Below are 50,629 nucleotides of genomic sequence, written 5' to 3' on the forward strand. Positions count from 1 at the left end.
CCAGACAGCTGCAGTTCCTCAGAAGTCTACCCCCAATGTTGTCTGGTCTGAACAGTTTAAAAACAGTCACACTTGATAGTGAGCCTAACTGGGTGGTGGGAGCATTCCTATATACAGACTATTGATCACTAAAACTATTTTTTTTTCTCTAAAGTCTAGTTTCTATTTTTATTTCAGCACACTACAATGTTTTCTCACACGCAGTTTTAGTTTGTAGTTTAGTTTTAGTTAACTATAATAACCTTGCTGTGGAATGGTTTCACTGGTTTGCGAGCCGCTGGTGAACCCACGGCAGGAGAAGAAACTGTGTCGCTGTCGGCTCCATGTTGAGCCGCGCCCACTCCAGCCTGCTGGCCCGACGTCAGCGTGCAGGATAAACACAACCCCCTCCTCTCTCCTCCCAAGAAATACTACTTCGCTCTCAGCTTTTCTACAGACAAGGAGACGGCTGTTGCTTAAAAAAGCTAATTTAAATCACAGAAGATGGATTCAGACAGGGAAACTGTTGCAATGGAGTCCAAAAGGCGGGAGCGTCAAACGGGTAACTAACATTTAGCTCCATTAAGTTACTGCCATCATAACTAGCTCGACTATGCAAGGCAAGCTAATGTTGATTAACGTTAGCAAAGGACTCGCTTTTATCCTGGCGTTGTGCCCTAACGCGTCGTCGGCATGAAACACTTCAGAAATTGTCAGCCGTTGCACATAAGCTAGCTAATGTGATGTATTTTGAACGGTTTTAACCGCTAACGTTAGCTGACTAAACGTTGACGTTGTGTAAACCATCGTTGACTACCATTACTTTAACGGAGCCTTTACTTAACTTCTTCGAAATAACGACGCATGCTTTCTTTCCTTTGCAAACCTGGATTTAATTAACCTGTATTGGCAACGCTTTGGCCGTGTTTCCATGGGCGCAATACTATCCAGCAACATGTTGGCTTTGACCCCGACTAACAGAAATTCTTGCTTTGCACATAGCAGCGATAAATGGTTGACCCCAAACCACCCCAGCTTTCTTTAGACCCGTTTTAGGAAGGGCAGGAGGTTTCAGGAGCAGATAAAAGATCAATATCATAGGCAAAACAGAAGTGGTCTATATCATCTGAAAGCTGATAGTTCTGAGATGAAGCTCAGCACTGTGTGTCAAGTAGTGCTGCAGGATATGGACACAATTTCTTATCTCAGATATCATGATTATAATAAGATACCACTGTGGGTTCACACTTGTTTGAGGTGTGGCAACTGCAAATGAAGCATTTATCCAAACACAGCATTGTAATAGTACATGCATGCAGAAAATGCAGTGACTTCACAAAGTATTTAATTGAGCAGACCAATCACTGTCTGGGGGTGTATTGAAATGAATTAAAGAAAATTAAAATAATTTTGTTGCAACCTCTGCACAATGCGTCAGTAGTATTTTAATTGTAACAACAGTGAAAATTGAGCATTCTTCAAAAAACAACACAGTAATACCAACTGGATGTTGAAAATACAATTACTAAACAAAATATTTTTTTGATCAGAACACACCGATCAGTGTCTTAGGCTAACCCCAACCCTAAATTTTATATCGTCCATATAGTTGCCTTCTGAGATATTAGTATCACACATTTTCATACCAAGATGACAATATGATAACACATTTACCCTAGTGTCAAGTTACTGTAGTAATAAATCTGTAATAAACATTGCGTTTTGGTAGGGGACCTATTCATTTAAGAGTGTGCCAGTGTTACAACATTATGATAGGAGTACACGACAGCCATTGCCTTGCTCAGTTATATGGCATAAGTTGTTGCAGCAATTTTTGGGTTGATACCATTTGTTACACAGGTTTGGTGATTTAAACTGTTTGATTGTAACTGTAATTGATCCTTGCAATCCTGCCAGAATACCACATGGAGACACCAAAACCTTGAGGAACACCATAGAAAGAATTCATGCATTGATTTGGTGTCAAAACTTAACATTCGGAAATTTCTTTAAGAATTGCATTTTTCGGCAATGGGATGGCAAGCACCTTTGTTCTGGAAATTGCTCAGAAATTTCCCCTTATTGACAATATACCTAGGAAAGCCATACATCCTCTTAATGTCCTCCGTCTCTAATTATTGGTTGTAAAGATTCATGAGGCTGTGATTATCCTAGAGGTCACGATAGGTCATTTTAAACAATGATGTCAAGTTTAAAATAAATAAATAAATAAAAAAGGTCTCACTACAATGAAATGGCTACTATGGGAACATTGTCACAAATTAATAAAATTGGGCTCACTGAATCCACAAGAGCCAGGCCTGCTGATGGGCCGGTAGAACTGGAAAGGAGTTAAAAAGGATAAAATCCACTAACTCACTTAACATTGTGTGTGGAAAACATAAGTATTCCTGAAGTGTGTAGAGTGACCATGCAACAGTCAACAATGTAACATGCAGTATATTGTAAACATGTGGCACACTAACATGTACACACTCGTTCAGTAGGTATTTGACTTTGTTGAACTTTCTCTGTAGGTTCAACCAAGTATACTTGTCATGATGTTGAAGGTATGAGTCTCGAAAGGTGTACTAGCATGTCAATAATTGACCTTTAGCTGCTGACTAGATGATGATTTTTTTTAAGCCTAACAAATGCCTAACACCTTGAGAATAGACTAGATTTCAGGTAGTGAGTTTGCATGTGTGTGAATTCCAGCTTACTGACATTAAATACTCATGATTTCAAAAACAGACAAAAAGCTTCTGAAATGGGCAAATCTTTGAATGACCTGGTGTGAAAGTGGTAAATGAATATATTTCTGCTTGTGATCTGAATCAGTTTAATGTTTCTGTGAACAAATTGTTTTGTTTTTCCATTTTCAGCTATGCAGGAATCAGACGATGGCATTGGCTTGTGTGGCTGGTTGTTGGTTGGATGCTCCCTTCTGCTGATGTTGGCTACTCTGCCAGTCTCCATATGGATGTGCATTAAGGTCAGGGCAGGAAACAAGCATTTTTTTTGCCCTCTAGCAACAGTTGCGGGTCTGTTCTAAAGTTTACCAGCCATATTCCCTGCTCTCTGCCAAGTTTATATATAATAGAACAAAACTCAAAATAATTGTTGCAAGCCCAGTAGTTAGTTTAGTAATCTACCACGGTTGCCCTATGCTGTCTGTTCCTTGTTTTGGGAAATGGTGGACTTAACGCTGCAAACTCACACCCTGTGATGTGAGTATTTATTTAGTGAATCCATAGAAACCACCTGTCTTTTATTGCCATGGCACAAATGCTGCCAGTAGGCCATTCTTTTTTGTTTGCTTTGTTAATATGGAGCTGTCATGGGTAGGCTAAATGCTCAATGCTAATATTGACCAGCGTCCGTGGCAATGTTCCACTGCTCAGTTACAGGTAATCTGCAGAACACCAATGAAAAGAAAGAAAAGAAAAGGAGAAAGGAGCAAAAAAAAAAAAAATCATTAAAATTATTAATGTGCTTTTTTTTCCATGAACAGATTGTGAAGGAGTATGAACGGGCCATAATCTTTCGTTTGGGGCGCATTCTGCGAGGAGGAGCCAAAGGGCCAGGTCAGAGACCATGTGCACTTTTCATACACAAGTGTATTTATCAACTCCACTCGTGTCCACAGTTCATTCAATGAAAGTAGAATAGAAATGTACAGTAGAGATTTATTTTCCAAAGGTGTCTTCACTGCGTCCATAGTGTGCTGTTGAGTTTTAAAGAGTTTACTAGAGGTTATACCAGCTTGACCTAGTACCTCTTACATCTTTGTATCATAATCACTTTAATAGCCAGCCTAGATCTGGTGATATCTGGTGATAAGCCTGTTGTTGTCCTGTTGTGGCGCTGGCTCATTGTCACCCTTTAGTAGTTTTTTTCTGGCTATTCATGATGCCTATGATGTTGCAAAAAGGAAAGGGTTGTTTCTTTTGACATGGAAGCAACAGTTTCCGTTGGTAAAAAATCAGGATAAACGCTTTATTGTGTGTCAGTGGTTTGTGTGTTCGATGGATCAGGCTTTTCTTCTTCTACAGTATGTTTCAGACATACCTTTCATATACACTATATAAATTAGCAATTAGGACTGCAGTAACACGTTGACATCATCGATTATGTTTGAGTTTGTAAATACACCAGTTAGCTTATAGTGTGTTACGTTTTTAGATATGTGCACGCATTACTTTTTTGTTAATGCCAAATAACGATTTGTGTGAGAAAATCCATGCATTTTTGACTTCAGTGTAAGGGCTACTGTTTTGTTAGTTAACAAGCTGATCAGATCCTTTCAAAATAGAGTGAGGCAACATTTGGGTGTCATTTAGTAATTAGAGTTTGGCCTTGTCACCACTGGCCAGGCTTTAGCCGTACCAGGGCTGATCTGGCTCAGCGCCTTGTCTGCCCTGTCAAAACAGACTGGTATCACTTCACAATAACCATCATTATCAAATGGTAAATTGATAGTTATTAAGCTTTTATTAATAATTATTTCACAGTTAAACACTGAAATGATAATAATGTTTACGTAATACACAGTAAACTATTTATTAACAGTTTATTTTGCACACATTATAACATTTTATATAGTATATTAAGTGTTTGTTAATGTTTGATTACTATCCGGATCTACAAACATTACATAGATAGATGGACCAGGTATTTGTAACACTTTAATGGTTAATAATTGGTTTGTAAACTATCTATAAACATTATTTTTACAACTATTATAATGTTGCAACTGATGAATATAATACCTTATGTAATACATAATAGATATAAGCTGCAGTCCCACCAAAACCTTGTATCTCCATGTAAATACTGAAATTACATTAAAACATAAAAATGTTTATGGATGGTTTACAAAAAACCCCAAACCAAACCAAACCAAACCAAACAAACAAACAAAAAAACAAGTAATTTCTAGCACTTGTCAGTTCATGCCTGGAATTACCCTAACCGGACAAGTAAACCGGCTGGATGACTTACGTACTGAGATAAAATATTTCTACCCAAACGTATTTCCTAGTGTGCCTGTTAAAGGATTAATGTGCTTAAGGAAGACTGCAAATACATATTCTTACTCACTGTTTGACAAATTATTGGCTATTGTGTTTTATAGTAAAGTCAACATCATGTAAAGGGCAGTGATAAGACCACATGGCCAAAATTGATAAGATCATGGCTTTCCAACAACAAAAACACTAACTCTTGTACCATGTAATAATACAGGGGAATATTGTATAATAGAACACGTACAAAATAAAACGGCAGTGCTCACAGCAGTTTTATATAAAAGCACTGGTTGTTTCAAAATGTTTCAGTCATGGGTTTTTTTGTCTGGTGCAGCTGCACTTTAAATGCTGGCCAAAGCTTATCGCATGCCGTTACAGGATTAATGGTAATCAGAGTAAAATGTTTTCTGTAAACTGAGTAGAGGAACTGCACTGCAGTTAGTTTAGATAGTTATAAGCACTGAAATGACATCCTTTGTACAAATCAATTTAGTGGAAATAAAGTGGTTTTTCACCGTTCACAAATCTTACATTTTCAAACATACCCTGTTGCAGAGTCACAATTTGTACACTTGATACAACTACAGGGAGGCAGAGAAACAGCAAGCATGCGCTGGTTTCATTTTCTGAGAACAATGTTGGCTACTGTCACATAAACTCCTCATGACTATTCAAGTGAGGAACAGGAAATGCCTTTTTTCCCCCCTAAATAAATATTGTTTATACATAACAATAAAGAATATGATAAATGTTAAAGTCCTAAAATTCTGTCCAGATCATAGTGGAAATAGCCTACTCCGTGAAGGAAGCCCATTATAGTGTTCACAAACTACTGAGCTGCTCTAAATCACTTAACCCAGCATTTCAAAGAACAAGGTTGCAAGCATATTTTTTTATTGTGTTCACCAAAACATTGCTGTGCCCACCAGTGATTTAAAAAACAAACAAACATTTTTTTGTCAAATAGGGTGGTCTGATTGTCTGCACTTTACATCCTGACTTAAAGATCCACTATATAATAATAATATAACATAGCACCCCTTGCAGGTGCAAAGACAAATGACTAAATCAAAACAATCTGCCTCCACCCCTCAGCCCCAGAGCTTAATCCCCCATCCCAGAACACTGCTGCATATGCACAAAACAGATGCAGGAAATTCTCATTTCAGCACTGATTGTTATAACCTCTAACAACATAAATCACTAGGGTATATTCATGACGGGAACTGCAGAAATTGCTAAGGCAAATTGTGTGGCATAGCTTCATAACGTTACTGGCAACATGGAGCAAAGAGCATGTTGTAAATCCTACCAGGACATAGAACGATTATTTGTGGTGTTTTCCATATATTAGTAATTTTTCCAATTTCTCCCATTCTCATTCCCATATATGTAAAGGCCAAACACGTTTGTGAGCAACATGCCAGACTCTCTTGTTTAATTGCTGATTGATCGCATAGAAAAGCAAACCAATCAGTCAGCTGGGAAGGATCTGGCACATTGTACCGGTCTGGCACATTGTACCAGACCGCATCCCATTGTGTAATCACCTGAAATGAACAGAATCAGAAATGAGAATCAGAAATACTTTATTGATCCCCAAGGGGAAGTTCCTTTCACCATCCAGTCCAGAGTGAATCAGAATTTTTAATATGCGGCTATAGTTACCACTGTAATTGCAATCATAAGTTTGATTTAGTAGAATTGCATTTTACTGCCCATTTGTTTATGTTTGTATTGGATGTGGACTGGTATGTGATTAGTATGACATACTTACTAGTAATTACTAGTATCATCACTCTAGCTTTAAAAATGAGCCCACTACAGCCTCTGAGAAACAGTATGATGGGTGAGGTTGCCGGCTACAGAATTGGGAGTTTTATTTTAAAGTTTAGAGTTTAGAGGTTAATTAAAATTCAAAATATAACCAAAATTGTCAATTAATATAGTTAATTAACCATTAGTCGTGGGGATTTCTCCTAAGTTTGGGTTTGGGTTTGGGTTAAGTTTGTTATAAACACACTAAGGCTCACATTTACACATGTAAGGGTGGTTACGGATCTCCAGTCCACTTCTTGCATTTCTTTGTGTTTGTATTTATTTATTTATTTGTTGAGGTGTGGGAGAAACCAGAGCACCTGGAGGAAACTCGCATGAACACTGGGAGAACATGTAAACTTTACACAGGAAAAAAACAGGGCCAAAACTGCTGCCCCATAGCAGATAAATATTTATATGAATAAGCATGTAACTTGTGATATGCTGTGACAAGCTTGGTGCTTTGAGAAGGACCAGGCCAGTCGGGACATTTGGAGGAGAAATCCTGAACAGGTGGGGCACTGGGGGCTTTTATTCAACTCTTATTCAGTTATAGCCACTAACTTGCCAGTAGAAACATCTCTCTCTCTCTCTCTCCCTCTCTCTCTCTCTCTCGCTCTCTCTCTCTCCCTCCCACCTTCTGCGTCATGCCTTTCCTGTATAGTCCCACCACAGGCATACATATTTGAGAATTAGGCTTCAACTGTTATAATAGAGAAGGCCTACATGTTCTGACTCAGTAAATGACGCAAAATGACTCACTCAGGATTAGAACCCAGGATCACCATTGTGGAAACCTGTGTTTTTTATTGGAGACAGCTGTCCGCAAAACCTAAACAAAAGCTCACAAAATATTGATGTGTTTTTCCTCATTTTCTCTAACCTCTTGTTGAAATCCACATTGAGCACATTTACATGTACACCATATTCCTGTATTATTCGGAATATCCTCATTATTCAGGTTGCGCACGAGTCATGTAAACACGTACCGAACCTGATTAAGGTCATATTCCGGTTGGAGAATATTCCGAATAATACCCCTGCCATATGCCTTTTCTAACCAGAATATTGTGCCATGTAAACACCTTAATCGGAAAATGCCCCGTACCGGAATATTCAGTTACGCCTGCGCATGCTAGATTCACAATGAATCCTGGGGCGTCTTTGTTGTTATGGTTACTGCAAGCGGGAAGAACAGCATGGCGAAAAGCAGCAAGAGCCAGGAGACTGCAGTCTGCCTTCAGCTAATGAAAGACTTAAATATCATTGAATATAACGATGGGAGAAAACACAGAAATAGGCTGTGTCCGAAATCACTCCCTAATCACTATATAGGGCACTATATAGTGATTACGCCATTTTGTAGGGGTGTCCGAATGTTTAGTGATTATTAATGTTCACTATATAGTCCACTGGATGTATCCCACAATCCATCGCAAAATGTAGTGGACATCCGATGGTCACTAACCAGGCAATATATCCCGTCATGCATTGCGGAACGGCGCCGAACAACGGGCGAAGTAGTGTCCGAAACGGTCCGCTATTGAGTTCACTATGTAGTCCACTACATTGAATTCCCTATGTAGTGAGTAGGGAGTAGTGAGTGAGTGAGTGATTTCGGACACAGCCACAGCGACTTCTTCTTCTTTTTTATTTCCGGCAGACCAGACGCCTATAGGCGTATTGCTGCCCCCCGCAGGTTGAGTGTTGCATTAAATAAGAGCGTGGAGTACGCCGAAGCATGGGAATATGCCAAGTAACATGTAAACGGAATATTCCAGTTGCCGCAGCGCATATAAATTATTCGCTTATTTGGAATATTACCTTAACCAGAATATTGACCTGAATCGGAATATGGTGTGCATGTAAACCTAGTCACTGACTCCTGTGTTTGTTCATGAATGTCCTTATGTTTCCATATGTCAGTTGGGTTTTTGATGGTGCTGTAAGAGAAGTGAATTTATGGGGCCCTGTCTTAGACCCGGTGGAAAGCGGTGCTCAGTGCGACGCAAATGTCTTTGCTAGTTTCCAACCGGTGCAGTTGTCATTTTCCCACCCAGCTCACCTGTTGTGTAAATAGCAAATGGTCCATGTTGGTCTTAAAATGAGGTGTGGTCAGGGACATTGTTGATGCATTGCTTGCTTGACACAGTTGATGCGACCATGTGATTAACCAGCAGAAGTAGGTCCCATTGTTCACACTTCACTGTTATTTTAAGGGTGCATTATCATGATAGTAATGTGCAGCTGCATAAGCGGGTGACAGTGTGCGTATACTCTGCTTGTTGCGCACACAGAGATTTCTTCTTCACTTCAGGGAGCTTTGGTGGAATCCTGCTGTTGCCGTAGATGATCTGCTTGTGCGCATTCACTTTGTGCACGAGCAGATCCATTTCCTCTGCAGAGAAGCGTTCCTTCAGACTTGGCAAATGCGGCAGTATAATAACAATCCGCCAAGGTGCAAGTGCGTCTAGCTTTTAAAGGGAATGGGAGATGGCATGTTATCGCATGTTATGCCCTAAATACACACATCATTAATTAAAGAGACTAAGCACAAACCTTTTGAACCATGTGCCTTGCGCGACAACCCTTTTTAAAATAGAGCGTTAAAATATAAAATTTTGGATTCAGTTCAGGATGTGGTGGACTTTTTGATGGTGTAAGCATGGTTTCAGCTGTTTGACATCTGCAGTCCACTGTCAAGAGCCAGGGTGCAGCATCCTCAGTGTTACCTGGATGTGATATGAATCCACATGAAGGCAAAATATCCTCATTTGTTGCTCCCTAAGATCACTAATCAAGAATATTGCATTTCTATCTCTCATTCACTCACATAGCGTGGCAGAACTGTGAAAATCACACGTTTAGAACATAAATGAATACCAGCAAAGTGGATACAAAACAAAAAATATGAAGTCGGTGGTACCCTTTTTTGTGCGATTATATTTATTTGTGAAAGTACTATCAGGTTGTTGCAGAAGTTTCCTGCAGGCTACCTGCTGGATCTATTTTCCAGTTCAAACAGGAAAATAACAAGAACTGTTTCATTTCCTAGAAAAATTGCTACTGGGACTTATATATATCTTGCGTTTATGGGCTAAAAGTGGTATTTTGGCCGGGGGTTTGTCATCGAAGTGAATGTTGTGTGCTTGCTGCAACATAAATGTGAAAAAGGTGCAGCTGTGTCAAAAGCATGTCCTCTGCAATCATAGCCTAAGGAAAGCATTTTTCTTTCAGTTGCAGGCCATGTTGGTATTATTAGGAACTATTAGTGACTGTAGGTTGTGCACTGACATGTATTGTTGCAGATCTAGAAAATATCACACACTGTTATTGTTGGTATGTGTTGTTATGGTATGTTATATTTCTGAAACGAAATATTGATTAAATTGAAAATGTGATTTTTGCTGAGGTCTGGCTCTGTACTCACTGTACCAAACAAACATGTTTTCTTGCATCTTGAAAATAAACTGAACTGTGTCACACCACACTGGTGGCCTTCTCAGCTAGTAGAGATGAGGCAGCAGACTTTCCTCTGTCCAGGCTGAAATCAGATTGTAATTTCCAGCATCAGCAGAGGGTGTGGCCTTGGTGTTTCCGCTGCAGAATACAGCAAAAGGCCACATGATCGACCACTTCCCGTCATCCCCCTGGTCCTTCATCTCTAATGCACTCAATTCACTTAAACCCCTGATTGATCTTCTCCCCTCTCCTGCAACCTTGGTGATGTAGGTTGCTATGACAATTCAGCGGCTATTTGAGAATAGGCTCTTCTTTTCTCTCTTTTTTTTGGGGTCCTTTGTAAAGTGCCGAGCGGGATATACTTGTGTGCCTGCCTGAGGGCTGACTGCCTTGTAAACATCCTATTGACCTTTCACTTTGAATCCATTTTAGGACTCCATTTATTTATTAAGTTGAAAGATAAGATAAAACAAAAAGCAGATTAAGAATAATCCTTGTTTGGATCTGAGTCTTGCTTTGCTGGGTCTTGCTGGGAGTGGCTCCTCAAAAGCCTGAAATGTGACACTTCAGAGTTCCAGAGAATCCTATTCATGATAGCCTGTAGTAATAATAGCTCTTTCCTGCTGGAGTCAGTGACCCCTAGAGTCCTGAGGGACTCTGAGAGAACCTGCCCCATGTTAAGTGCAACCTTCAGTTTCTCTAAATGACCCGCAGCCTCATCCCATACCCTGTAAAAGGCTAATTTATCAGTGGGATTTTTCCATAGCATCTCGTGATGCTTTGTGGAAGTGAAGAGAAGGCTTTTCATGGGAAAAACTGAGGCTTTCTGACTTGTGTGACAGGAACATTAGTTTTTGAGACAATCAGAAATGTAGTGATGGAAAGTGCACGAGGAAATTGCCTTTGTTTTCTTTCCCCCCCTGAACAGATGGTTGTGGTCTTGTGATCTAACTCTGCACCATATCCTGTGAGAAAATGGAGCCCACCAGTTTCTGACTGGTGTGGCATTTTTAATGTCTCTTAAACGTTTGCACACTTAGAGCGTGTCTATTTTGCTCGTAGGCACATGCCTGGTATTGTTTTACAGTGCTAATTCAGTCATTGTGAGAGAGGCTTATGAAAGCAGCAAATATTCTCAGCCTTGCCTTGCTGTCACCACAGCTGCAGTCTTAGAAGAGATAGTATGAATTGGTCCCCTGCCACAATTGCATTCATCCTTGTGTTTTCAAACATTTGTGGAGGTGTTGACATTTCCTCACTATTTGTATTTATAGTGGCTTTAGTTTTTGTTAAAACTGTGTTTGCATGCATTTGATTCCACAGGGTTGTTCTTCATCTTGCCCTGCACTGACAGCTTTATTAATGTGGACATGCGCACTATCAGCTTCGACATCCCCCCACAAGAGGTGAGCCATGCACACATACAAATATGTAAATGTCCACATGCATTCCTGGTAGTGCTGCAGATTATACCTGTGTCTATTATCGATTACTGTGTGATTTTTTTTTTTCTTTCTTTTTTTTTTATTAATTGACAAACGGACAGGAACAAAAAATAATTTAAAATGAAATGGAGTGCTTTATTTTCAAAAAGACCTACACCAGTGCGCACACCACATACACACTTTTATGCACTATGCCTTGCACAAGGAGGCCTTTATTGAACTCATACAGCAGTACAAGATTTATAGCATATGTATCGTTAACTAAATGTCTAATTCCAAACAACTGATAAGAGTGTTCAGTGCCAACAAATTTTATTTATCAATTTGTATAGAATTTATACAGAATTGTAGAATTTTATAGAAATTGCTTATGTAACCCACCTGTGATACATTCTTTTGCGAAGCAGCACAACACTTTTCACCCTTACCAAAATATCTTGCTCTTCATTTTTACTTTACTACCCTACAATCACCACCTTTGTTTTTGGTTTACACCCTTTGGATAAAAAAACTATTCACCCTTTGGATAAAAAAAAAAAAAAAAAAAAAAAAAAAAAAAAAAAAAAAAAAAAACTGTTCCAATGCCTCCTCTGCCCTCAGGTGTTGACAAAGGACTCTGTGACTGTGAGTGTCGACGGTGTGGTGTACTACCGTGTCCAGAATGCCACCCTGGCTGTGGCCAACATCACTAATGCAGATGCTGCCACCCGCCTGTTGGCCCAGACAACCCTGAGAAACGTTCTCGGGACCAAGAACCTGGCTGAGATCCTGTCTGACCGCGAAGAGATTGCACACAGTATGCAGGTAGAGTACATTAGCTATTACAGGGTTTATGCTGGCTCAAAAAGAGGCTTAGCTGGTGCCTCAGTGCAGCTGGCCTAGCTTTATCATCACAGGCAATTTAACGTACAAACCCCCTCTATTCTGAATTTATGCTTTTGTTGAACAGATTTTGGCACAGACTACAATAATACTGCACTACCTGTAAAAAATAAATAAAATAAAATAAAATATATATTTTAAAAATCTATCTATCTCTATATATAGATATAGATATATATAGATATACAATTTCATGCTTTTTATAGACACCTGTTTTTGGCACAGACCAGCTTAGTACATTATTAAGATGTTCTTTAGGTTTTAAAATCTTGTGTTATTTATATTCTCATAGCTAAGCACACAGTAATGGGCACATGGGCCACATGTTTAACAGTATGAACTCACTTTCTTCCCAAGAGAGACTGGCTACATGGCTAGAATATCTTACTGTGATTCCATGAAAGAGGATTGCTATTGCCTTCACAATTTCACTTATCCCTTGTATCAGGGTTAGCATAATTTGGTATTGTTGTGATTAATACATGTTTTGGTTTCTTCAGATGTCATTATGGCATGTTGAATCAAGCATATACGGAATCTTTGTTTTTGTCCCCCTTTTTTTAGGAAAACAATGAAGGCATAACACAGTTATTCAGATGTCTAATTAGAACATACAATAAATGAAAAAAAGCCAGCTGTGTATTTTTTTACCTGTGGTTCTTACAGTCCTGCTGAAATTTGCTTTAGCAGCAGGTGTACCGTGGCCTTTACAAACACCTGCGAAGTGTACAGCAGAGAGCATAGATTCATACGTTTTACTTTTGTTTTCACAGTAGGAGGTTCTGTCAGATTGGATGAAATACAACAGGGACAAAGCTGCTTTCTCCTGCTCTGGCACAGCATTAAAATGAAGTATGAAGAAAAGTCTGTCTGATGTGTGACGGCAAGGTTCAAAATATCAACATAGTGATCGGATTCCAAAGAATATCCTGCATAAAAAACTTAACTTACAAAACTGTCTGCAGAGGAGCCAGTAATACCTCATATTGTATTTGTAGACTTGAATTGCAGCACCCGTTGCAGTTTGACGCATTTATAAGGACAATACTCCGGTTTCTGTGAATAATGAGGTTAAGCTGATTAAAACAATAACTTTGTTTTCCGTCCGTCCAGTATAGTTTCAGAGACTTGTAGATCTATGCCAAGACGTATTGACACTGTTCTGGCAGCTTGTGGTGGTCCAACACCTTACTGACGCAGTTCATGTTGTTTTTTTTGTTTTACCGTGTGTTTAGTTCGTTTCAGCTCCAACTTAATCTGTGTGTTGCCTGGGTATGGAAATAAATGTACTCCTATGACCCTTTCAGTCTACACTGGACGATGCTACCGATGACTGGGGGATCAAGGTCGAACGTGTGGAGATCAAGGACGTCAAGCTGCCCCTTCAGCTCCAGAGAGCCATGGCAGCGGAGGCAGAGGCGAGCCGTGAGGCCAGAGCTAAGGTACGGTGTCTGTCCGAGTCTCACTCTGCAACACACTTTACCACATCAAACCAGTGGTCGGCCAATTTGGGTTTTTCAATGGCCAATGCTGATGCCAGTGCTTGGAGAGCAGGGTGGCAGATGGCAGATATATAATGCTATAATCAGGCCGCTGTTAATAATTAATAATAACAGATGAGACACAATTACTGAACTTAAATAGAAATTCATTTAACACTAAAGTTAATGCACTTAATTTAAATTAACCGGTAATCGAAAAACTAATTTTGGTTAGTCTTTTACTAGACCAACATGGCGGCAACTGTTGCTTGTGTTTACTTGACCCCTATTATATAATACTTCCATGTTTGACACCAGTAACACCTGTAATAAAAAGTGTAAATTTAGCTGTAAGATCTTAACAAACAACACAATCAAATGGACATGGTATTATGTGAATCCATTCATAAGTGCTGCCTTTTTATAAAATGTGACCCCCGGGGCCCTTACCCTGTTTCATTCGTTCACCTCTGTCATGTCTCCCTCTTTCTGAAGGTGATTGCTGCAGAGGGAGAGATGAACGCATCGCGAGCGTTGAAGGAGGCCTCGCTGGTGATTGCGGAGTCTCCATCGGCCCTGCAGCTGCGCTACCTGCAGACCCTGAACACCATCGCTGCAGAGAAAAACTCCACCATCATTTTCCCACTGCCACTGGAAATGATGAATAGCTTCATCAAACACTGAGGAGGATGCTGAAAACACATCAGGCGCATATACGCACCTCACAGCACACATACAAATACTCACACACATACACATGCGCACAAACTAACTCGTTTAGACCCTGTGACCACTACATGTCTTTTTAGCAGCGCTTGGTGTCTTGCTTTTCAGACCTTTTGGATTTTCAAGCCATGACTACTTATTTTGCTCAAGACAGCAAGATAGCAAGGAAGGCTACTTCAAGTTAGGCCTAGATCAGAGTTCAGGAGTTTTAAATCCCTAACCGATTTTTTAAAATCGGTTTCAAAGTGACACAATTATCCAGATTTTAAGTCCTAAATATCAAAAATGTTTGAAAATTATTGGGGCGGCCCCAATGAGTCTCTGAGCTGTCGGGAGGTGTAAGATTGGATGTATAAAACTCTCACATTACCACAAATCCTGAACATCAGTACTGATTTTCAGCCCCAGGTGACTTGGGGTTAAGACAGCCCAAAACTCCTGTAGGCTGAGACAGGCCATAGCTGCATATTTACAGAGCTGTACAGCTAACTTACTGTAGCCAGTAATTAGCCAAAGTAGGTTCTTGCTGAAGCATTATTTTTGGCATTAAACATGAATTAGCTCAAATAATCCCATCAGTTGTTTTTAGCTTTTATCCTGTAATTTTTCCAAATTATGTGCCAAAATGAACATTTCACCGTTTGCAACAGATTCAGTAATTGGGGGCATCTTTCTTTCACAACTGTAAAAGTAGAAGCAAGGAAACCCAAGAAGTCCAACACCACATTTTCCCACAGGGCAAGAGTCTCACTTTGCAGTTGCTAAGTTTCATAGTAAAACTCAACAACAGTCCATATATTCTCAGTTTATTGCACTTGGTGTCCAACTGGAAGAGCTATTGAGAACACAAACTAGTACATCCTTTCCATTTGGAAAAAAAAAATGTAGCAAGCACTGTAAAGAGAGGTTCCTGCTGTGCATGTGGGCTAAGGGTTAATTTATAGTTCTGTGCTGAAGTGTCACTGTAGCTTCGCCGTAGTGTCCTGTGTCGGTGTGAACAGCTCTGATTTGAAGAGTCTGTCTATCAGTGGTGGAAAGAGTACTACAAATTACTCCTCCAGTATAAGTACTGTTATTTTGCTAAAATTTTACTTTAGCATAGGTGGAAGTATTACTGAAAAAATGGACTGAAGTAAAAGTAAAAAGTAGCTCATTTACAATGTACTCAGTAAAAATTACTGAGTTACTGTTTCAGAGCAGTAACTGTTAGGAGTGATCTTTTCTATACATAGGCCTGTCACGATAACAAATTTTGATGTTCGATTAATTGCGTCAGAAATTATTGCGATAAGCTATAATATTGCATAATGTTGTGTGTTTAAGACTATTTTTATTATTGTTGTAATTTTGACATTTTCAGACCATTCTTTAAACTTATATTATGATAATAAAGGCGTAGTGATGCATAAAACAAGAAAATTTAAATATCCAAAATAAATAACACGTAAAAATACCAATAAATAAATACAGACCTTATGAATACAAAAAAATTGACAAAAATGTGATAATTTGTTCTCTGTAATGGATATGCTTTAATATATAGGGAGGTTCAATACTCAAGCAAAGATTTACTGAATTAAAAGTACTAAAATACTCAAAAGTACACCTACACAAAAAGCTGCTTAATTACAGTAACATGAATAAATCTGATTAGTTACTTCTGTGTCTGCTGTTCACACTCTGAGCCAATCTCTGACACACTGACAACAGTGTGGATTTTATGAATACATCACTACTGGGGACGCCCAGGTAGCTCACCTGGTGGAGCACATGCACCATGTCCCATCCCTCTGCCCTGCCGCCCTGACTCTCTCTCGACTATAGCTAATAATCATGTAATAAAGCAAAATTGGCACACACACATACAAAAAAAAAAAAAAAAAAAGCAACGGCAGCATTCTCTGTGGGCTATGCAGGAGCCACAGAAACCTACAGTGGCATTTTGATACAGAACTATATATTGACCTTCACACCTCACTTATATGCATGCATGAACACTCACACACACACATGCACACTTTCTCTCCCGTTGCTAATGATATTCTCTTAGATTAGTGCAAGCTGGAACACTGCTGATGTGACAGTACCAGGTTAAGTGATACTGCCCTAGCTGGATGTTACTTGTGTGTTTCAAGTATGTAGTTTATGTAGATGCCGTATATATATCTGTAGTTCCCCATTACATTTAAATGTGAAACCTGCACTGCTTAGGAGAAGAGTGCAGGAACTGGGGACTGTCTGGTCTGTCTGTGTGAAAGTAAAATCCTGTTTATCGCAATTCTGTCAACCAGAGGCCTTAAGCTGCTCCTATCGATGCATTTTTACAATCTCATATTACCTTTGTATTGCATTTCTGCGCATAACCGAATGGGACCCCAAAACCCCCAAAGATTTTTTTATTTTTTAAAACAGGTTTTTAAGCAACAGTTTTATCCAGTTTTATCACATCCAATTTTAGAGGTGTAAAAACAAGCTTAATGTTTCTATGTACCTTAAAATTTCATATTGATATTTCATATTTGCTCATCTTCGTATGCATTTTTTGTCTCCTTGGGATGCAAAAATGAGTATTGTGAGGGAACATAATGTGATCAGTCTCTGCTAAAGAATAAATATAAATATAAATATATCTAAAATATATGTACAAACATATATGTATACAATTATGTTGGAGCTAGCCATTGTTACTATATAAAAAAGCAGTTCTGAAATATTTTTTTTTACTTTTTTGTTAGCTGGAGAGATCATTTAGGATTGTTCAGGCTGCTTTAATTGTTTTTTTTTGTAGCTGAAATAGGTCACTTGGCATGTGGGCGGGGTGGGTAGCATTCAGATGTTATTACATAAATTGCTGTGTATTCAAATTACTTACTGTTACTACACCGCATTGTTATTGCTGTTTCACTGCAACTATGCAGCAGAGAATGTTTTTCAGTTTGGGATCCACACTGAGTAAATTTAGACTGCCACTACATCTTATTTTTAACCAGGCATGTTGACTTAGAACTGCTTTATAGAAAAAGCTGGGTGGTGTGGGCTAGTGGAGAGAAGATTACATACCGACATACACACAAACATCTGAGAGCTGCGTGGTACCACCACATAAATCTGTTTGTCACTGAGCAGCTACACTGGAGGATTGTGACAGGTTTTAACGCCTTGTCCGAAATCAAGCCAGTAGTAGTAACTGTGTGTTCACTTCCTCCACTTACACTCCCTCAGGCTGCCTAGGGATAAGTGAGCTTCTTGACACCAGCTCACTTAATAATTACAAAGTTTTTACCACCAATTGATCAGTTTGTTACATTTTGATGTTTATTTTTACATATTTATCTGTTAATGATTGCATGGCAGAATTGATGTTCTTTTCCTACAGTTTGCTAACGTTTGATATTGTTTTTATTATATCTTGACATATTTTGAGACAAATTAAAGACATTAACGGCAATTGTAACATTTCTTTCTGTGATTGGTGTTATTTGCAAGCAGAAGGTTGTTTTAAAGTGAAGGTCGAAATAAAGACACCACTCATACTAAACATATGTTTTCCATTAGGTTTTATTGAAACAGCAGCAAGGCTTGGGAAACCACAGAAAATAAAACAAGGGATGTGATTGGCTTGGAAAGCAGCAAAGCTTTGATTTCCCATGAAAGTAGGCCACTGCAGCATTGCACAAGCTTCCTGGGTAGGCACTCTGGCACAGGCCACAGCCAAATGGGAAGCTGTGGCATTTTTGCAAATAAATACCTAAGTAACGCCCCTCGTGAAGAGGTATCTACTAAACTCCTGAAAGTACAAATAACAAATCCATCAAATAACACGGTATAGTACCTTTTAAAACAACTAAAAAACTGAAGGAAAGAAAATTAAGGCATTTGTTGTATTGCTTTTTAAAGGTGACATATTCTTGGCAGTGAATTTTCCAACGCTACAACACACTCAAGGCTTTTTATGTCTTACTGTATATTTTGCTCTAATTACAGTGCAGTAGTGAGCAGGTTTTACTGTCAAAAACTATATAAAAAAACATAATAGATACATTAAAATATATTTAATTAAAAGTCATTGTGACAGATTGTGTTAAGTGCAAAACCCTAAAGGAAGCCTGGGCATCCATTTAAGCTGTATTTCAATTGGTTACTTACTTACTCACTTCATAGTAGATATAAAAGCCTTACTTTTGCATGCAGGACAAAGTGAATTAACATAGTGCACCTTCTATCTGGATCCCTCGCACAGGACTTCTGTGTGCTAATCAGCCTTTACAAACACAACAATTATTCAAAGTAAAAAAACAAAAACAAAAACAAAACAAAAAAAACAAGAAAAATCCATCTCCTCTCATTGTGAGGGCAGGAAGTTTGGCAGATTACTGGTGACTGTCTCTTGAAAGTCTTAGGACTGCAGCTCAGTGCTTGCGGTGGGACAGCAGGGTCAAGAGTCGTGGGGGAGGGTGGTGGTGGTGGTGGTGGTGGTAGTGGGCGGGGTCCTGGTGTGGCCTTACAGCGCCAGTTCAGCCATGGCCCGCTCCAGGGGGTCGCTGGTCCAGTAGTCGTGGTCCCAACCCAGGAACCAGCCGGTGAAGGTGGGTGGCTCGAAGCCTTGCTTGATCTTCACTATGGGTGTCCTGCGGTCTCGGTTGGCGGGGTCTGTCTCAATGTACCGCACCGCTGGGGAGGACAGGTTTGTTAAAAATCCTAAACGTTCACATACGACACTGTTCACAGGCATTTCTTGCAGGTGTAAACTTTGTCACCATTGCAGAGTAGGATAAGCTATATTTGCTCTATTTAAAGCAATAAAGGAAATTTCCACAAAATAAACATTCTAGCAATAGCAGTTTAAGTCTTGGTAGACCCATCAATTACACAAATAAATGGCTTTAATGAGCAAAATATCTGGTGATAAAGTGCAGTCAAACTGCAATTATTTTCATCATGTATGCACTTATACAGTTTGCCCAAGGCATTTTCTAAATACAAAATTAAAGTTTCATATTTTGAATAAGCAGAATTTTGAAGTTTGACGTAGGTAAGGAAAAATAGCTGATGACTATTCTAACAACTGCCTTAGGCACTGCAGTTCATGATGCCTTTCTTTGATATTGTTTTCTTTGATCTTGAGATCGGAAAACTTAGAAGACACTGAAAAATAATCCTAGCAGTTAAAAACATTACCACGGCTGTAGAGCAGCATTAACGCTGGGTTTGGCAGAATGCCTTTTCAAGTACTGGTATGACGGAAATCCACTACAAAGCTGGGATCAGTGGTTTCTTTTTTATACCCTTTAATAATACAAATTACTTTTATACTGAGAAGTTTATATTACTGTATTTAAGTAGTGCACTACACATCATACTCATCTTCCCACGGGAAAATGAGCATGATGTGTAGTATTTTTTTTTTTATTCATTTGTTCATTCATTCACTTGTATTTATTTGTTTGTTTGTCCCACATATTTCCTTACCTGAGGCCATTGCTTCAGTCTTCTCTTCCTCCTGGGCCTCATTGCCAATCCAGACAAACACCTGAAGATGGGATTCAAGAGTGAAAGTTAGTTTGTGCGTATTTCTCCATATATTGCAATGACTCTCCTCTGAGTCCGTGTCACAAGGCAAGTGTCTCTTGGCTCCAGTTCCTTTACCTGCTCCCAGGTGTCGAGGATCATGACATCATCAGTGGCAAGGTCATCTTGGGTCATCTCCCCAGGTACCTCTTCAATCTGGGTGAAGAAATAGGATTAGTCACTTTTACTCCAAATGACCTTAAATGAGTTTAATAACAGAAGAGGCTCCAGTTCTTGGGTTGCCTACACTATAAGGTGCAAGTGTCCCCTGACGTCTAAGCACTTACAATGAAGTTTCCAGTTTTGTTGGAGCAGGCGAAGAGCCTGGGTGGATGGGCGTCCATCTTGTCCTTGAGCCTGGTTGAGGTGCGGTACTCAGCCTTTCCTCCCAGGGCTTCCCAGAAGTCATCTGCAAACACAGCAGATCCACACATTCAGGCCGGGCCAGGTGAAGTAATAATTACTACCACTGCTGCTTGTAATTATTAACCTTAATGAGCTCGCCTGTACTAACTGAATTGTGTTTGAATAAATAAATTTACTTAACTACACATTTCACTTTATTTCACTATACCTAAAATTAATTTCATTTCAATAACAATAAAACAAAGCAGCATCAGTGGTCACAACTGTAACTGCTGAGATGCTGGAGAGGAGGCAAATAGCGCCCCCTCTGGTTGCACGAATGGCTGAGAAATCCCCTATTCACATTGCCATTGACCTGTCCAAGGTGCCTTCTTGCCTTCTGCCCAATGCATGCTGGGAAAAGTTTCCAGCCCCATGCAACCCTAATTTAGAATAAGTCAGTCTAGACAATGGATAGATAGATATTTCCTTAGACAAGTCTAAAATCAATTCTTGCTTATAATTACATTTAAAAAAAAAAATGAATGGAGCTCACAAATTATATCCTGCCAGTTCATTTTAATAAAACGTCCAAAATTAACTTTATTTGCAGTAGCAACAAATACCAGCTTGTAAAGGAATGACGTTTTTTATGTGAAATGGAATCTCGTGTTTTGTTTTGAGGTTTTATGTGACACTCACACTGTGCTTTGAAATCATCCAAAACTGACTCACATGATGACTCTCTGCTCCCACAGCTACAGGGCTAATGATCTTTAAAGGATGATTAAATGGAGTTGTCTTTTGCTTTGATGTAAATAATTTTAGTATCTCTGGTGAATATAAAATGCGGGACTTAACGTTTTTTGCTATGGTTCATCAACTGGTTTTGGTATCACTTCTACTCAAAAGACGAGACAATAACAAAACTTCAGCTCAGGCTGTGAGTTCTCACCGCTCTCTCCTCCCTCAGGCAGCTCGGAGGCAGACACTCCCAGGATGCCACACAGCTGCTGGGCTCCCTGTTTCTCCGTGTCACTGGCACCCTGTCCGGCCCACATGAAGGAGCCTCCGGGAGTCACCAGAATAAAAGCGTCATTGGAATTCAGGTTGGATGCCACGGCGTCAAGCTGGATGTGTTTAGACAGAGAGAGGGATTGCAGATTACCACTGTGTTTCATAAAGTCTTGTGTTAATACAAAGCTGCCATCATAGCTCTGCTCCAGTGCCACCAGGCAGACTGCGACAAGTTGGACTGTGCTTGAAAAGTAAAAGTGTAGCTTACTCTGAAAAGATAGGAAAATGTTTTATGAGTAAAATAACGGGAAGTTCATTTTTTAAAAAAAAAAGGTACTGGCAAGTGTTCACTTACCTCCACAGCTCGCGTGTGTCCTGCTGAGTTGGAGCGCACCTGGAAGAGGCGCGTTTCGGCAGGGGCGGTCTGGCCTCCCTCTCGGGACGTACCTCCCTTGTACACCACCATGGGCTGCCCTCCAAACAGGCTCATCAGATGGGCCGGCTCCTTACCCTGGACCACCCTTACCTGGCACACACACACACACACACAAATGTAAAAAGACCAGTTGTGGCTGTGAGTTTTTTACGGTGATTCCCATAATCTCGCTTGCCCGGTCCTTTCTTCACAGTGCTGTGATATTCAATGGCAAATCACGGCAATTCATGCTTCATTGTTGTGTTTTGCAGTCGTGAGTTATCTCAAAGTGACATACACTAACTAACACATACAGAAAAACAAGTTATTCTAGACTCTAGTTGCTCTAGTTGAAATATGCAGAAACCACAGCTATCCCAGAAATGTCTGCTGCAGTCCTCACACAAGGTGGCAGCATTGAGCTGTGCCAAGAGATCATTGTCTCTATCCAAGATGGTGAGTGACAAGATTTCTCAATTTAGGACTCTTTAGTGATGATGCAAGGTCTGAACAGTGTTATGAGTTCTTTGGTTTACAGCAAATACCATAAATATTCATAAATGTGATCAGTCCTTCTGCTGAGTCAGTTGTCAAAGCAACACGCGCTAATCTTAGGCATCCATGAGAGGAATATGGAGATGCTAAATATTCATTGGTGATTTTACATTGTGCATTTCCAAACTGCAAATAGAGCAACAAACATTCCCAAGCGCTCGTGATTCCTGCGGCCTCTTTTTAAGTATTCTCTTTGTCTGTGTTTGAGTGAATTCCCAGCATGCTGTGCAGCTGTCTGTCTGGCCACCTGACAGGATTTTGTGTCACTCAGTGGATGCAGGCGGTTCGCCTCATCCCCCGTCTGCACAAGGCTTTTTCAGTTCCCTTCCCTCACTTAAAATCCGCTGTCAAATGGGTGTAACATTCCTTCTTAAGGTTGCTTAAACGAGGGCTTGTTCTCCACTCAATGGCCGTTTGCGGGACTGTACAAAGCCTCGCTTCAGCTTTTGACTCAAATCTGGAGACTGGAGACTGGCACAGAGAAAAATTAGTCTGCTGTATAATCCACAAATAGACATATTTTGATAGTGTTGTCATTCTCTATTTGTACACATTCATTACAGCTTCCTCACTTGTTAATTGTTTGGTATGATTCCTTCTTTCCATGCATTACTGTGTGCACTTGGGCTCTCTCCCTATTCGGGCTGGGCGATACCGACAAAATCAAATATCACAATATCTTTGACCAAATATTGTGACACTTCTGTAGGGATGACTGTTTGTGCTTCCATAATGCATTTATACTCTTTTGCTGAATAATCATTAGTAATGTGGATATGATGACCAAGCAGGTAGACACAAATAGTAATGAAGCTAGAACAGTCTAATAAATCAAGACAACTTCATTTCTTTACTGTAATGCAGCTTTTAAAACCAGGAGAGCACATCTATTATGCCATATGATGATATTACAATGCCTGAAATCCCAAATGATATCTAGTTTTATATCTCAATATCAGTAAGACATTCATATATCGCCCTGCCCTACTCTCTATAAGGCAAGTGAACTGAAATTAAATTTACTAGGACAAACTGTGCATACTAAAGTGATTTTTGTGAGACAACTTCTCCGGTTTTTCTTGAAATTTCCCTGCTCTATTTTGAGTCACAGCAGGAAAATTTCCACAGAGATAAAGGTGATGGCTGTGGATGGATGGATGGATGGATGGATGGATTCAAACACTTGAATCTATCACAGCACAGAACACAACATAAACATGAAAAGTTGCACGTGCAAAATGAATGCACACATGAAGAGTGAGAGGCAAATGCAGAATGCAGAGGTGATCCCAAAGACTCACATGAACATGAGAGCCAACACAAAGCCAGGGTGCGGTCTAAACTATCGCTCAACACCCGGTCTACAGACTACTCCTGTTTTAATTCCACAATTAGTCTCCACGGAACTGTGAAAAAATGCACAGATGATGCACATTTGCAATTACCGTCTGTTAAAAACATAAGTTTGTCCTAACATCAGGGCGGGGCATAGTTTGGAGACACAACCGTGCTGTAAGTCTGTGTTGAGCGGACAGTGCCAGCGACAAAGAAGGAAACTTCCCATCAACACAGTCATTGGTATGTCCTGTTTGTGTCTGACCTCGCTGCGTTCAATGTAAACTATTTTCAGTTAATTTCTCACTTCAGGGGAAAGTGAATCTGCAGCAATTCAGTTAAACACCGCGGCCAAAGTCAAGATGTTGAGATTTCACTGGAATAAGGGAAGACAATTGACCCAATAAGTAGGGGCAAATAAAACACACAATAGTATTTGCTTTTTCCCTACTGGCTTTGGCTCAGAATCATATGAGTCAGTACGGGAGGATGGGAAAAGGGAGAGGATAATACCTGAGTGGTTATACGAGCACCAGCAACCTAAAGAGACGGGAAAGTGTGAAAAAAAGGAGGACAGAAGCAATGAGAGGAGGACCAGGAGGGAGAGGAGAGGGAGCGAGAAGACGGAAAGGTCAGAGTGGTGGTTACTGTGCCACGTAAGCAAAAGGAGAGCACAGACATAGCAAAAGGAATGAGGAATGGATACAAGGTTATGAAAACAGGAGCACATTTACATTTACATACCCACCAAATGACACGTTATGTATTACCTGCACAGGCCCACCGCCGAGCTCATCATCCAGCTGGGCGCCCAGGATGGCACAGGCCCCGATTTCATCCTGGCTTGAGTCAATGCCCTGCCTGGAAAACACTCAGTTTCAGTAAGCTACATAATATCTCTTGACATGACTCACCTCCTTACTGTGAATCAAAGATAATATTTACATTATATGCTCATTATAGTCATAATAACCCCTTTAGCTGAACACATAAGTACACCACATACTGGCTGTCTAAGTCCCTCTTTAACCTTTAACCATCACTTCTGACGGCATGTCCCATTCAATCCCCAGTTTTAACAGAATTTAAAGGAACAGTTCACCTAAAATACAACAAAAAAAAAAGATATCTCCCCATTTACCCCTAGTGCAGTCTATCCATCCACTGCAAGCTGATTCTATCCACCTCTAATTAGTACTAGATAAGGGCGGATAGATACAGTGCCGGCGTTCCTCAGCAGGAAATAGTTCCCAAAGAAATTCATATGAGCTGAGGGCTGTGGATGATGCTGGTTATGTATTTAATCGTTTTTGGAAAGAGCTGTTGCTGCTGATATTTAAACATTTTTGGTCATTTCCTCTCCACTGAACAATATCTTCAGCTTCACTCTAGTGAGGAGAAAAGGCCTTCAGACTGACACAAAAACTATCTGGGTGGATGGTGGTGTTTTTTTTTGTATGTTTGGTGAACTGTTCCTTTAATGGGAAAAAATCTCTGATGCATAATCATGGCTTGCACCCAATTTAATTTGGTGCAAATATTGATAGACAGTGTGCCCACTACCTTGTACACTTGTGTATGTTGTCACTGTCTTAAAGCCCTTTAAGGCAACTTCTCTAGTTTGGCAGCTCCAAACGGCAGGAAGAGGTAACTGAAAAATGTGAACTTGAAAGCCAAAATAATGTGTAGGGATGTGTGTAAACTGCACCCAGCATGCTCGTGTTTACAAACCTGGCCTGTCTGTGATACTTTATACCGAAGGAACAAGAAAAGCAAAAGATCTAGCATTGTTGAATCCACTGTTTGCTCACTGTTGTTTATCAAACGGTTTGTATTTCACTCTTTACATTTGGATTTGTCACTTCCTGTGGGCAGAGAAGTGTGCATGCCTGACAACAGAATGTTTTGGGGGTAAACAGGGCAAAGCGGAGGCCTCAAGTCGATGCGATGGGACAATTTTCTCTCTTTCTCAACATCTCTATTTCACTTCCACCTCATGATTTGTGACGGCTGCATTTTTTCGACAAAATCTTGCCGACTGCAGCTTTAACTGATGTCAACTGATGCCTTTATATTCTCACCACATGTAGATAATGTGACCCTGGCGTCCTCCATGGTGGTAGTTATACAGGATAATATAGCTGTCTCCTCCATAGAACTGCCCATATGTGGATGGGTCCACTGGCACCTTGTCTGCTCCTTCAATACGCCAGATCTGTCAAAATAGGCAGATAGAGAGACAGATAGATGAAGCAGATTTTGTGCAAAATTGTGTGCATGTTGTTGATGATTCCCTCCTCCTTTACCTGTTTCTCTCCAGTACCATCATCCACCATGCCATGCTGGGCTGCCATGGCAGGGGAGTCATGAAGGGTGGAAGCATCGAAAGGCACTTTTTCAATCCTGGCAATGCTGTTAGAGATGTAGGCCACGCCCAGGCCCTCGGTCTGATCTTTGTCCCGCCAGTTTTTGAAGAACTGCTTGAAAAGTGGCGTCTCGCCCATCTCCGGCAGGATCTGGACCTGCGTGTGTTTGGGATAGCCCATCTTCTTGATGAACTCATCTGCCGCCTTCATGGCTTCCTTTCTCTCATCCATGTTGGCATCTTTGCCTTTAGAAGTGAGAGAAGACGGAGTGGAAGTAAGCATCATCAAATAAAGCGAGCTAGGGGGAAGAAAGTATCATAGGATTTATTGAGTTGGACTGGCGCGCAGACAGGAGTAAACATTTGTGTTTGGAAGCGGTTAACAAGAATCGTCTCTCAGTTTTATGACAATCTTGTTGTGGGAGTGCATCATGTGACAGTCTAGGAGAAGCAACAATATCCCATTCATCCGGCTGAAGTGTCAAAAAATAGGACATGCGGGTCAGAATGAGGACTGACCCACAACATCAAGTCAATCTTTTGTCTATTCAAAGATGTGATGCAGAAGACAAAACAGTCCACTGTGGAAGACATGAGTGGCTGTCATGTTATCGATTATAGATAAGACTTTTAACTAGACACATTTCTTAAGAGCCAAGGATGCTCTCAAACCAAAAATAATCTCATTGGTAGAGTTAAACATCAGTGGGTGGGGCAAATAAATCATTTCCAGGGTAGGCAGTCTTACAGTGAAAAGGCTATCAGACACCACTTGGTCAAATTTCATGAATCCTGTGGGAGTGATGCGTGATGCGACATCCAGTGTCCACAAAATGAAACTGACTGGCCCACCACAGCGCCACCCACAGGCCAAAAAGTCCCCAAGCTTCAAGCAGCGATGTCTCTGCCACCACACATCTCAGTGACTTGCACCAATCATGCGGGACGTCCTGATCACTTTGACTGGCTTATTAATATTTTGATTGGAGTTCCTTTGCTTGTGAGATAGCAAACTTGCGCTCATGGTGGTTCTTTGGCTCCGCCCACTGAGATTTAACTCAACCAATAAGGTCATTTCTGCCTCAAAAGCAGCTTAGCTTAAGCTGATTAATTTGTGTGACCCTTATTGGACTACGCAACCTCTGGGATTCATTCCAGGAAAGATATCCAGAATAACAACACAGACAAGTGGTATTATGTTTATTCCACATGCCCTTTCCTACAAAGTAAGATTTTTCTTTTTTCTCTTAAGGAGAAGGGAGGACTTATGCAGAGCGTGTAAACTGATTTGCATCACAGCCACACACCTTATATCTTACAGTCAATCAATTTCATCTCCTTTTTAAATGTATTTTTAAGCTGCAACTAGGAGCAAGTATTGGTTGGTCTGTGAGTTCATTCAAAAAAAAAAAAAAAAGTGCTCGTTTGCATCATCTATATTTATTGATCTTGCACTGTCACTGACCTGAGTGACAGCCTGTCATACTTCCAACTGGTTACACTATTGGTTATGCCGTTTGAGCCTCTCTTCCTTTCCTGATTGATTGTATTGATCCTGAGCTTGCCTTGACCTGTGCCTCCGTCTAAATCTATTGATGACATTTACATGAGTGACAGACTCACTGAGATGTTTTTTTTTTATTATTATTATTATTTTTTTTATTGTTGGTTGATCTGTCGGTCTGTTCTAGTTTTTCAGACTCAGGTGAGAGTTTCCTATCAGTTGATGATGTTATTTAAACCACCACAACTTACCTGGTTGGTTCTCTTTTGATCATTTATATCTATTGATCCCTCTTGATAAGTGCAATCTAAATAACGGTTTGTCAATATCTATTGATTCTAAAATCACACAGACCAATCAGGTGTCTTGTCAGAGTGAGGGCAGTTTCCAATTAATTCCTGGTCTGCTCAAGAAATTCCTGCTGCTTTTCATTATCCATCTCAACTGATCCCACAGTCACACCGACATGACTGGTCTTGATTGATGATGTCGTTTAAACCCCTTCGCTTTTAATGATTTGGTTTTATTTTGATTGATCCCTAGAGTTGCACTGAGATCTTTAATAATGTATATCTACTGAAGCTGCATTGCCATGAGTGATGACTTGTGAGGAATTAAGTTTTTCTGCTGACTGAACATGATTTTTGCCCCTGCTCTTTTTCTAACTGGCTAACTGGTTTTTGATTGTGTTTATCTATTAATCCCTAAAGGCACACAGAAATCCATTATCGGTCATCGCAATCAGGACAGACAGGAGTCTCGTTCAGATTGGTGATGTCACTACTGACCCTTACTCTGTCCTAATTTTCCGTTTTGCAGTGACTGTATCTTTGACCTCAACGTTACCACAATGACAAGTTTGATGAATGAGTTTGAAGGACTGTACCCTTGCTGTATGACAAAAATAAGCACTAAGTGATTGGAGATGGATGCATGGTGTTAAATAACCAATAATGCATATCTGGCTATTATTGAGAGACAAATATGTTGCAACTTATCACAAATTACACCATCATGCCTTAATAATGGTAACAACTTTCTAGCTTCAATGGCCCACCACTACTAATTGAGTATGAGGGAAACACTGAAGTGGCCACTCCCTCTGCTTGACTGACCTTTCCAGACAAAGATCCTGCCATCAGAGCCATGATCCAAAATAAAGCAGTCGCCGGACTCCAAGGCACTCTGAGAGAACGGGTTCTCCGCTGCCACAAGTGCAATGGTCATGTCTCCCGTGGCGTTGGACACCTGGTGGAGAGGGAGACAGAGGAAAGAGGAGTGCATTTCAGTGATAGTTAGTGTATCCAGAGCTGTTGACAGTAACAGGCTGTTCAGGCTGCACTGTTTCCTCTCGAACTGAGAAATCAAGACTATAAATAATGTGTCACCATGGTGTGCTTGTTGTCATTGTAAATATCAAATGCAATAAAACCACTGGTTACTTAGCAGTTGCCATGAACTGTGGGGTAAACATGGCTGCCACAGGAAACTGCAGTCCCTTCAGCAAAACTGCGCTACGTACAATAGGTAGGAACTACACTGCACAAAACAACATGTACGTCTCAGGTGTTCCTGTTTCGCTCACTTTGTAGAGTTTGGCCATCTTCCGGTGTGAGGCGTCGGCTTTGATGTCATCAGAGGCCCCTTCAGGCAGATCTGGTTTAGCGCCGAGGACCTGGTAACAGTAGAGCGAGAGGAGGGTGTTAGCTTTGATTTTGAGATTCAAGTCTCCTGCAGCGAAATTTGTGATTTAGTCTGATTGAATTCACTGAGCTCACCTCTAACATCTTCTCTCTCTCCATGCCCTCATCACAGACATAAACACGAGCCCTGCCGCTGCGCTCATTGTCACGTATACCCTTGGCGACCTGAGTGGCCTTCAGTTTCTCAAAGCGGTTGCTCTGTGAGCCGCACCATTGGTAAATCTCCTGTAAAACAACAATAAGAATGAAGTAGGTAAATACCAAAAAAATCCATGCTGCAAAAACAATGAATGTGATAATGCATTACTGCTGTTGAAGCACCTTTAACAAACATTTTTTTTAACTTATCTACTGTATTTCATAGCATCATTGCCCATCGAATTATAATGATCAGAACTGTCAACTGCGCTGATAAATTGATCATTAGCAGATACAGAGAATAAAAACATACAACACAATTTTTACGTTTGAATAATTGTAATTGTAATAGATATTGCAATAGACTGTAATAGATATACAATATACATGTATACTGTGTATCTAATGAGAGTCTGCTTGATCTGAGGATGTAATGAGCGCCTCCAACTCACGTCACCAAGGTCCAAAATGAAGCAGTCTCCCTGGTTGAAGCTGTCCCAGCTGACTGGCACTTCAGTTGCCCGGACAACACGGCGACCTTTGACCTGGAGCACGCGCTGCACCGTCACCTCGTTGGTGACAACATGCTTGAACCCAGACGCCACACCGCCTTTCTAGAAAAAAAAAACAGTTTTTGTTCCAAAATGAAATATCAGCCATTTGCAGGAACAGGAAACTTAAGTCACTGGTTTACAAAATGATAACACTATTTACAGGCTGTACCCTCTTTATTCTAGAAAAGCAGTGTTTTATTCTTTTATTCAAACGGTGTATGCATTCTAAACAGTGTTTTCAAAACAGACTACACAATATTGTATACTGTATGTAATAAAACATTGAATTTAAGGAGATGTAGTGAGGATGCACACCTCCAATATAACAATTACTGTACATGATCCTGGTTTTATGATGTATAACAAGACAAAAAATGATGGTATTGCCTTGCAGATAAGTGTTTTTTGCTGGTAATTACATTTAATTACATTTGAACCCTTACCATGTATTTGATGCCAGTTTTGAAGTAGCCCAGAAAGGCTTTGGACTCGTGTCCCTGGACCTCGCGGTATTGGATGGGTTTGCCTCCCAGGTAGTCATCCATCTGGACGGTGAAGATGGCTGCCGAGCCACTCTCATCCTGGGTGCAGAAATCGCCTGGATGAAACGAACCACATTCACGCTCCATGTTAATTTGGTCCTCAGCGAAATGATGCTTTACTTTCCTTCAGTGTTCATGCTACTAACAGAGAGACACAGTTTCCGTTGGACAGTCTCAGTGTAAGGGGTCATAGGACTCGCTAAATCATGAGATCGATAACTGGAACAGTAGGACTGTAAATCCCGATAGACATGAATACATGCAACATTATTCTATCTCTGGGTGCTCGCATTAGTTTAATGGCACAAGGGGTGGTTACGTCAGATCCTGTGTATTGGTAAACGCTGTTTCCATGATCCATCACGCTGGCTAAAAGCACATAAAATCAATTTATTAAAACAGACCCAACTTGGATTATTGTTGCTTCCTATTTGCTTTATGCTAAATCCTACAAACACCGGCCTTCATCCATCATTCTGTGAACATGATGATGGTTGCAAAAACACAATGCCAGGGAAAACACATGCAAATCAGGGATGCAACAGTCCCAGTTATTTTGTGAATACCAGTTCTGTGTGCCACACTTTATGACGCATAAAGTCTAGTGATCAAACCCATTACTTTGGACATAGATTCCTGTTTCTCTGTTGGAGAAACCATGTGGCTCTAACATTTAGACAAATATTTGATAGAATTTTTAAAGGAAAATTCCCACTGATATTTATCATCACTTTGAGTTTGTTTGTTTTTTTTTTTAGTTGTGTAGTTTGCTTTCCTTCAATCTGCCTTGTCCACTTCTGCTTCAGTTACTAATTTCCTACATTTCCCAGAATTCAAAAATCCCCCCTGAACTCACTGCATCCAGCTTCTTTTTTTGGTGGAGAGAGAAATACCATTATGTTGATGACAGTAAGACCAAAAGAGTGAGACTTCCACTCTAAAAATAGCAAGAGCTGCATCTTTTACTCAAAACATGTCTTGTAGTTGCATTGTGTCATGCCCTGTTGAGGCTGTGGGAGGAGAAATTGGTACCTGTGTCTCTACAAGGATCGACTTCTCTCTCTGTATGATTGTTACATGATGCAAAACAGTGAGACGTCTTCGCTCTTTAACACCAAAAGGAGAAAAACTGGAAGCAAAGTGACTTGCTTCCACCTTTTCTCTTTTTGGTGTCAGTGTGTGGCATTTTTTTCCATCTCTATTTTTGACTTACGTTTAGTTGTAACTTCAAAGGCACATCCCAAGGCTAAAAATTCTTTGGATGTGCATATGTCCACTTTTTTTTTGAATGACACCAAAACCTATTATTTACTGCTGACATTTGTGGTAAGCTGTTTTTTTTTGCTATCAAACTCCATTGTAGTTGTTGCAAATGTTTCACTGTTAAGTCACATTATCTGCATTAGGCCAAGACAAATACACCTCCAAACAACAGAATGGGCTTGGAAATACAGGGGAACACTGCCAATAATTGATTCTCTAATGGAAATAAAGGGATTTAGGGTGGATTTTCCCTTTAATATCTATGCAACAACAATGCAAATACCTCTGTGATAGCAGAAGGTATTTCCTGGACTGCACTCACCTAGCCAGAAGTGAAGGTCGTACTGCAGGTTCCCGGAGCGCTGTTTGATGGTGTTGAGGATGACGTAGGCATCGCCTGAGTAGAATCCCCCGTGGAGGTTTGATGGAACAGGCACCAGGTCAAACTTCTCAATCCTCCACACCTGAAGGCCTGGCTGCTTCCCAGCCCGGTCAAACTCTGGGTGGTATGCTGCCATCCTGCCTGAAGGAAATCAGATATCACTCACTTGAGATTTGTTCTCTTTTTTTTCACTCTCTGAGCATGCAGATCAGGGTTTGTGGCAACAGCAGCAAACTTTCGATGTTGCTCAGACTAGGTGGTCGACTACTGTAGAGATAAGAGGAGCCACTCTGTGATAACCCTTTAAATGTGAGAGTGATACTCCCTATTTCTAAGATGTTTGCTGTTGAAAACCATAAACCACTCCCTAAGTCTGAGTTGTTACCATGGATATGAAGATAAACCTGAGGGTTATAGTTAGCTATTAATGCACTGTGGAGTGAGTCACTGGTGCCCTGTGCTCGGGGTGTTTCCTCCACCGAGTAGGAAGAGGAAGTGTTGTGAGCCGTGACTCAGACTGGGAAGGGCTGCCAGCGCACTGGTGGCACAGGATGGGAGAAGTATTATTATATGGCGAGGAACCCTCATAACTTATTCTCTCTGTGATCTCTTTGTCTTTGTTTTCCAACCAAACATCCTGCACGGAGACTCGCACACTTAGGCGCACACACATGCATGCAACCATGAGCAAACACACATGTGAACACAAAGAGATGTGCATACAACCACACATAAGCATACAAACACCCATACAGACACAAAGCCACACACACATGTATAAAACTCAAACACACATACACTTCAGTCATATCTGACAGCATAGACCACATGTGGCGCTGAATCAAGGGCTTCAAGTAGGTGTCCGTGCTGCATTGGATTGCAATCCACTTGGGGTCTATCTATTGTGCGGATGTTTGAGATTTTTCAGATGTGCATCAAACATCCTCCTAATCTATGTCACAGCAACACATAAAAGTGGTTGTAGTTACAGTTACAGTAACCGCACATTACAGAAAAGAAGGCTGAAGAGCTGATTGAATTTGCTCAGACAGGAAGCCTATCTCAGAAAAATGGCTTTCAAAGAGATTTATTTGCAACTAGAGGTTTCATGCCATACAGGAGGTTTCAGAATGAATGTGCCCAACTTTCATAAAAATAACCATAACAGACTTTAACTAAAGCTGTTAGGACTTTGATACTAATGCATTACAAAATACATAGCATGAAAGAGTGGTCAAAACTATAATCTGTGTTTTTACAGTAAACTCAGACCCAAACTGCACACCATATATTAATTACTGCTACTGAAGAAATTCCAGAGAGAGCGTAAACAAACTCTGAAATGAAATAGTGTTCACAAACGAAAACATAGCCGCCTCCCCGAACAGGGGTGCGGCCTCTGCAGCGCCTTTCTGCAGGATGCGGTATTTTGCTCATTTATTTGGTGACGTGTTACATGATTTCTTGTTAAAAGACATCACAAACGTCGGCGTTTAACGGCTGTCATGGATATGCAAAGTATTGTAGCTGTGTACAAAGTTCCTCAGGTTCAAATATCGCAAACATGTTATAAACTGAAGTTCATGCAGTTCAAGTGTTACCAGCTAAATGAATCCATAATAAAAGTATTCCACAGGAATGCATTGTAGAGGGAGGCTGCTGTCCGAGGCGCTTTCTCAATTTGCATGACTAACCATCCACATTTGAGCAAGAATTGTCCATTCTTCGAGACAGCAGGCTGCCCACAAACATTGCAAGAATCTGCTCCTGACCTTGGAGGGGAGAAGTGGCTGGGAGTCATGCAATCAGTGCAGCAAATGTGAGTTCCTTTTTCCCCAACTCTGCTCTCCTCTCCTCCTGTAACACCCCGGCTTGTACCATAATATTGTACAACTATTGACTGTTGCAATTAACCACAGAGAATTTACTTCTCAGTTTCTGTATCTGTTCTTTTGTGTTTGAAACCTTCTTCCAGCGTCATCATTTTAGCTACAACCAGTTTAGAGGCCATCAAAGAGAAGTACATAGATAAGGAAGTTTTTTTTTTGTTTTGTTTTGTTTTGTTACGTCTATGAAAGAGGTAATGTAATTGTCCTTCCTGTTTGATTGTCTGTTTGTCTGTTACCAAGATATCTCAAAAAGTCTGGAACAGATTTACATGAAACTTTGTAGGAAGGCTGGTCCTGAGCCAAGAAAGAATTGATTAAATTTCCACACTGTTTAATAAGTGATATCAGGTCATATGATACCTCGTCTGAAAGATGACAAACAGAACAGGAGTAGACTGGCGGTGGCCATTGTTTTCCATCGTTCTAAAACTCCACAAAATGGCGCCTGTGAGACGCCATTTTGGGGCGCAGTTTCCAAATTTGTCTATTCTTTCCTTGGAATCTGGACAGAAAGCCACAGACAACTCTGATCGGAGAATTCTTGGTATCTGTCCTCTCAGAAACGCTCGAGGAATCAAGCTATTACTACGTTTTAATCCACAAAATATGTTAACTTGGGAAAAACGGCAACAGAGCATGAGCTGTTCACATTGCTTGCCGGTCAATGTTTGGCTGTCACTGAGTGTCTGTGGCCCTAGTTCTTGTACTGTGTCCTGCACCATGGGACATGCTGCTTTGTTTGCAGTCCGTTTTCCCTTTTTGGATGACGAATACAGACTGCCGCCACCTGCTGGTATAGAGTGATATGTCCTCTCACACAGGCGCAGAATGTACATGCTAGTTGGCCATTGGCTGTAGGCCTTGCAGTGTGTTAAAGTGCAACCTTTTGGCTCCAACATTGGCAGAGTAAGGCGACACAACAGTCGGCCTTTGTCGGGCCTTTATGATGTACTGTCTTCAACGTCCCATTTTACTGACACATGCTCAAGGCAAGCTGCTTCTGTATAGGCAGGATAGGTATCTTGTTAAAAGTTAAAGCCTTGGAAAAATGATGAGCCCTGCCCGGGGCTTCTGTGTGTCTGTGCGGCAGTACAGCCAGTCAGGACAGAGAATTTACGTAATGAGTCTAGACGGACAATCTGACTGCTCTCTATCATAAAGCCAGCTAGCTTTCACACAGCATTATGTGGATGGGGAGGTTTTGTAGCCATCTCAGCTGTGAGCAGTCAAGTCACATGGACATCTTGCTGCGTGACTGAGAAGTGACTTCGAGCCAAGAAGAGAGGTAACTGGTGATTTTTGATACGAAAAGTATCTCAACGTGATGGCAGTAACGAGAAGAAGAGAGGACGTGATGACTGTCAGGCAGGATCCTATTACTATGGTGAACTTTTGGTTGAATTTTTACTTTTTCTTTCATTGACCAGAAGAATAACGTGTTCACAACTCAGCATCAAAACTGTTTTTTAGCACATTCGGCAACATTCATTGGACATTGGACTCAGCTGTTTTTTTAAAATAATGTCATTGTGTTCTGTATTGCATTCCCAATCCCATTTTCAGTTGAGTTTTCAATGAATGTGACACAGTGCCGGATTTGCCTGCTTGTGGAGTATCTGAGCACATTTTCTAGCTTCAATTTGTGGGTAGTTCAAGGTGAGAGGGATTTTAAAGGTAAAAGAATCTACCTTCCTGACATTTTTTAACAATAACTTGCCATCAGAGGAAAGAAGATAGTCGGCCGATTTCACGGCTGCAGATCTTTCGCATACGGATATTCAACAGTCTCTGGATATTAGTGCTTCATGCGGGATCTCTGGGTCAGAATTACATAAACCCAATAAAAAGAGAAGTTCGAAACACTGATACTCATAACATGCCAAAGAATACCACAAACATAGCACTGAAATGATTCAGCTGTTAAAAAAAAAAATCAAGATAAAATCTGAAATGATATCTTCAATTGTTTTTTTTGCAGATGAACAGACAATACAGGGGAAGCTCAAGCTACCATATCCTCCATACTGTTACTTCCTAAACAATTGGGGAACCATCTAAACCAGCTGTGGTGTGATGACAATAACTTTTAAGTTCTCAAGCAGCTGGTAATAAATGGATGTCTGAGTTGATATACAGCCACTCATTAATTCAAACAGGCACACCCAGTACACTGAAAACAGCTTGCATGCAGTGATGAGAATTTAGCTTTATGATCATCATCAAGATGGAAACGAATATTAAAACTGTTTGCAGAGTTATGGATATACAATTCGGTAGCGATGGAAAGAAGAGAAACACTGACTTATTTTTGCAACCAAGTCCCCAAAGCAATCACGAGTTATATTTATACCCACAACTGTGATCAGAGAAAACAGGACACAGATTTCTGTCAGAATGGAGACCGATTAACAAATGTTACCTTAATCTCGTCTTACTTGGACTGCAAATTTGCATTGTCTCTTATAGGCTGAGCATGTTTCATGGCAATAGTGCCGGCGAAAACCATTCAATCCCCATGTTAAATTTTCAAGTTTTTTTATTCTGTAGTTCCTGAAAAGCTGACTTGTTCATAGACCATGTTTTCATCCAGCTTTCACTCTCAGTCACAAAAAATGTCACTATTTTGTGGCTTCCTGTACTAAAAATCGTGATACCCGTCCTTACTAAATATGATCGTCTTAGACGTGATCTTCCCACTGATGGAGGAAAACGATTTGTCTGTCTCTGCATATCAGAGCAATTTGATTTGATCCTGAGCTGGATTGCTGGAACTAGCCGTGACTTAACCCAGCAAACATCTGAAGAGATACTCAGCAAGTCATTAATCCCAAACTTTTCAAGTCAAAACCAGGATTAAAGGCTGCATTAGCAACTCTGCCAATAACTGGATGATGCCCACACCGACCAACATAGCATGAACCAGTGAAAACATGTGGGCTGTCAGTGCTGCCTTTTGGTGAAGATACTATGGCAACTGGCTTGGAAACAACAGTTACAATGCACGTCTTTGTCATGGATGTTATTTCCACTGGCGGCATGACCCGCACACCCCACTCACACTTTAGAAACTTACATACACCAAGATTTCTATAAATATCATGTCTTCACTTCTACACATGCACTACTGATAAGATAGATAGATGACGGTGGCACTAGAGCAAAGGTCATGAGGTCACCAAAGTTAATAGGGTTCTTCCTTTGGGGAGCATGGGCGTGCTTTCCAGATTTCATGCCAATACACTAAATAGATTTTGAGACATCAAATTTGACATTTTGACCTAAGGTTGGCACTAAGGGAATGGTAATGAGCTCATCAAAATCAGGAGGATGCATGACTCCCAGGGTTCATTCCCTGGGAATCGTGAGCATGCTCAGCAAAATTACTTGGCAAATTACATTTAGGAGTAGTTTGTGTGAAAGTCAAGTGTTTGAACTGAGGTTGACACAAGAGGAAATGTTGTAGGGTTACCAAAATCAATAGGAATATTCTGCTGAGGAGTGAATGCACTCTCTAAGTATGTGACAATCCATTAATTCCAATTTGTAATATTTTGTGTACAAAGTTGACATTTTTATCTGATGGTGGCACAAGATCAAATGAACAAAATCGACAGGTTTCATCCTGTGAGAAGCATGAATATAACATCCAATTTCATGACAATCTGACCTATAGATTTTAAGATATGTTACCTTGGAGTTACGTGATGACCAGACAGATGGACGGAGACCTGACATGGCCAGCAGAGCAAAAATGTAACCGAGTCTAATATTGAGATCAATCCACATTTACACATGTAAGTGCACGTTAGGTGGTCTAGCCAGAGTAATTTGTGGTTGCATAAAAATGTCGAAAAAAATAGCTAAAAGTTTTCCCCTGATCACTGTACCATGAGGGAATGTGTAATGTGCATTAACTGGTTAAATACAAATAAGACATGAGCTATGCAACGGCTTGTAGGAAAAACAGCTGAATAACAAATCACAAGAGATCTTCAGTACTGCAGTAATTTGCCGTTTCTGGGGCAGCACAAGTCCCCTGCTAAGTGCTTGCGCCGGGTTTGGCCAGTGACTCATGGGGGGGGTAGTTTGGTTGATTCAATAAACCACAGCTTAGAGCGTAAATAGAAACGGTCACATGACTCCTGGTTTGTGCTTCATAGGCATGTTGGGAAGGCAGATGGTGTCTGCCGTCCACGCACCCCGAGTCTGCAGTGCTGTAGGAACTCGGCCGAGTTTCAGTCCTGTCTGTTTAGTAAGGATCTTTGTCCTTCCCTCTCCTCCAAACCAAAATGAAGCGTGTCCTTCATTCCAGGGCTCTCAACCCCAGTAAGTGAGACCCCTCCCCCACTCCACAGCCCACTTTCTAGGCCAGTCTGGAAACAGATATGGAAAGCTTTTTTCCCCCAAGTGAAAGAAGGATACACGGAATCTGATCCTCTGAATTGTAGAGTTATATGGAGAAAAAAGTGTTTAAAGGCACTAGTGATCAATGTGTTTTTTGTGTAATATCGTCCCACCATTAAAACCGGGGCACAACAGGCCTCTCTGTGGAACAAAAAAACCTTTTAGCCTTCCACACTCTATCGGCGAGTCTATCCCAAGTTTCTTACAGTTCTGCTAAAAAAGTGATTCCTCCGTCAGAAAGGGGATTCTGGATGACTCACTTTCTCCGTGCATGCCATTCTCATCTGCTGAATGCTGCTCAGCTGCCCTCCAGCTTTCACAAGACCCATCAGATAGCACTTTGCTTGGACTCTACACACATTAATAGCTGCCTCCCCCCGCTCCAGTTCCCTTTCATGTGTTTGCAAATTGTAAAACATGAAGAAGAGGAGAATTAAAACAGCAGTTTATGACATTGTAAACAACTGTCCTGACATACGGGCGATTATTAAAGGAACAGATGGTTATCAAAGAAGCAATCCTCTCTAAAACTGTTTAACACTGTTAAAAAAAAAGGCAATGTACTCTGCTTTTCTCGCTTTATTTTGTTGTTTTTGTGTTGTATTTTTCTAGGCCAAATCTTATACAATATACCATCACACTGTGACTGTTCCAGTGCAACTACAACGGAGTGTGATAGCAGAAATATTTTCTGCTATCTAAAACATAAAAGAGCTCCTAAGGGTCAAAGACTACGGCCTCCTGCAGCCAAAAGAAGTGCTGCTTTTTGAGTAAAGGGCACAATTTTCACTTTTTATTCACTGGAAAATGTCACTCCTTTGCTATTACTAAGTTATCGCCATTGCTTTCCGTGTAACTCGAAGTTTTAATTCAAAGTTTTACTATTACTAAAGTTATCACTGACACGCAACGAATGCCACAAATTCACACGGCATCTCTGGGCGTTGTCTAAAATCAGTCTTGAAAATGTAGGAAACCACTAACTGAAAGAGTCGAGGCTTGTAGTGGGAAAGTGGGTAGGCCAAAAAAGTAAATTACAACACTTCATCACAAAATATCTCCAGGAAAGCGTTGAATATCCCTGATTGATGATACAGGACATAATAAAGTTGCCTGGGGGCGGACTATCCTTTACTCTCACTATATTTGCACTATATTCTGCTTTATTGTAGGCTACTGTACTACTGATTCATAGTAAAACAAAAACATAGAGACAAACATTCAGATACAAACATCCACACCAGTTCAAGTATCATCCTGCAGCGCACATATGAATAAAGGCATGCACACAGAACACAACTGTAAAGACAGTGGATCTAAAATGAGGTGCAACTGGGTGAGGTGTCCTGTCATCTTTGTCTCTCTAACAGCTTGTGGTTCAGACGCTGTGATTGGCTGACAAAGGTCCCTTTTTTTTTTATCTCTTTGTCTCTCACTGTCTCACACATAGCATGCACCACACACACACACACACTCAAACACAAAGCACATGCAGGATGTTGAGAGTTAAGCTAACTTCCTCTGTGTATTCATGCACAGTCTCATTATTTAGTTGTGCGTTTCCATGGAGACCGCAGATGTCCCTAAATAGATAAGAAAATACCCAGCTGTTGAGAAGCAGACTACCCACATGTCATATTTTGCGCCTAGCTGATCCAGCAGTCCCAACAATATTTGGCAATGTTATACAGAAAAAAAGTGACTCCTGCTGTAAATTATGTTTTTGTTCAACTTTAACAGTTTTGTGTCATAAAAGTGCAGGCCAGAGTTCACTTAAAAAATGAAGAAAACTTGTGACCCAGCCTTGTGTCATGCCCAGTGACTTGCTCAAGTAGAACCACTGAGTTTTTCCCCCCCTTCATCCAGTTTTTTCCACTGTCTGTCCATATATGGCATCCTTTGCGTGGCATTTTTTCACAACAAAAGCGGGCCTTGCATCCCTTTCAACAAGTTAGGCACAAAGACACACTGCCATCTTACCATGGGGTTCACATAAATACCCGCTCTCCCTTACATAACTGCCACATGCAGCAGACACAAGACTATAAACACCGCACAAAGGACAGGACTGCATGGATTTGCCCACTCTAGTTTGCAATAAAGGACAAAACGGGTCGTTTCTTTGTAAATGAGTAAATCACTGTACCTGGATCTGTGCTTCACGGCCTTAAGAACCCGCGTTTTCATTAACAGCTGTGCAATTTTCTGCGCTTACCTAATGCTGAATGTGGTTTGAACCGCGATGAGTGCTTTGCTGCTGCGGGGAGAGAGAGGCTTTGACTCGGCAGGACAGAGCTGCTGAGATCGCTTGTTCTGCTCTCGGTCAGGGCAACTCCCCGTTACGACACTCCCCTGGCCTGCCGCACCGCCTGCAGTGGGGAGGTGGACTGACGCGCGCGCACGAGCCCGCACATACACGCACGTGCACTCACACACGCACGCACACGCACGCTGCCATCCCTGATCTCAGTGACTCTTACTGTAACAGAAGCACATCTTTGGAGGTGCTTCTAACATGGAAGCTTGACGCGTTCACTTAAAGGGACAAAGTGATGCTGCGGCCTTAAAACACACGGGTATAAAACATCATGCACCCATTCAAATGGAAACTACTGGCAAATGCAAAACCAGGAAGCAGCACTGGTGGTTTGAACCATTTTGAAATAATGCAGGCATGGGTCTGTACACTTCTGGCCTCCGTGTAGAAAGCACAGTACTGCTCTGTGTAGATATCAGCAAGAGAAACTGCAACTAGGACAACACTGCCCCTGTCTGGTGGTGCTGTATCATTGAATTAATGATACAAACTGAGCACTGAACATGTGTGCACCATAATGAAGTAGATACTCTCCTACCTGTCCAAGTGTCTGCTGGCCTATAGGAGAAAAAACACAACGTGGATTTTGATGAGTTTTTTTGTGTTCTCTTGTCAGTCTAAAGTAGGATGCTGTTGTTTTAATTTATAATTTATCATATCAAAACATCAACACTGTGGCACCTTTTGAAATGAGAGAAAAGAACAAGGCAAAAAATTAGCAGAGGGATAAGTAAAGTCATGCTTGTGCTAATTATGAAGAAAATGTCAAAATATATCAAGCAAGCTGTCAAGCACCAATTTCTGCAAATGTGATTCCCCTAATATAATCAAAGGCTGGAAGAATCAGTTCTTGTTCACAGTTGTCACAATGTGCGTCCACAGACAAACATGCACGCAATCTTTTACTCCCTAGAATTGGAGGATCTATTCTGTGCTGCCAGTCTTGTTGCTGTGCAAAGTAAACTAGCTGTATTTCGCTTATGACAGCCTCATAATAATTTATAGTGTTGTGTCACATTTCCTAAATAAGCATAAAGTTGTAACAATACATGTGATTCAAATTGCCAAACTCGTGTGTATTATTATTATATGAATTATTTATAGTATGCACATCATGAATGAAGTGTATTGTCGGTCATATTTCAGGTCCTGTGGCATTGTTTAAACTTGTCACCTGCATATGTTTTTTTTTTTTTTTTTTTTTTTTCCTGTTGCTGGGCAAAGGTTGGTATTTTGGTGTTGTTTTTGTTGGCATTGGGACGCCATCCAACTAGTAACAAAGTTAGGAGGAAAGGCCCACTGAGTTAACAGTGTTTTAACTTTGGAAGAGAGGAATGGATGGGACATTCCAGCTTTTTGCTACTAAAGATGAACATTTTACTTCCTGACGCCTGGCTTTGGGCTTTAGGGAAGTCTCCCCTGACAAGTTAGAAGTCTTGTCATCAGTGCCCTGACAGGAGCAAGGTTAAAAGTTTAATTATATGAAGACATGTGACAGTTTCACCCAGCAAAATGCCTCTTGGAAATCACTGAACATTTGCTTGTGGATGCTTTTAATACTTATCTTTCTTCAACTACATATATCCTCTATGTACTTATGTACTATGTACTCTTACGTACAGGCTTCCCCTCTAATGGCTCTAACAAAGGGGCTTGTTGTAAATGGCAACTTCTTCAGATTTTCAGGCGACTTAGAAAAAGGTACAACCAGTGTGTACACTTTACCCACGCAAAAACTCTTTCATTTTAACAGAAACCTTTTTTACAATCATAAGCTATCCAACATGCTGCACTAATACAAGATACACACCCACTGACAGAATCACAGTGGCTTTGGAGCACAAAACTGCGGTGTGATGAGCCCAGGTTCGAGGCTGTGGACCCTCTGGGGCATTCACCACACATCTGGGACTCTGAGAACATAAGTAGCTGACCACATGAACCAGACCACCTGCACTGGAAAGGATCTGATCCTTGATTGTGCCACGTGGCTGCAGCCTGAAACCTTTAAAAGGATGAACTGAATGAACTGGTGTGTTTCTTATATTCTTTGTTGGGCTCACTCATGCTCTTTAGACAGTACAATGCTATTAAAAAATGGAGGGTGCAGTCAAAAAGGAAAACAAAACAGGTTACAGAAGCATACAACTGTCCACGCAGATTGTTAAAGGTTTGTATACTTTGTGTATTTGTTAGTCTGACTAGTTGATGGCAATGGTAAACAACAACAACAACAAAAATGATAATAATAACAATAAGTTTAAAAATGAAAAAAAAAAAAAAAAAAAAAAAAAAAAGTCCTAAAGCTCAAATTGCAAATGTGTTAAATATTTTGGAACTATATTTGTGAATTTTTAGAAAATGAAACTGAAAAAAAAAGTTCATTTAATGAAGTGAATGCTCTGTATAAAAATATAGATGCAACTAACATTTTGGGGGAAAATAATTACATAAGAGTTGTAGGGTTTAAATGGGGTTTAAATCTATTCTGCAGACAGACACTAAAGTAATGCAATGTCAAGAGGGTCTACTTGACCCTACATGTCTTTAACTGCAGGGAAATCTGCCCACTGAAAGTTACAAATTAGTGCATGACAGGCAGCATAGCGTCCACAGTGGCCTCAGAGAGAAAGTGAATTATTGTCTCGTACAGGAATGACCTGGTTGCTCTTTATGATTGATCATCATCATGAGGAGAAAATCACAGCAAAGCACAAAGACATGCAGACTTTGATATTCTTTCTGAATTCTTAAGAAGCGGCTGTGAAAGCAAAGGGAAAAAATGGAGGGAGTGCATTGTGGATATAAGACGAGACTTGTAGGTGACAAAGTGCACGTTCTCCATTTTTTTTTTGGGGGGGGGGGGGGGGGGGGTTTACAAAGATATTATTAATTCTGTCTACATTGTATATTTAAAAGGAAAGATTATGGGTCCAGGCACCCACTGAGAAAGAAAATGATAATAGCACTCTCTCTCTCTCTCTCTCTCTCTCTCTCACACACACACACACACACACACACACACACACTGTGAGGTCAGCTCTCTGAGGACTTTGATGATCTGGAGGTTGAGGGCCTGTTGGGTTTTTTGGAGCGCTGCCCACAAACCGGACAGATGCTCCTGATTGGCCCCTGGCCTGGTTCAGCCTTTGTCTCCTCATCATCACGATTTTCATGACCAGTCAATTAAGTCTGACAAAAACCATGAGCCACTGCCATTAGGAATAACGTCAAATAAATGTAACTTATATAAACCAGAAAGCAGGGCCAGATAGCCAGCTGATTGAAAGTATGGTTTGGCAATACTAAAGCTATATGATGGTATGCAATAAAACATGCTTCCTCTTCTTATGGTTCATTTTCCAAGTGAAGAGGTTTATGCACACAGTTAGAATATTCAGAAAATCACTGCAAAATATTTGAAAGTAAATTTAATGTACATTTCCCCTACTGAATTTATATTTGACACTATCCTGAGAAGGTAAACCACACAAGACAAATTATGATTATGATGATGATGATGATGATTATTCGTTAGCAACTCCTGCTCGACCCTGCATAGAGGGAACAGTGACCATAAATTATAATAATAATATAATAACATCATTTTAAATGTAATTTTGGATTGCAAAACAAACATAAACAACCCTTAAAACATTGGTTACTCATATTTGAAAACCATAGTAAGGCAGTCTAAATTTAGTCTGTAACTGGATTAAACTTCCTCTTTTATACCCTTTACTGCATAGCATTTGGAGGCAAACTATAGGAAAAGTGACTGAACTACTCATGTTGTGTAGCTGAATTTTAATATAATTCAATTTTAATATAATGAATTAATGCGAATAGTTATTTCCATAAGGCAAAGACATGTAATCGTTTTCATGTGTGGCATTAGTTTACCACTGAAGGGACGAAATTCATCCTCACAATGTAAATTTATAGCAGTTCTTTAAATATATATCAAAGTAAATAAATTCAAAATAAGGATAGGGAAATAAGAATGAATCAGATAATGCGTTTCTACAGTTATAAATAATCCCTGTTTATGTGATGATCAGCGCCTGGAGCTCGTAGTTTATCCATATTTTTATTTAGTCGACCCCAGCAACAGTAATAACCGATCTGCAGCGGTGTATTAAATATTATAATTCATCTTCCCAACCACAAATCTACCTGCAAATTGAAAAAAAAAAAAATATATATTTCTTTGACCAGATTCATAAAAACGGACAGCAACACAGAGGCAGTGTGGTCGGTTCAGGTGCCAGCGGGGACTTTGTACTGCAACTGCGCGACAATCTCTCCTGATGGAAACACCACACACATCAAAGCAACTGGCCTGTGCATCCTACCTTGATATCCATCTCTGCCGGCTCTAGTTTATGGTCAGTGTGCAGGAGGGATGGCTATTCTCTGGGGCGCATCTTTTGGCCGAGTGACCGGAGGCATCGCAAACAAGCTTTTATATAGGCGACGGCAGCCCGACGTCACACCGTCCTCTCTCCCCTGCGCCCCTGGCTACACTGATGCAGGGATCAAAGACTGTCTGAAGATAATCACCCATCAGTATTGATACAGTCAATAATCAGGATGAAAGCTCCGGTACAAACTGGCCATTTGTCTTTTTTGTTCAGTTGAGGCGTGACGATACACTTGAATTTGATAAATCCATCCTCTCTAGGCTGATGGGCCTGTAGAACAGACAGCAGCAGGATAGTAGTTGTGTTAGTAGCCAAGGAGCAGCAACAGCGGTGATGGCTTCACTGTTACAGCAGCAACAGCAGAGTAGCAGCCTGCAAGTAGCAAGCAGCAGTAGTAAAAGGAGCAGTGATGGTTACAGCAGCAATAGTTGCAGCAATATAGGTTACTGATGTCTGTGATTTTTTCCCTCGTTGTCAGTGTTGCTGTGCGTTCTTCCATGCAGAAAAAAACAATCAGGGGACAGTAGATATTTATTTAAAATAAATGTATTGATTACCATGAGAAGCAGTAATATGACAAGAATACCCTCCATGGCAGATAAACAAATACAAATATGCAAGCCTACACACACACATACACACACTGATTTTCATGATGATGATGATGATGATGATGATGATGAACATGGTAATCACGGTGTTCTTCCTCCTCTTCTTCTATTATTACATTATTCTTATTCTTCTTATTCTTATTATTATTAGTGGTAGTAGTAGCAGTAGTAGTAATAGAGTTAGTAGTAGTAATAGTAGTAGTGGTAGTAGTAGTGATAATATTAACAGTGGTAGTAGTAGTAGTAATAATAGTAGTAGTAGTAGTAGTAGGGGTCGTAGTAATAGTAGCAGCGGTAGTAATAGAGGTAGTAGTAGTAGTAATAGTGGTAATAGTAGCATAAGTAGTAGTAGTAATAGTAGTGGTTGTAGTAGTAGCAGTAGTAGTAGTAGTTGACAAGTAGTTGTTGTAATTATTGTTGTTGTAGGTGGAATATTAGAATTATACAGTATAGAGTTTTATTACTTTTGGTTCTACTGGAAATATCAAAGACCATCTGTCATCTGTCATTGAAAACAAAGGGATGCTGCAGATGACTGTTCTGATTGGAGCAGAGCAGAAACACCACCTGAAAAAGATGCCACACAGAAAACAAAACCCTCAGCGAAGGAACAAAAGTCAAGTCGATACAGAAAGCTGCCTCCGAGGAGTTCAGAGTCACAGCACTGAATATGATGAACAGTCCTTTGTCTGATGAAGAGCACTGCACTGTAAACATCATGGAGTTTATAATTTCATACACTTTGGGAGCAGCTTTTAGTGTGACGACTCCACTTCTGTTCCTGTATTTTATTCATTTTAAAATAATCCTACCCAAGGCTCCCAGCTCTCCTCTCTTTTCTCAGTAAAGAACACAGTAAACATCATCGACACCTGCAGGAGACACTGTTACTGGACCAACACTGCCCCTGTCTGGTATCACTCAACACTGACAAGCTCTTGCCTGAAGACCTGCATGATTGTGTGCATGATAATAATACACATTCCTTTAAGGTAAATACTTCCTAAAATTAGTCCATTCAAGTACAACATTGCCAACAAATGATATAAAAAATAAAGTTGGGCTTTTCTTCTCACTTTTGCTCCCACAGGCAGTGCATACAGCTATTGTCACTAACACAAATAAGGTAAAACATGCAGTGACGACAGAGATTCTTTAAGAAACTATATGAAATTGGGCCCATGCACTAAAGCTCCTGTTACATACAATACACCTGAAAAAAATACCCCAAAATCTATGTTATAGTCTACACGTCAGTGCAACATCTAAAATAATAAACAGTGCACCTCTGTCAAACAATCACTTCATGACTTCGGTATCTTTAAGTAAAGTTCATGTACAGTAAACATGATCAGTGAGAAATTCAGCCATACAGGTAGCACCAAAAACATGATCAAAATGGAAATTAGTCAAAAATTAGTCTGAGCACAGGCCATATAAATAACTTACCAGCAGAAAAACAACACATGTTTTTTTCCTGTTTTGAACTGTGCTCATAATCACTGTCTGCATACAGGATAATGAGAGGAAAATAGATTAACCTAGCATTGACCCCATATCCTGTCACCATGAATTAAGCCACATTGTAAAGGAAAGGAGGCCCTCTAGTGGACAGAAGAATAGAGCACAACACAGTGTAGCCTAAAATAGTAGTCGCTGTATTGGGAGCAGCAGCCTGGTATTAATAGCATTAGCTGGCTGTTGTTGTTTTTGTTGTTGTTGTTGTTGTTGTTGTTGTTGATGCTAATATTAAAATGTTAGGTATGGAAAGGACCAGTACCAGTTCTAAATTAAATTGATCTGCTTTATTAACACAACTAATGGTGCCAACGGCTAACAGTTTAAGACATCATACCTAAGCCACTTTACTATAAACATAATTTGTAATTGTCTCTTCTACAGGCAGAATATGGTTTGAATTGAAAGCTTTTATTTCAGGTAAAATATGCACCTAAGGCCTCTTGTATGCGCCAATCGAGCTCCATCTGTCCTCCCTGCTTCTGTTTCTGTTTTAATGAACCATATAAATCCAGCAATTGTTCCTGCTTTTATTTAGTTTTTGTCCACTGTACTTTGCTTCATTTCTAATCTGTTGACATCACTGTAAATGACAGCGCACCCTTGTTGATTTCATTGTTGATTTCTCCCATGTTCCTGTGTTAATGCTTTGCTTCAAGGCAGACTTCCTTAGAGAAAGAAAGATATGAGAGCTTAAATTTCTATGAAAGGGTCCAGCCATCACTTTTACACTTGAGGGCCTCCCGGTCTGCAGTGCCGAGAGCCACTGAGTTAAGTTTGAAGTGTAACAAATACCCAAACCGGTATGGTGCTTTTATTTTGAATGACCATTTCCTGCTGTTGTTTTCAATCATATTTTTTTTTCTATGCAAGACTTAGGCCTCGCACAACAAGCCTCGGCCAACCTGTAATTCAAGAAAACATTTCCTCTTTTATCTTTTTCAGCAAAGCAACTTCATATCTTACTGTCGCATTGCTGTAATTACATCTATTAACATATTGTTGCTGTTTGGCAAAAAAAAAACAAAAAAAAAAAACAAAAAAAAAACAAGAACAGAGCTTTGGATGCCTGAATTAATCCCTAGTTGTGGTTGTCGTATTATTCCATTGAGTTTTAAGCCCTTATTTGCACGTTTCTGTTTATTTTGTGTTTTAACAGTGCATTAAAGCATTATGAATTACTGCAACATAAAAACTTTAACAGTTATAAGTTAATGAAAAGGGACCAGTGTTGACCCTGAGGCTAGACTGGTTGTGAACAAGTGGTTTAATGCCATTTTAAATTGGCCGGTCTTCTTCCCTACACACAGAGCTGTGAACACACTGGACTTGCTGCTGCTCTATTAGAGCTCTGTGTCAGACCTCTTTATGTTTCTGATCACCGTTTCATTTTCTCCCTTCCCCTGTCTTCATGCCATCAAAGCAACCTGCGGTCTCTCTGCCCTTCCTCCCTCTCCTCCTCAGTCCTCTTCTAACTTCCTATTACACACTCCTTCCTCTTTCTGTCGTCTGACTCAGCTACCTCTACTTTTCTGTCTGCTCTGTCATTCCCCTTTTGAACTTCTTTTTCTTTCCACTTTCCTCGAGGCCTGCCTGCCTGTCCCCAGCTGGCTCTTGGTTAAACTGAGCAGCTGGTGGCCCAACACTGAATTTCCAGATGAATACTCCCACTTTCAATCTCTCCACTGCTCCTTTTGTCTTGGTTCTTCCTCTGCTTTGAAGCGAACTTTTAACACCTATAATCAAATTATTTACTTCTTAACTTTGGAAATGTTTCCCTAACCTCTCCTCTCCTCTCACCCCTTCCCTGACACTGTACTCCTCCTTCTCTTTTATCATCTAATTTTGTGTCTAAATTTGGATTTTGACATCTCATGCACTTCCACCCACCTTCCTTTCTCCGAGAAATCCACTGAATCATGTACAGCCCTCTGACGTGTGGACAATCATGTCAACGTAATGGCTCACAACATACGTCACTTCACTTGAGGATGCAAAGGTCAAGTCTTTTTTATGGACAGATTTTCCAACATTTTGAACTGTGTCAAAATCTGTTTATTTTTTTGGTACTCCTCCCACAAATTTTGAGCTTTTTCCCCAAATTTGGGGAAAAAGACTAAATTATCTCTGGACCAAGCTTTTGGATATTTAATATTCCATGCGGTTGTGCTATAACTGGCCATGAAAGTTTGCTCAAATGCTGTAGGTAGGTGGGGATTATATCACAAAAAAATGTTATATCTTCTGAACACTTTGTGCTATTGCAACCAAATGAAGATTTTTTATGTGGATATGATGTCTGAGTGAGCATGACAAGTTTGGTGCCATTTTGGCGCTGTACCAGCATCATGTTTAAATGGCCAGCCATAATACAACCATAATCGTTAATCCTATTCATTAGAAATTTTGGGTGTTTCTTCATTGTACAAAGGTTTAATGATATCAGACGGGATAGTAAGATTTTCCACTATTTTGCATTTTGCACTTTTTCACTACAGCTCCATCAAACTTTGAGTAATTGGAATCAGCTTAAGAGTATAGCATGGACCAAACCGGAAAAAGTTACCTTTACGGATTTTTTATATGGAATACCATTTAACCAAAAATCGCTTTAAAAAAAATTGAAGGCTAATTTTACAAAGATAAACACATGAACACATCTATAGATTTCACTGACTTTAATCTTTTTTTGTCAAAATAGCTACTTTTTCAAAAAATTTTCAAGAGCTCATGAACGCAGTGAGAAGACATTGAGTCATTAAGCTTATTGCATTCCACCTCTAAATCAAAAACGTTTTATCTCGTAAGTGCCAAATCCAGCTGTACAAAAACTTAGTCAGGATCATCTACAGACATCACTGATATTATGTGGTTAAAAAAAATTCAACACGTCAATCCATTTTGATTATAGCTACAAACCAATCATTTTTTACCAAAATAGCTAACTTTCGAAAATT

General features: G+C 40.3%; 2 protein-coding genes across 4 annotated transcripts; one reads left to right on the forward strand and one right to left on the reverse strand.

The window, feature by feature from the left end:
• Positions 1-363: 363 nt before the first annotated feature.
• stom (stomatin) lies at positions 364-18,361 on the forward strand. 2 transcript variants are annotated; one of them, XM_030065582.1, is made up of 8 exons: positions 364-541; positions 2,517-2,549; positions 2,865-2,974; positions 3,494-3,566; positions 11,613-11,695; positions 12,335-12,538; positions 13,924-14,058; positions 14,593-18,361. In XM_030065582.1, exons 1-8 carry the CDS (start codon positions 484-486, stop codon positions 14,779-14,781), a joined length of 885 nt encoding a protein of 294 aa, XP_029921442.1. In that variant the 5' UTR covers positions 364-483; the 3' UTR covers positions 14,782-18,361. The 2 variants fall into 2 exon arrangements, with proteins under 2 accessions (XP_029921442.1, XP_029921443.1); XM_030065583.1 differs by lacking the exon at positions 2,517-2,549.
• A 2-nt stretch (positions 18,362-18,363) lies between these two features.
• On the reverse strand, positions 18,364-41,150 carry gsna (gelsolin a). 2 transcript variants are annotated; one of them, XM_030065580.1, is made up of 16 exons: positions 41,018-41,150; positions 32,450-32,650; positions 30,766-30,920; positions 30,221-30,382; positions 29,706-29,855; positions 29,513-29,602; positions 29,043-29,175; positions 26,365-26,669; positions 26,140-26,273; positions 24,829-24,919; positions 22,109-22,279; positions 21,692-21,866; positions 20,679-20,800; positions 20,470-20,547; positions 20,293-20,353; positions 19,325-19,494 (listed from the first exon to the last, which is right to left on the reverse strand). In XM_030065580.1, the coding sequence occupies exons 2-16, from the start codon at positions 32,643-32,645 to the stop codon at positions 19,325-19,327; spliced, it is 2,193 nt and encodes a 730-aa protein (XP_029921440.1). In that variant the 5' UTR covers positions 32,646-32,650; positions 41,018-41,150. The 2 variants fall into 2 exon arrangements, with proteins under 2 accessions (XP_029921441.1, XP_029921440.1); XM_030065581.1 differs by lacking the exon at positions 41,018-41,150 and having other exon boundaries at positions 18,364-19,494; positions 32,450-32,645.
• Between the last annotated feature and the right edge of the window lie 9,479 nt (positions 41,151-50,629).

Source organism: Myripristis murdjan, chromosome 12, assembly GCF_902150065.1.
Source record: "Myripristis murdjan chromosome 12, fMyrMur1.1, whole genome shotgun sequence".
In the NCBI taxonomy this organism is placed as follows: domain Eukaryota; kingdom Metazoa; phylum Chordata; class Actinopteri; order Holocentriformes; family Holocentridae; genus Myripristis; species Myripristis murdjan.

Excerpts from the sequence above, each read along its gene's own strand:
- stom (XM_030065582.1), top strand. The coding sequence starts at position 484 with ATGGATTCAGACAGGGAAACTGTTGCAATGGAGTCCAAAAGGCGGGAG. Across the intron at positions 2,975-3,493 it reads CCATATGGATGTGCATTAAG|ATTGTGAAGGAGTATGAACG; the intron begins GTCAGGGCAGGA and ends TTCCATGAACAG. Across the intron at positions 14,059-14,592 it reads GCCGTGAGGCCAGAGCTAAG|GTGATTGCTGCAGAGGGAGA; the intron begins GTACGGTGTCTG and ends CTCTTTCTGAAG.
- gsna (XM_030065581.1), bottom strand. The coding sequence starts at position 32,645 with ATGGCAGCATACCACCCAGAGTTTGACCGGGCTGGGAAGCAGCCAGGC. Across the intron at positions 29,176-29,512 it reads AGATGGCCAAACTCTACAAA|GTGTCCAACGCCACGGGAGA; the intron begins GTGAGCGAAACA and ends CCTCTCCACCAG. Across the intron at positions 19,495-20,292 it reads GACTGAAGCAATGGCCTCAG|CGGTGCGGTACATTGAGACA; the intron begins GTAAGGAAATAT and ends TGTCCTCCCCAG.